The 72,089-nt window shown below is 43.3% G+C and overlaps 2 protein-coding genes across 5 annotated transcripts; one reads left to right on the top strand and one right to left on the bottom strand.

Moving 5' to 3' along the window:
• Positions 1–2,114: 2,114 nt before the first annotated feature.
• On the top strand, positions 2,115–3,496 carry LOC147425921 (uncharacterized). The gene has a single exon (XM_086498449.1). It carries the CDS (start codon positions 2,848–2,850, stop codon positions 3,334–3,336), a length of 489 nt encoding a protein of 162 aa, XP_086354575.1. The 5' UTR covers positions 2,115–2,847; the 3' UTR covers positions 3,337–3,496.
• A 26,101-nt stretch (positions 3,497–29,597) lies between these two features.
• Positions 29,598–65,432, bottom strand: LOC147425920 (histone deacetylase 19-like). 4 transcript variants are annotated; one of them, XM_086499186.1, is made up of 8 exons: positions 65,284–65,432; positions 64,506–65,132; positions 63,782–64,222; positions 63,455–63,688; positions 62,814–62,938; positions 38,743–38,878; positions 38,308–38,370; positions 29,598–30,035 (listed from the first exon to the last, which is right to left on the bottom strand). In XM_086499186.1, the coding sequence occupies exons 2-8, from the start codon at positions 65,028–65,030 to the stop codon at positions 29,790–29,792; spliced, it is 1,770 nt and encodes a 589-aa protein (XP_086355312.1). In that variant the 5' UTR covers positions 65,031–65,132; positions 65,284–65,432; the 3' UTR covers positions 29,598–29,789. The 4 variants fall into 4 exon arrangements, with proteins under 4 accessions (XP_086355312.1, XP_086355314.1, XP_086355315.1 ...); XM_086499188.1 differs by having other exon boundaries at positions 38,800–38,878; XM_086499189.1 differs by having other exon boundaries at positions 38,821–38,878.
• Between the last annotated feature and the right edge of the window lie 6,657 nt (positions 65,433–72,089).

Genomic DNA, 72,089 nt, shown 5'->3' with positions numbered 1-72,089 from the left:
ATTACACATAACCTAGCTACAATGCCATGTTAACAGTATACCCATGCTCATGGGCACAACTAATGTTTTACTTTCCATTAGTAAGAGAAAAACAAAGGTCACTAATAAGAAGAGCCACATAAAGTAATTAAATAGTTGGAATTTACTTACCCGAGCCTTACGTTGATAGAAATATAGCCATGGATTAGAACTTTCTTGATTGCATATCGAATTCAGTAAGTTACCAGAGGATGTTGAAAAACTAAAGAAAATTGAGTCTCATCCTATAAGTATCAAACTTTTGTGTGCCAATATAAGAGAACTCACATGTGATGGGCAATTAGGTTTGTTTGGAAGTGTAGGCGGCCCTTGCCAAAAAGCTTTGAGCTATATTTCCAAAAATGTGGAGCAAGGTGTTCTCTTCATTTGCAGTCATCTATGCTTGCATATTGAAGCTCTTGCATAATACACGAATATATGGGGGACAAAAAAGTTCAAGATTAGAATAGTACTTAGGCACATCTGGAAAAAGATATTACGAAGCAGTTGATTGTTATCAACAAATGTGAATCTATAATGGGATTGGTAATTATGGTATATTGGAATAATTTGTTGTGCTTGGGTCAACAAGGCCAGCTACGAAGCTCTAGAGTGTTAATAGAAAATACAAGGCAGGGATGGGGGCTCCTTGAATGCATGACTGCAGGATATGATGTCATGCATTCAAGGAGGGGGTAGGATAGACACAAGGGGATATGCCCACTAGGGGGTAGGATAGACACAAACAACTCTAGGTTGTTTTGGCAAATGTAAGGTGGGGTGTCTTTTGTGATGCCTGATCACTTGGATATATATGCCCCAAAAAAGGCATAACTCGGATATTTTCAACGCATGTAGAGAGAGTGCTCAAAGGTTGCCTTAATATAGGAAGATATATTCACAATGGCTAGTCAAGAATGCTCTGGACACATCTTCCCCAATTGCAATCACTTTTGTAATGAGCTTAATGGATGAAGCATTGGGGTGTTATCAACAAATGTTAATTTATGACGGGATTGCTAGTCATGGTCTATTCAAAATAGATGTTGTGCTTGGACATATTTTGCTATGTGTATGCAAAGTCTAACACTCTTTTGAAAGCACAAAATTATTCTTGACAAGCTCAGTGATGTTCCATATAAGATGTTGACATGGGCAAAGAAATTCAGGATGAGGTGGTTTGGTACGCATGTATGCCAAATGTGATGATGAGCATCTTGTTCTTTGTTCATAGCGAACCTAAGCTACTCTCCTTATCTTTATGTATCCAACACATTTCCAGTAGTTAAGGTTTCTTGGTAACACACACTTTATGCTTTTGTAGTACCTTAAACATCAACACCTAAGAGTTGTTCAATAACGAGGTAGAAAGCAATGTACGTGATGGTGGCATGGTGTATCAAGAATAGATTCCTACGGTGAGATTGCACAATTTTATGAAGCTTGAAATGAGAGGTAGCATGTGGCCCTCAGCACTATCTAACACGGGGTCTTAACAACCTCACGACGGTGAGATGAATGGTGGCAGATTCGCTGTGGGGATCTCAAGGAGGGCGGACGACGGACGATGGAGAAAAAAGTCCTACTCATACTGGTAAATTCTTCAACTTATTCAATAGTCAAGAATATTGCTTTCTCCACACGAGGTGTTTACCTCTTCATCTCCCTTTTTTAAAAGGAGTATAATTGCAGGGCACGAACGCAAACAACCAGCAACGGCAATCACTGCTCTAAGCCATGCGGGCGAAGGGCTTGTGTGATACAGTGTGTGCTGAATATGTTGAATAAAAAACTTATGAAGCAGTCCTTGGCATCGTCGTAGCTATGGCATCTCGTCCCATTGCCTTTCCCTCACAAAACTTTGAGAGAGAGAGAGAGAGAGAGAGAGAGAGAGAGAGAGTTACCATCTGCAACCACCCACGTTGTGTGTGAGTGTGTGTGTGTGTGTGTGTGTGTGTGTGTGTGTGTGTGTGTGAGAGAGAGAGAGAGAGAGAGAGAGAGAGAGAGTCGTCAGACATCAAGCACACAAAACACCTTGTCTCTTGAGAGAATCGCAAGAGATTCTGTGTCATTTCTCACGATCATTGGGACATACTAGTGGTACATACTGGTGGGTTTGCTATTATATTGTACAGGAATCTTCTGAGATCCCTCATTTCCTGGCTTGGCGTACAAAGAGCAACAAAATTAGCATCTGGTTTCCAAATTTGAACTCTAACGGTCGGGCCAACAGAATTTGAAGCTAACCAACTCAGCCAGCCGTTTTTTGTAATTTCAATCACACCTTCCATTCTATAAAAAAAAATCTTTCAACCTCTTCCCAGGCCCTCGTCCACCTGCGCGCCCTGCTGCTCAGTTCCTGCCAAGCGCAGTCCCCGGACCCTGCATCCAACTCTGCCAACAACATTGTCCCCCCTTCGCCGTCGCATCTTGTACATTAGGCTCTCTTCGAAGTGCGCATCATCTTAGATTCGCTACGATAACGATTTTTTTTAAATCGTAGGGACATACTAGTTGCATAGAAAGCCACTTAGCCAAAGCTTTATTCATTTGAAGGTGGTTGACCAATTCAGCAACGCCCTGTATAGGGAGCAGGGAAAGGAAATTAAATCCGAGTTTAGTGGGCAAAGAAATGAAGCGGTGCACGTTCTGCTGAGTGCCGTCCAAGGAAGGCGCTGCTAGTCAAAAGGGAGGGGAGAAAGAGAGAGGGGGGATTGCGCCTGCGTGTGTGTGTGTGTGCGTGTGCGTGTGCGTGTGTGTGTGTGTGTGTGTGTGTGTGAGTGAGAGAGAGAGAGAACGGAGGGAACAGAGGGGGGTTGTGTGTGTGCTATGAGGCGAGAGGGGCGCCTGCATGGCTATGAATTTGACAGAGAGGAGTCGCACAGGCGCGTGAAGGCATGCAGGCAGCCCACCAATCGCTCCAAGTTTCGGCCCAAATGCCCTCAGGAGAAGGCAGGGCGTCCTCGCTACAAGGCCCTCAAGAAGATGAAAGGCCAGCGCAATAAGGCTCATGGCGCTGATGTGGCCGTCAACCACAAAATGCACGAGTGGGCGCTCCATGCTCGCCCCACCACCACTGCCACTTGGCTTGCCCACTCCATCGGCGCTGCCGACGATATAGACATGAATCCTCCCCCTCAAGCACCTCCTCTTGTGTTTCTTCTCGGTGAGTATCCACTTCATTTCAAAAGGCAACATCGTCAAGCAGGGAGATGTGAAGAGAGAGAGATCGTAGAAGTGGACGACGACTTTGATGCTAGTGATTGGCTGGATCTTGGCTCCACCGATGGCTCGGACGATGATTGGTACCTCTGTTGACTCTTCCCTTTCCACTAGCTTCCTGCTAAAATGTATGTCCCATGTTGTATAGCTCTCATGTAAATGCCTTCTTGCAATCGTGCATGCTGACTCTACATAGGTTTGTTCATGTCAAAATACATGAAAATCGTAATCAAATTATCTCAATTGTGTGCAACCACATGAAGGTGTGTGGGGTGCACAACTAAGTATTGGGGCTGAAAGCTCGGTGATGACTTCGGGATATAATGGCATTGCTTTTTGAGGGGGCTTAAAGATGTCTCCAAATCAAGGTTTTTACACGTAATATGCTTTTTGCACATGCATGTGACTCTATGCATGTATTGTAAAAGCTCCCAACAAAGCTATGAAGCTGAATCATTTTAACTCGGGGTGCTCCTGAAGAGGAAGGTTTAGGACTTGCAAACATTACTTGAGAACGAGAAAAACTCGAGGGCAAAGCTTTTGTCTGATAATGAGAGAAAAACTCGAGGGCAAAATCTTTTTATCGCTATCTCTACTGTAGCTTCTTCACCATGACTTTTGGTCAATCACCCCACACCTTACCTTGGACAATACATAAAGTGTAAATATATTTTTTTAATGTGGAGTTCTTTGTAAGCCGTGCATTTAAAATGAGTGAGGCTTGCACACAAGTTGAAAATGCAGGTGCTTCTTTCCTTTTTTTGGTTCCATTTGTTGAGTTTTACCCCTTTGTTACTATATCGTCTCCTATGTGCAATGTTGTCATAGTCCTTGCTTATGCGTTGCAACAGAAAGCTTGCTCAAAAAGCATAACTTGGTAGATATAACAATCTGTCATGTGCTAAACGGTAATGGTAAAGCAAGTCTTATCTTTATTGAGCAACATGAATTGAAGAAGTCATAAGACACTCAGCATATAATTTGGTCATGCTTATCATGATGAAATGTCATGCATTGAATGCTATGGCATCGCTTCAATTGTCAATCGTTGGGATGCCTTTGTTTTGTTATGGTGGACTCACAAATGGTGTACTGCACAAGCTACATACTAGGCCTATTTGGGTGCCCAATTACCACAATACATCTCATATAGAATGGGCTTACATTACACTCTCTATTGTGGAAGGGCAATTTTTTGGTGATTTAAGCTTGTATTGGGTCATATGTTTCCAAGCTTAAGGCTCCCCCCCCCCCCCCCCCCGCGGGAGGAGTGAGTAAGGATTGAGTGGGTGACCTGAGCACACATTCTTTAAGCATGGCTAGGAGGCCATCCACAAACTTTTGCAAGGTCGGCCACCATGTCAGCACTAACTTGTGCCTGTACTCAGTTTATATGTTAATTCTATTGAGAGCCCAGCCCATTAGTTGTAACACCTCTTTTGGATTGTTAAGGTATCTGCCAAAAAATGGCCAGAATCTAGCCTTAGTCCTCGAGGCGGTAGCATATCACCTTTTGCCTTCAGGCCTTTTAAAAGCATTTCCAAGTAAATAATGGTTTGTTTTATCTCTTTTTGATAATAGAACAAAGGGGAAATTACCAAAATACCCCTCTAATTTGAGGAAATTCCCAAAATACCCCTCGAATTTCAAAAATTCCCAAAATGCCCTTGATATTTTGTCATAAATTCCCAAATGCCCTTCAAATTTTCCAAAATTCCCAAAATACCCCTGGTTGTGAGATTGAATTTCTCGAAAAATAAATTTTTTTGTAGGTCTTCACAAGAAGAGTGATTTTCTATCGTACAAGATGCTAAAACTACAATTTGAGTTGGTTACGTAGGCTTTGGAGATGAATTGCTTCATTATTTTTAGACATAATTGCCTTTTTTGCGATCGTAACTGGTGACAAATTACATGCTGAGCACTCAAAAACGGATCTCAATTGTCAAAACGAATGAAGATTAGAAAATCTTGAACATTCCAACCAAAATAGATACAAGGGTATTTTGGGAATTTTTGAAATTTGAGGGGTATTTTGGGAATTTCCTCAAATTAGAGGGGTATTTTGGTAATTTCCCCACCCCTAGAACAAATAAGGTGATTTATTTTTCGTCTTCTTGTGTGCCTTGCTTTTGTCTTTTTCTGAGTGGTTTAGCCTCTTTTATCATTCTCAAGTTTAGATTTTCCTTACAATAAAGGTGTATGCTTGCTTGGAGTGGTTTTTCATATCTCAAAGCCTATGAGGTCCATCTTCTTACCTCCTAGTGTGCATTGATAAATCAAGAATGACAGCCACTAAGAAATCATGCATTAACTCAATGATTCCATTTTACGCGGAGAGGTGCAAAAACATTGTTGAAACTTGACCTATTAGTTCATGTAGAGGCTCTCTCTCTCTCTCTCTCTCTCTCTCTCTCTCTCTCTCTCTCATAACAGGTCTTGAGTTCAACTCTCCTTGTCGGATAGATCTTTAAGGTCTCTTGGAATAGTTTCCTACAAAGTTAAAACAATCTTTTCTCTCTCTCTCTCTCTCTCTCTCTCTCTCTGTGCTCCCCTCTTGTGGCCACCCTCATTGATCTGATCATTGATGTTGCCTGTGAACGCATTTTCTTTAAGGTGTTCGTCGTGCTGAGTCCTGACTCTCAAGCCTCCCTTACATTGAATGTGTGTACCGTCATGGTAAGGTGAGTGGCCTTCATAAAAGAAAATGTCAAAGATCCACTCTTGTCTTGACAAGTTCTTTCATATCATAGAGTTCACAGCATAATAATAGTGTGTCCTACTACCTTGATGATTTTGTAATAATCTCGTTGCCACCTTTGGGACATTGAACATCGAATCCCATAAGTATTCCCAGAAGTCTAAATATGGCTTTATCCTGGAGCAGTGTACAACCTGAGCAGCTAGTTATGCGCAGTAGCAGTGAATGTTTTACCAGAGTGTCTAAACTTAATTACGGCATCAAATACTTGTGGTGCGTGTTGCTTTATCTTTGAACTATAGGCACGAGGTGCAGGGTACACAAAGCGGATGGTGTGCAAGGAGGGGAGGGCAAGTGGCAGGTGGGGAAGAGGGAGGAAACAAAGCCGGCCATGGTGTATTGGCTTAAGCCATAGTACATACAGTTTCTACTACTGGATTGCCAGGGCCTGAGTTTAACATGGGGGTGCTGTTGAAGCTAGCATTTTTAGTAGTGTGATCTCATAACTCGGGCCCTCGCGGGAGAGCTACTTATATTATTGACGTAGTAAAGCATACATTTGATGTGAAAAGCATTGAAACCTCTTTGGTTTTATGGTTTGTAAATGAGTCAGTTTAAAAGCCTCATACAGTCCATTTTGTCTTAATGAGTCAGTACATTTCATTTGAGAGACTTATATGTGGCCTTTGCATCATATTGATTGAACTAATCTTTTCATGTTTGTTTTTAGTTTGTCAAAAGAGACTTGATGTTCTTTTCATTTCATTATTGCTTGCTAACAGAAGCTTTACAATGCATTTGCACGTTGTTGTGGTAGCGTTTTGAGTGACAAAAGCCTCCTTTGTCACCTAGCAAAAAGGAAGCCATCCGAATTTCAACTCTGCCAAAATTGGCAGAGTTGGCTCAGCTTTGCCACTCTCTCTCTCTCTTGTGCATTTCACCTTCTCTCTTTTGCTTCGTGTGCAGCTTTCACAGCCTTTATGAGGAGCTGCAAATGTGCTTTTAGAGAGGGAAGAAACATGAGAAAGGTGAACATCATTAATGAACACCTCTATTATAGTTCTTAATGAAACACCTCTTGCCATTTTTGTCTTTAAACACCGTGCTAGCCACCCTCACCCTTTCCTCTTGCTCTTGTGATGTTTCATCTATGTTGACTTGGCCTCCTCTACCACGATAGTCTCACTTTCGGTGCTACCCATTGTGACATCATTGCTGCACCCCAGCATGCGGTTGCTATATTCAGTTGCCCCAACACCTGATGACATTCAACCGAGGTAGCGACATATGAGTTCAAAGGTGGATCTTTTATTGGTCATGAAATATTGCAAGAGACTTATCAACTAAGCAACTTGGAATGAACATCAACTAAGGGATTTCTCATTATCAAGCCTTTGCTATACTTTGGCCATGCTGCTCATGAACGAAAGTTGAAATTCTACCTCCATCAAAACACGTTGCTTTGTCCACAGTTGGGTGATAGAAAGGTTATACCATTTTCCTCTTTTTATTAGCACACACACACACCCAAAAAGAAGATAGTTTTAACATCTTAGGAAACTATCCCAAGAGACTCTTTTTTTGTTTATTGATAATTCACATGGACTTTTAGATTTGTAGGCTACAGTTTTTCTCTTCACAATCAACAACTCCTTTTACAAGTTGAGCATAACTTTGACTCACTATTATTAGTCCCTGGTGGAATTTTTGATTCCGCTTGTTTCAAGATGGAGCATGTTTGAGATCATGTCAGAAGTTAACTCAAAAATTAGAACCAACTTTTGTATACACACAATGCCACCATCATGTAGAGAAAGAGGATAAAACCTTACAATGATGATCATAGCCTAAGCGTGATGACGAGGGATTCCATTATAGGTTGTATTGAACATGAAGAGAAAGAGGAAATCAAATTTCAGATGCATGATGTTATATCAGAATGTTGCAAGCCATGGCAACAACAATGCCATCATCATGTAGAGAAAGAGGATGAAACCTTACAATGATGATAGTAGCCCAAGCGTGATGATGAGTAATTACAGATTAGATTGTAGGTTATATTGAACATGAAGAGAATCAACCCCTCAGCACTAAAGCCGATGGGGTCTTTAATGAAGAACCCATCATCATGGGATCAATGACAACGAATAGCACACACCGCGAATCTTAGAGGGATATGGACGGCAAGCAAAAATTAGGTGTTCACACAGCCTTGTGGATTCACACCCAGCATGTGGCAGTGCAATGGCCTAACCACACCGACGTGGGCCTTTTGTTGTCCCCAATGCTCAAACAACAAGCTATAAAGTGAACCTATATATGGGCAAACGTAAAGTAAGACAAAAAAGGTAAACTTGGACACGCCCCTTCAAAATCTAACGGTCAAGTTTACCTCGCATCTTGCACGTGCAGTTCATTATCGTCGATCCCAGGCTGGGGTCTTCGTTAAAGACCCTTTAGTGGTGAGGGAATCAATCAAATAGTACTAGTAATAGATCATTACATTAGCTATCCACTTTGTAAACAACAAGCATATGTTTTAACCTTTAGGAATAAACATCATACTCACCTTCTCAGAACTTGCATCTCTGTCAAGAGTATAACGAACAATATAAATGTAATTTCTTCAAGCCTCCGTGTAAGTAGCAATATTTTACACGAGTTTCGGAGATGCATGAAGACTAGACTAGCCTCCTATTTTACATAGTACTTTCCTAATTTCAATGCAGAGTGTCTCTGTTTTGTAAATTAGATGGGCATCTTAACATACTCCCCTTCCATTGGAAGATACCTTATTTTTATTACCCATTCGTATAGGACATACTCATAGTTTTTAACCTTTCATAGGACAAAAAACATCTTTAAAACGACAAATGAACGTCAAATCCTATGGTACGTAGGTATTATCATTGTTTGGATTTGAAGGGCTCCCTATTCTTTCAAAAGATAAGACACTTAGAAATATTACCCTTCCCTATTGAGGGGAATATTTTTACTTTACCCTTCAAAATGACAAAATATCACAAAACTTGTCAAGGCATTTTTTAAAAACTTTAGGGAGCCCATGGTTGCATCCTCATCCTCCTTTGTGTTTCGATCTAGTGGAGACAAGTGTTGTGTTTGGCCTCACATAGTGTGAGATCTCCTGATGCGATGATGTTCACGTATCCTAATAGATGTTCTTGGTGACTCTCTGGGCTGATTTTGGTCACTTGATCGTTGACTGCATGGTGGACATGTTATATTTTTGGGCAGGGGCATTCCCTTGTAGGTAGTGTCCTTTACTTTACTTGGTTGTATTAGTTTATGGTTTGCCTTTGTAAGGGTGGCTCCCTGTAAAGTCGCAAGGATGATGATTTTTGGAAAGGAGGGGCGGTTTGATACAAGATTTCACCGTTGTGATTTCCATGGTCACATAGGCCATCAGATAATTACTTGATTTAAGAGTTATATATCCTTTATTATCGGCAACACAAGGTGTATCATGGACTCTAGCCACGCATCATAAACATAATAAGTTTGATGTCAAAGATCCTTCTCTTTCCTTGTTGTTTTGTTTGTTTACTTGCTCTGTAGTCTTTGGGGGCTTGGCCATGCATAACAAGCTTCAAAGTGTCATGCATTGTGTTATCTTTTCTAGCATGATGATTGGTGCGATCTTGTTATGTTTGGTCTTTATGTAATGATCAAACCATGTTGTAGTTGTTTCACACTACACATGCATTCCATATTGTCTCTAGTCTTCACATTGATCAAGTTTATTTCTTCATAAGATGGCCAACTAATGTGATAAGCATGTCAAAAAAAAATTATATCTAGATATTAACAGTTCAACAATTAATTGGCGGTATAAGCAAATTGGCAACTCGTCACCTTCGACATTGGAGGTGTTTTTTGGCAAGAAAAGAAGGGCACATTGCTTTGTGACTATATGTTAGGACAGGCTTATGCCAATTTCCCACCACTCTTTATGTATTATCACACGTGTGCAAAAAATGAATATAAAACCTATATGGAAGTTCTTGTGCTCATCAAGATTTATCATTCAACAATTAGTTTCATACTTTATTTTTTGAATACACTATCATTCTGAGGACACCGTCATTCTGAGGTTGTAAGGAAATCTAAAAACCATAGCTCATGTGAATTTAAGTCATGTGGCAAGCAATTGTCAATGGAATTTATCCCTGAACTGTAATTTGTTGCTCTCTTTTTTTCGCATCATTTTCATCAGTTGCATTAAGATGATCATTGCAAACCATACTTTACTATCATAATTCCTCTTGAGCCTCTCAATAAGCTTTCTCTCCAAGGATGGCCTTGGATGTATTGTGTAACATAGAAATTTCTACTTACATTACTCTAGAAAGAGGCATTTACATTCTATGAAGAGTTTGACATTGTGACATTTTAACTTTCCTTCTAATTGTGACATTGAGATTAATGCTCTTCGCATTAATTCAAATCAATTGTGACAATGAGAATAACACTAGTTTTGTAATTGTACAAGTGTCCTAAGACATTCAAGTGTCATGTTTCTCTAGCAACTTGTCATAATTATTTGGTGAAGCTAGAAACAAGATTTATAGGTCATGTTCATGCCTTAGGTTACTTATGAGGTGATAAACATAGCCAAATTTTTAATTTTGCCAACATTGATACCAAAACTTAAGATTCTGGCAATAAGTTTTAAGATGGAAACCTTATAGGATTTATTGTAGTTTTAACAAAAATTCTTTAAATTGAATATAGCTTTTCATTGGAATAAGATTGTGCATAGATTTTAAGGTTTATGGATACGAAAAAACATTATAACAAGAACTCTAGCTTCATAACTTAGTTGTTAGACTAAATTTTTGTTATAATGAAATCTTGAAAACACCGACAAAGAGAAAAAAAAATTGGTCTTTCAAAGCCTCTTTCATTAACATGGCGTCATTATGGGGCAAAGCTTAACATCTATACTTATCTATAGGAAATTACCCATTAATTGAGCATTTTTTAAGGTTTGAAACTCACATGTATTTTGTAATTTAAGCTCATTCAAGAAAATTTATGGTATGTAATTTCTTGCACCATGGATTATTACATGCACCCTGCTCATTTTTTCCTTAGATTGAGATACGAGTTTTGATGAAGCATCAATTGGTGTTTTGTGTAGTGCTTTTCATGAGTGTAGTTACTATCAAAGTTGTGGTACAAGAGTGAGGAATTATTATACTTATGAGTACTTTAGGTACATTTTATAAGTTTGCAAAAGCATTCCTTGAGATGTTTTCTAAATTCCATGCACTATATTATTTAAATCCATGAACAAAGGACAATAAAGTGTCTTTTTGGGTGTCTTTTTTAGTACCAAACTAGTGTTAATGCTCTTCGCATAAATAATCCAATTTCGTTAGTGACATTGAGATTAATGCTCTTCGCAAAATTTGCATTTATTCTAAATCACGTTCATATACACAATTGACCAAAATTCTATTACCCTTTATAATTTCAAGTGTAAATTTTGAGTTCGGTCTTTCTTTGACGTTCCAAGGCTCTCACTTGCAATCTTCTCGTTGTCAAATTTGTTTAGTTTTACTTTCTATCCTATATAGATTCGCTAGCATTGTTGTTTTATAACCCTTTTTTGTGATATTAATTTTCATTAGCACAAACTAGATTTTGATTCCACATGTTCCACAGCCATACAAATCCACATGGATTTTACTAGGCTACATGTTCCATGTGGATTTGTATTCTTCCTTGTCATCTCCCTCAACAAATTTGTGCATCGCTCTCTTTTTTGCTCAATTACTATTTAATTCAGTAGTTCAATGGGATCGTAATAGTCCTTTGTTAGTAAAAAATATTATGTGACTGTGGGTGAGCAATTGGGCAAACTTTTACTCTTTTGAACGTACCCATTCAAGTATGGTTCTCAATGTGATAATGACAATCTTTACAACAAGGCACCATTTTAACAAGGCCTTTACAAGACACCATTTTTACAAAGTCTTTCCTTTAGTCCCATTGGGATGATAGTGATGCTGCATTTTGTCTTTTATCTTCGCCATCTCTCTTCTAGGGTGCAAATGGCACTACTTGGGGGGCATAATTATGCCCACAAACATTGGACAGCAGCATAGACAACCAGTTCGTTCATCAATAATACTAATGATGGCCGGCCCTATACTTCTCTTGGGATTTAAGAGCACATCATAGAGAACAACCTTTGTGGGAAGTGTCTATCTTTGAAAGGTCGATGATATGCTCTCGGTGGCCAAGGTACTTTTCTAACCATCTTTAAGAGAGGTTTCTCCCTTGGCTTAAATTCACTTCTTCAATTTTCACCCATGTGGTAAGTTGTATATGCTTTGTTAGATATCGCCTTTGGGCCAACAGTTTCCATCAACATCGATATGGTTTGAGTATTCTTAAGGGGTTTTCAAGTAATAGAAAGCAAAACCTTTGTGCATGTGAGAGAGAGAGAGAGAGAGAGAGAGAGAGAGAGAGAGAGAGAGAGAGAGAAACAAATTAGGCTGTTAACATTGATTGTAGTGGAATTAAAATGACAATAGTGAGCATTTCATTAAGAAAATTTATAATGAAGACAGAGAGGGAGTGCTTGATCAGAGATAGAAATATAACATGACACCTAGGTAGCTTGGCATGAACAATACTTGTAAAAGAGAGAGAATTAGAGGAATCGACAACAGTTGAGGACCGGATTTACTTGAAGTCAGTCCCCTCTCCAAAAGGCTTTTGTATTATATGTTCTACCATAAAGAAAGACTTTGTACAATACATTCTGTGTGTTCCTTGAGACCTTGTTGATGCCATGAAGAAGAAAAGCTTCATGCACCAATATTATGCCCAAAACAACAATTAAACTTACTTGCAATAGCAGAAATTATGAGTGCGCAGATGTGGTACACGTGCACGGAGAGTGCAAAGGGGAGAGAGAGAGAGAGAGAGAGAGAGAGAGAGAGAGAGAGAGAGAGAGAGAGAGAGAGAGAGAGCACGATGCAGGGTGTGGGTGGAGCTCCCAAATCTCACTGTGTGAGCACCATGTGAGAATCTGAGTGAGAACTCCTTATTCTTTGTATGTATAAAGAATAAAGAGATGAATGTGGACGGCAAGACACTTCCCGGCGGACACAGGCAAAGCACGGTGAGCCACACCGCCTTTACCTAACATTCTCCCACTAAAGGCCGTGTGCCGATTAGTGGCGAGACGACTAGACTACAACTAGTATACACAAGAGGTGAGAGAAGACAGCTCTCAACCTATGCCCACTGGCTCACTCTGTAATTGCTCTAGTGTAGATGCAACATGCATACCACTAGGACTAGAGCCACGATGACACTCCTCATGCAGGTATCGAGTGACGACCTGCATGGCTCCACAATGCACAATGCGAGTGTCAGTCATCGCATGATTACTCTTACTGCAAATGCACCAACCCCATAAGCAAGATCAGGTCTCAAGACCAAAAGGTCATACATGAGAGACCTGAAAGACAATGAAACATGCACTATGTGTGCCAACCTATCGCTATCAGCAACCTCAGTGCCATATGCATCCTCATCAAGAACCACCTGACTATGCATCACCATGTCAGCATCATGTGGCAAAGTCATATGTACTAAGAATGATTGCAAAACAGAAAAATCAGCACCACTGCAATCACACACAGTTGTCTGAAGGACATTGTCACCCTCAAACGTATCAGATGCATCATAGAACAATGCATCGGTCTCTGGCTCAACTGATTTCATCTCAACTGATGAGTGACTAAGCTATGCATCCCCAGAGATACCACTATCTATGTGAACGTCACCACAAGAAAAATGCATAACCTGCTCTCCATGCAGCACATCCGCAAAAGAGACACGCCTCATCTCTTGCTCCAGACATGGCTGCAAATACACAGAGTCTAGACCGCTTCGTGTGTCAGAAATATGCAAAGGCTATACCAAACCACTCTTAGCACCTATGGCTATCACCAGCGATCCCCTATGCATCTGAAATGACCGCTCTCTAAGCAATACACAATGTCCAATACTCTGCAGCAGCAGCTGACGCACTGAAATGAGACTCTGAATGAGTCCTGGTACATAACGTACACCTTGTGGCGTAAACAATGCACCACTAGGTAAAGACATACATACATCTCCAGCACCCTCTATGTCATATGTTGAACCATCAACAAACTGCACACAACCAAGTCTCCCACTAGAGAAAGAGAAAAACAAATCATGACGTGGCATCACGTGAAAAACTGCATGCTCGTCTACTAGAAAACACGTGGACAATGTGTTATCCCAAGACACAAAGTAGTCTGAAGTCAAAACTGGAAGCTCCAAATGGCCGAGCACTCATAGCTCAATACCAAAAATGCAGAGCGAAACACGCTCGCGATGCACCACCCAAAAGGAAAAACACTGCATGCAAATCTTGAGTGCTACAAGCAATCACAATCTCGATCGCACCAACGATGCGCATAAAACTGCTACGAAAATTTCGCCAGAGTTTTGTCAGCAAAACAATTACAAAACCAGTAACCAAAGTGACTGCAAGCTCAAAACCATGAGCAACCAAAGCGCATCAAACCGCACTCCAAATGCATGCACCAATCTCCACACTTTGTATACATCATTGCAAACACCTACAAATCTAGTACACACCTGCTCTACCTGTGACTGTCAAAAAACATGCTTGAGGCATACATTGCCGAGCTCAAAATGCAATCACATTAGTCTCCCTGAGCATCAAACCACTTAAGGCATACATTGTATCCTCCCACCTGTGAGAAAACTTGCAGCAAATACCACTCTCACATCCGAGAGAAAACCATGTGTGGAATCCTCGACACACAATAAACTACTGCTGCAAAAAATTCAGCGCTCAGAATTTTAAAATTCTGATATGACTACCGCGTCCAGAACGTGCCAAAACCCCAAGGTAAACTCCTGGATCACATGTATCCGAGTCCGGGTGTAAAAGATATGCCAAAAACCTCCGTTTCAACCCAAAAACACAGCATAAACTGCCAAAAGAGGGCTGAAAAATGCAACTCCTGAACCATATCTCGAATGAGGTTTCTGATGGCTCGAATGGCTCCAAAAGGGGGATAAAACGCTAGAACACCTGATGGAAACGCTCTCAAAAAGCTGAATTTGCCGATGTCGAAGTCCAAACCATGTTTGCACTCTTGAAAGTGCGAGCGCGCGCGAAAACGATTTCGGGAATGAAACCAGCTCTGGTACCAGTTGTGAGTATGCAAAGATACGGTACGCGTGCGCGGAGAGTGCAAAGGGGAGAGAGAGAGAGAGAGAGAGAGAGAGAGAGAGAGAGAGAGAGAGAGAGAGAGAGAGAGAGAGAGAGAGAGAGAGAGAGCACGACGCAGGGTGTGGGTGGAGCTCCCAAATCTCACAATGTGAGCACCATGCGAAAATCTGAGTGAGAGCTCCTTATTCTTTGTACGTATAAAGAATAAGGAGATGAATGTGGGCGGCCGGACACTTCCCGACGGACACGGGCAAAGCACGGTGAGGCACACCACGTTTACCTAACATAAACTTGTCCCCGACCTTTATTCCAAGACCTGAGACACCTTCAAAGGTGAAGAGAGATAGCAAGGAGGGAGGAAAGTGAAGAGAAGAAGATGTAGCATACGAGAAAGAAGTGGTCTCCTCACATATCATTACTCTTATAGCATAGCATAGCATAGTAATGGAGATGAAGAAGATGATAAGCATTCCTTTGAAGCTTGACTCTTGGTTGGATTTGCACTCCAAAGCCAAGAGGTGTTGGTGTAAGCTCTCTACTTCCGAAGCTTGGAGAAGGAGATGGCTTGTGTGCACAACACACAATGAGAGATGTGTGTGTGGCTCGTGTGCTACGAGAGAGAGAGAGAGAGAGAGAGAGAGAGAGAGAGAGAGAGAGAGAGAGAGAGGGATCGAAATTCTCCTTCTACTCTAGCTTCAAGCCCATTGGCTCAAGCCTAGGGCTAGCCAATCATAGGCTTTAGTCATAACAAGCAATAGGGATAGCATTTGGCATAGGCTCCCCTTTGAGAGAGAGAGCTTAATTAATTATTTAATTGAATCTAAATTCTCATTGGTCCTCCCTATAGGCCATCCAATAGGATTTACGCACACTATGAAGGCAACATAACTAGGGGCCTCACATGTGTCCTTTATGCCTCTTGTGGAAAGGGTGGCACTTGAGTGTGAGTGTGTGTGTTCTCTCTCCTTTCCCTACAATTGGGGCTCGCCCCCTCATTTGTAGGTTTCTTGTTGACTTGAAGTACCTCAATCACCTTAGTCAACAAGCTCCTCAAGCACCTTAGTCAGTAAGCACCTCAAGCACCTTAGTCAATAAGCACCTCAACTTGCCTAAGGTCTAAGGTACCTAAAGTTGGCCATAGTCTTACCTAAAGGTCCTAGGTCTAAGGACTTTTAACACTTCACTTTGGAGGTCTTTAATGAAGCTAACCCTAAGGTCTTTTAAGATCCATTATATGCACATTTCTCTTTAGTAAACTATCTCCTTTTGGACCCCTATTGAGAGATAATTATCCCTCCTCCTGCCTCCCCCTGCTAGGTCTAGCAACACATATATGTATCCTAACTCTTGTTCCCATTTATCTCCCCATATTAAATAATCAGCTCAACATGAGAAAATCATTTGGGATAGGTGGATATTAGATTTTATGACATTACCTCTCTCTTGAAATCATAGTCGTCCTCGAGTATGAAGTAGAGAAGGTAGCCAGCCTTCCATTAGTCCAGGATTTCCTAGCGGATAAAGGATCCCTTTCTACCGTACGACATCATTCCAAAATGGATGACTAATCCTTTTGGTGCTTGAGAGACTCAGTGCCGCAAGCATGTCTGCTCTTTAGTTCATATCATACTTCCCAAAGTAGAGTGACAAGTTCTAGTTGGTGTTTTGGAGACGTCGTCGCCACAAACATGATTTTAAGCATGCATACTTCTTAAATTTGTGCACAATAAAAGAAAAAGAGAGAGTCTTATAAGACAAAAACAGTGTTCATTTAAAATGCATTTAATTTGCTTACTCTAGTGTAGCATTGTAAGCATTGACAAGGTTCATATTATCCTTAAGCTGTGTTCCTTGCATCCATCTGGCATCTTCAAAAGGATAATTTTTTGAACTTAATAAAATACCGTCGGATAATCTTACCGTGTCTTAGCACCTTGTCTTCATGTCAAAGGATGGATTTGGGTTGAAGTACCTCTGCTTGATCCTCGATCTGTAGAGGGTCTTCAAAAGGATAATTTTTTGAACTTAATAAAATACCGTCGGATAATCTTACCGTGTCTTAGCACCTTGTCTTCATGTCAAAGGATGGATTTGGGTTGAAGTACCTCTGCTTGATCCTCGATCTGTAGAGGGTCTTCATTCATGGGTTCTATTGGTGGCTCTCCGTTGTAAGGCTTGAGTAGGCTCACATGAAAGCATTGTGTATGAGCCAATGATTGGGCAACTTTAATTGATAAGCCATCTCGTTGATTAGCTTAAGATTTTGAAAAGGACCGTAGTATCTTTTTGCTAATTTAGCATAATACTTTTGGTGGCCCGTAGGATTGTTGCCCATAGTTTGCCTTAGACGAGCCTTGGGAAATTTTAGCAAGATCCAATCATTTTTCTTAAAAGCTAAGGCTCTTATGTGCTTATTAGCAGCAACCTTTTGCCTTTGTTGTAAGCTGGATATCGCCTCTTTAATCTTTCGAAAAGGTTTCTTTAGATCTTGGCTATACTCATCAGAAGCGAAGATCTTTCCATGTATCTTAAGTAGCAAGGTACTTTTAGATCTTCCCTCTATGGCCTCAAAAGCTGCCTTCCCTATAGAAGTGTGTACGATGTTATTGTATGCATACTCTACAAGAGGTAAGTACTTTTCCGATTGCGAGCCTTAATCTGCTTCCGTGACATAGGGTTTTAGTAGATCTAGGATCGTAAGGTTAGCTATCTCACTTTGGCCATCCCTTTGTGGGTGATAGACCAAAGAGAAATTTAACCTTGTGCCTAGTTTCTCAAAGAGACCCTTCCAAAAATTACTAGTCATTCTAGGATCTCTATGTGACACTATTGATGTTGGCAAGCCATGGTATTTGAAAACCTGAGATATGAAGAGGGCTGCCATTTGGTATACCTTAATAGTCTATTTGACAGGTATAAAATGTGCTTGTTTACTAAACCTGTCGACTATTGTCCATATTCATATACTCCCATGAATAGACTTGGGCAATCCAAAGATAAAATCCATGGATATGCTCTCCCATGGTGAATTAGGAATTGACACTGGCTGAAGCAATCCAATTTGCTTCCCTCTATCGTACTTCGTCTTTTGGCACACGACACATTTTGAAACATACTCTTGTATGTCTACTTTCATAGTGAGCCAATAGAAGTAGGGCTCTACTTCTAGAAGAGTAGGTTGGATCCCTCTATGCCCTGCATAAGAAGGAGCATGGGATTCGTACATTACTTTCTCACAAAGTGAGTAACACATAGCCTATCAAATGGATTTGAGAGATCCGGTATTGTAAACACAGGTTGAGAGATAAGCTTCTCTTTGAGCTTGTCAAAAGCATTTTTCTCTTTTGCGGTCCATATATACCTAACGTTCTTTTTCGTTAAGTCATGTAATGGTCCTGCTATTATTCACAATTTCTTCATCTATAGTATGCACACATATCAATAAAGCTTCGTAGCTCGTGTAGATTCCTTGGATTAGGCCATCGTTTTATTACCTCTAGCTTTGATGGATCCATTTGGATGCCATCTTGAGAGATAATGTGACCTAAGTATTGAATCTCTTTTAGGAAAAATTCACTTTTCTTTTTATTAATGAAAAGTTTATTCTCTCTCGGAACTTGAAAGATTATCTGGAGGTGTTGCTTATGCTCCTCGAGAGAATTGGAGTAGATGATGATATCATCAAAGAATACTCCAGTATACTTGTGGCAGGACCTAAATATTTTCTCCATTAAGCAGTTGAATGTGGCTGGAGAATTTGTCAAGTCAAAAGGCATGACAAGATATTCATAAAGACAAAATGTTGTGCAAAAAGCGGTCTTTAGGATATCTTCATTGACTACCCTTATCTGATGATAGCCACTTTTAAGGTCAATCCTACTGAGGTAGGTAGACCCTTGTAATTTATCAAATAGATCTTCAACTCGTGGCACGTGAAATCTATTTTTGATAGTGATTCTATTTAGTGTCCTATAGTCCACACACATACAATATGTGCCGTCTTTCTTTTGAACTAAGAGGACTGGTGAACAAAATGGTGAAGAGCTAGGCCTTACAATCCCCTTTTCTACCAGTTCATGAACTTGCCTCATGATCTCCTCTTGTTGAGCTTGAGAAACTTGATAAGGAGGCTTATTAGGCGGTGAGCTTCCAGGTAGAAGCTCTATTGCATGATCGTCATCCCCTCGTTTTGGAGGTAACTCTCTAGGGATATCATCAATAAAAACATCTTGGAATTTTCTCAGGAAATTAGACAACTCTTATTCCTCTTGATTGCAACCATTTTTAACTAGTAAAACATTAGGATCGTTTAGAGATTCCTTAACAAAAATCAATGTACGCGGAAATTGAGCTTTTCGTTTACTTATCAAAAGTAGGCATATTTACAAGGGGTATGGTGTTACCCGACTCATTAGCATTTATGTACATGTTCTTTTCCTTGTACTTGAAATATATTCTCCTTTCAAGGAACTTCATGGTGCTCCGAGGATAACATCCTCATGTTGGAGAGGGGAGATGAAAAAATCCTCTTTGTCAATGTAGCTTTGGACGTGAAGCCTCAATTTCCCGATCAAAGGAGTAACATAGGTGTTTTGTCCCTTGAAAGCCCCATCGACATTCACAGTGTCTCCCATCTCAAAAGCTTGTATGCCTAACTTGGTAGCCAACTCTGTTGATATAAAGTGAGTTGAGCCAGCGTCAAAAAGGATAAAGGCATCATGCTCTCTTACCTTTCCCCAACCATAGCAAAGGGAAGATCCTTTGCAATGAGCGGCCCCTTTTGGAGTTTCAATCATAGAAGCTCTAGGTGTCTCATTGTGCATTTCTTTGAGGGCAAGTGCAATAGCCATGTCTTTGCAAAACGCTCTAGCTCTTCAGGGGAGAGTCTATTCTTACCTTTGTAAACTCCTTTCTCCTTATCTTTTTGCTTGTTGTTGCCAGAGTTTCCTTTAGAAGAATTTTGAGCATTGTTCTTCTCTTTAAGCTCATTTCGGTCTTTAGTTTCCATGGGCTTAAAATTTCTCTTAGCCCCTTGTTGGAAATTGATCCGTGAAGCAACCATAGTATGTTGTATGACTGCAGAGATGGTCCTAGGTCTTTGAGAATTGACATATTTGGCCATGTCTTCAGATAGCCCATCACAAAATTGTTGTTTTTTTTCTCCAAAGTCTATCTTTTTGTAGACAGTGGCTTTGAGATGCAAATCTCAAAACTTGTCCATATACTTGTGGATAGACTCGTAGGGAGACACCTTCAAACTTCGCCATTCGGTAAGAAACTGCTTCATTATGGAAGCTCTTAGGGCTTTTTGCATCCTTGGAGCTTCACCATTAGCTCGTGACTAGCCCACCATTGTCTTGCGGACTTTTGAAAATGCATAACTACATGTCATAGCTTAGAGGACTCCATGAAGCCCTCATCTCCAAAGGCCGCATCAAATTGTTGGATAAAGGCCACGACTTTGTTCGTAGCACCAAAGGTGCCATCATAGGTGAGAAAAGAGATGTTCTTTCCTCCCTACTTGAACTTCTAGAGCTTGCTGGACCTTTTCCAAGCACCATAAGACTTCTGATGCCCTCTCCTTCTAGGCTCTTTATAGGATAAGCCGCTACTTTCATCGGCAGAAGAGGAAGGTGATGATGATGAAGAAGAGGGTGTCCTCTTTCTTTCCGAAGAAGAAGATGATGAAAATGGAGAAGAGCATGACCTCTTTCTCTCCTTTTTCTTCCTTTGATTCCTCTCTTCCTTCTTGGAATTGCAAGGAGAAGGACTATGCGGTGATATTTTCCTCTTAGAAGGAGTTGGAGATCTTCATGACCCCCGTCGTCGTGGAGCCACATCTTCCGAAGGGTTTGGAGATTCACTTCTTTCTCTTTAATAGGGTTTCTCCTCTTCTCTCATCAAAGAAAGTCTTCTTTTGAAAGTCTCACCGAGAATCTTCCTAAGTACTCTCTCTTCTTAGGGAGTTTAGAGAATCCCAGGGGTGCGAAGTTGTTGGGCAACTTCACCTTGTAGAGCGGGGTTGCCCATGGCTTGTTGTAGCCTGGTGATAATATAATCCAAAAGCATAGGGGCATCATTAGTAGCACTTTCATGTGCAAAATCAAAGTCATCAGTATTCAGTCTACTCTCTTTATTATTGTCAGCCATGCTAACAAAATTTAGGTGTATGCTAACTTATTCTTTGATAGCTTAGAACCCTCTTATGAAAATCTTTAAGGACCTCTCCTCTTAAGTAAGAAAAGAGGAACCAATAGTTTTGATACCAAATGGACCGGAGTTAAGCTAATAACCTTGATTGTAGTGAAATTAAAAATGACATTAGTGAGCATTTCATTAAGAAAATTCTTAATGAAGATATAGAAGGAGTGTTTGATTAGAGATAGCAATATAACATGACACCTAGTTATCTTGGCATGAACAATACTTGTAAAAGAGAGAGAATTAGAGGAATTGACAACAGTTGAGGACCAGATCTACTTGGAGTCGGTCCCCTCTTCAAAGGCTTCTGTATTATATGTTCTACCATAAAGAAAAACTTTGTACAATACATTCTCTGTGTTCCTTAAGACCTTGTTGACGCCATGAAGACGAAAAGCTTCATGCGCAAATATTATGCCCAAAAAAACAATTAAACTTACTTGTAATAGCATAAACTTGCCCCCGGCCTCAATTCCAAGACCTCAAACACCTTCAAAGGTGAAGAGAGATAGCACGGAGGGAGGAAAGTGAAGAGGAAGAATATGTATACAGCATACGAGAAGAAGTGGTCTCCTCACATATCATTACTCTTATTATAGCATAGCATAGCATAGTAATGGAGATGAAGAAGATGATAAGCATTGCTTTGAAGCTTGACTCTTGGTTGGATTTGTATTCCATAGCCAAGAGGTGTTGGTGTAGGCTCTCTACTTCTGAAGCTTGGAGAAGGAGATGGCTTGTGTGCACAACACACAATGAGAGATGTGCGTGTGGCTGGTGTGCTACGAGAGAGAGAGAGAGAGAGAGAGAGAGAGAGAGGGATCAAAATTTTCCTATTACTCTAGCTTCAAGCCCATTGGCTCAAGCCTAGGGCTAGCGAATCATAGGCTTTGGTCATAACAAGCAATACGGGTAGCATTTGGACAAGTGTACTCCTTTCCCCCTCTGGGAGAGAGAATTTAATTAATTATTTAATTGAATCTAAATTCTCATTGGTCCTCCCTATAGGCCATGCAATAGTATCCAGGCACACTACGGGGCAACATAACTAGGGGCCTGACATGTGTCCTTTATGCCTCTTGTGGAAAGGGTGGCTCTTGAGTGTGAGTGTGTGTGTTCTCTCTCCTGTCCTTACAAGTAGGGCTCGTTGTCACGTGCACATCTAACCCTATGTGTACGTGGACAAGCTACTGCATGGCAAGGGTTCAATTCAAAACAGTCAACCTAAATTAGGAAGTGTTTTGATACTTTTGTGAGTTTGTTCGCAGACCGTGCATGTCCAGACACTTAGAATAGATACATATCCTCTGGTTGCACACACCATGGTCATCAGATTACATTCAGAACACATCAGGAGCATTTTTACAGTGCATAGACCTATTTTTCCTATTTTAGCCATTTTTCACTTATTATTTTTAAGTGACTTTTGTTGGGAAACCTAGCACTTGCACTTTCCGGCAAAAGAGGCAGCAGGGACCTGTGTCCAACAGTGCACCTTCTCAAGCAAGATCCACGGCAGTCAACCTAGCATTTTCAACCATCAACAAGAACCAGCGTTTTTATGCAATTGCAGATCAACCCATCATTTTGCAACTTGTAGATCAACCTGGTGCCAACAGAGCACAGCAATTCACCTATCATTTTTGCATCAGGATAGCAAGGGGCCTAACGTTTTTGGAATCAACACATCAACCCAGCGGTTTGCAGTTCCTTCACGATAGAACCCCCAGAAGCATCAGCGTTTTCAGTTTGCAGCAATCAGACTCCGAAATGGAAGTCCCGAACCTTGCAAATTTCACCTTCCCCCAGCAGATCCTCGCCGCACGGTTAGATCAACCAAGGTTTACAGTTTCAGTCTGGAAAACACAGATTTTAGTATCTGCGTTTTCAACGTGTGGTCGTCACCTCGTCGTCATCGCCATCGTCACCGACATAAAGTTAGAATTCAGCAGATACAAGATTTGCACATTTCAACTCTTAGCGTTTTTCCGTCTCGTCGTCATCGACATCGTCGAAAAGTCCATTGTATTGTAGACATTTGTACAATCAATAGTAGACCGCTCTTGCCATAGAGAGTGGGGCCTTCGGAGGAGGGTTTGACAACATTTTGGTGTCATATTCTTCTCTCTCTATCTCTCAATCTCAACACCTTCATTCACAGTGTTTGCCAATTTGATTGTGATTATTTGTACTCTCTCACTAAAGGAATGGAAGGCTCTTCCTTCCGTAAGTAAAAGGAACCTTGAGCACAAAGTTCGGAGCACTCATTTTGAGCAAAGTTCAACATTCACTTCCGCTGCACCTTACATTGGTATCAGAGCTTTGGTAGTGTTCTGTATCACTCAAGGGAAGAACCACATAATTTTCTTTTGCTTGTTACGGTCGCACGTAACCCAAGTCCTCTTGGACGTATCGATTCCTAATCGTGTTTTTGAAGAGTGACAGGAAACCCAAGAAAGAAGGACTTGTCTAGCCTCCCCTTGTTTCTCTTTTCACTCACTGAGAGCGAACCATGCACTTAGCGGCCGGCCAATCAACGTGAGGTGGAAAAAAACAACCTTGATGTGAGCGCAAGGCCGTCAAGGGGTGCGCCCGCGGGAAAGAGAAGAGCTCGGGTGAAGAGAAGATCCTTTTCTAACACAGATTGCAAACTAAAGAAGAACCTCAAGACCCTCAAGAACCTCAAGAACTCAAGAACCCAAGACCCACAAGAACCCAAGTTCCTCGTGAACTTAAGAACCAACGATCTCAGTGTATGGTCATCACCCAAAGCGGAATGGATACTTTGCATGAAGGTGATGAGCATGAAGAAGGTGAAGAAGAATTTTCCCCACCAGGAGGTTTTTCCCCCCCTTCCCCATCTACGCCAAGGATTGTACCAAATCCGGTGGAGGCTTTGGTCATGTCGATGATGGACATGATGTTACAACAAGAAGCGAATCGCGTTGCCTTGGAGCACGAGTGTGAAGCACGCAAAGAAAGAAAGGTAATCTTGGATCGCGAGCGCGAAGAAAGAAGCACGGCCTTGGAGTTAGAGCATGACGTGCTGAGACCAACGCATGCAATAGTTGGTCTGACATGTGCTCACCTCGAAGTCCGAGCCGACCAAAGATGTTGGTAGTTCATCAAGTGGTGCAAGCCGAGATTCGGCCGAGATTCGGACTCCAACAACCCCGTCACAGAGAAGATCACGTTCGGTAAATATGATGGTAAGATGGATGCTACTGTTATTCATTCTTAGTTACATCAATTGAATGCTTATTTTAGGACAACTAAGAAGACAGGGAATAGCAAGGTTTTGACGATAGCCATGTACCTTGTCGATAATGCCATTAATTGGTACCATGTATGGCAAGAGGCACAGTTGACCGCGCATCTAGAGGAAGCCAAGGAAGACGCGCCCCTTTCTTTCAATTGGGCCGACTTCCAAGACAAGCTCAAGGCGCGGTTTATGCCACCCCACTACCTAGCACGGTTGAAAGACGATTGGCGCAGCCTCAAGCAAAATGGTATGCCAGTTATGTTTTTCTCTAATCGTGTTTTGCAGCTCAACACCCAATCACGCAAATCGGATGATAAGCGCAAGGAGGTTTTCATTTTTGGGTTGGACGACTATATCAGGTTTGATGTTGAAGTCCTCGACCCAATCGATCTCAACAAGGTGGTAGCGATTGCTCTCGCATAAGAGATGAAGCACAACAAAGGAAAGCCTAAGGAAAACAAGACTTCTCCAAGTACCACTCAAACTTCTCAGAACGATAAGAATGGTAAGAATGGTAACTCTTCTAACCAATCTTCCTCTAGTCTCTCAGAAAAGAATTCTCCAAATGAATGTAAGGGTAAAGCTAACACAATTGCTACACCTAAGCTCACTCCATATGAAAAGGCAGAAAAAGTAATTTTAGGAGGATACATCACGTCAGAAGAGCAAAGCATTTATTTTAAGGAAGGTCGTTGTTATCATTGTCACATCAAGAGTCACATAAAAAGAACATGTACTAAGCTTGAATCTAACGAATCTAAAGAACCCACAGAACCCACTTCCTCTATCAATGACCCAAGTTTCTCATGATCCTCCCATTGATGAGTCTCTCATTAAGTGTTGTGGTCATGTGAAGGGTCAGCATTTTGTCATATTTTTTGACCCAAGCAGTATGCATGATTTGATTAGTGACTCTCTTGTCGAAAGAGCCCGCTTGGAGGTTAGCAAGACATCTCTTTTCGAGGTGTCAAGCTTCTCTCTTGGTATGGACTCTCTCATCACGCAAGAGTGCCTTGATGTTTTGTTCACTGTTCAACAAGCGTCCTTCCCCAAAAAAATTGTAGTCTCTCCTCTTTCAGTATGTGATATGCTTTTGGGCATTCGATAATTTCGTGAGCATAACCCTTTCATTGATTGGGCGGAAAATACGTTAACTGACTCTCCCATTGTCATTTGTGGAGAGCAAGTTGTTCATTCTTCATCTCTCATAACTAATGTGCATGCGAAGATTGAAAAGAAGCACAAGGAGACACTCTCAATCTCTTCTTTTCCAAAGCACGACACACATGATTTGCATGATCAAGATGAGATTATTCACGAGCATGATGATTTGCAGGATAAAGATGCGATTGTTCAGAAGGATGATGGTTTCGTTGATACTTTGTCTAGTGAAGCTAACCTCATTGCAGATTCGATCAATCACGACGAACCGATCTTGGCTCTCGAGTCGAGGTCCAAAGAACCCCCACAGGAAGTATTCTGCGTTTGAATGATTAGTCAGCACGCATTGTTCGAGTGTTTCATTCATGATGCTTTCCTGTATTTTAGTGACCGTCCTTATGTGATCCCTTTCCACATGCAAGACATATTGTACGCTGAACACGATTCACTTATGAATGAGCACGGATGTATGCGGATGTATCATGAAAAGATGAAATGTTTGCATTCAAGAAATTCACATTCCATGTCTCTTCCTTAGCATGACACAGTCTCAGAAAGAGCACAAGAAGGATTGAGCATCAAGCATCGGCATTTCCATTGTGATTTGCCAGAGTTGATTGATTTAGTTCAGAAAGTCAAGATTCGATCCCATTTTTTGCGTGTGTTTGATGAACAGTTTGCCACTCCGTCACTTTGTTCATTTGCATTGCATGCACAGTCTTTAAAGAAGACTCAAACTTTTCCAGTCACTTTACATGGAATAGATATGTTCATGTTTTTGTGTTGAAAGTGGTTTCAAGAATTTTCATTCTCAGAGATTCTTGAAGAAGATAGACGCATGACTATAGACGAAGTTGAAGCATTGAAGGAGCCACAGAGGACTTTGTGTCGCTTTCGGCGCGGCCCAAAGAATCAAGCATTGCACACCTTTATGAAGTTCAAGTATCGCATGACCCACGCATCAGAGTGGGCCGGCAAAGAGTCCTTTCCAGGATTCCAGACGCTGTTGGCGATCTCCATCGACACCATACAGCTCGGTAGCAGTACCTCACTTTGAAAAGGAGGGGATGTCACGTGCACATCTAACCCTATGTGTACGTGGACAATGTATGTGAACAAGCTACTTCATGGCAAGGGTTCAGTTCAGTTTAGTCAGCTTAGATTAGGGAGTGTTCTGACACTTTTGTGAGTATGTTCGCAGACCATGCATGTCCAGACACTTAGAATAGATACATATCCTCTGGTTGCACACAGCATGGTCATCAGATTACAGTCAAAACCCATCAAGAGCATTTTTACAGTGCATACACCTATTTTTTCTATTTTAACCATTTTTCACTTATTATTTTTAAGTGACTTTTGTTGGGAAACTGGGTAGGGCAATTTGACTCGGCCAATATATAAGAAACCCTAGCGCTAGCACTTTCTCGTAGACGAGGCAGCAAGGACCTGTGTCCAACATTACACCTTCTCAAGCAAGATCCCCGACAGTCAACCTAACGTTTTCAACCATCACCAAGAACCAGCGTTTTCATGCAATTGCAGATCAGTCCAACGTTTTGTAACTTGCAGATCAACCTGGCGACAATAGAGCACAGCAATTCACCTGGCGTTTTTGCATGCGGACAGCAAGAGGGAATCAACACATTAGCCCAACATTTTGTAGTTCCTTCGCGATAGAACCCCCAAAAGCATCAATGTTTTCAGTTTGCAACAGTCAGATCCTGCAATAGAGGTCCCCGAACCTTGCAGATCTCACCTTCCCCCAGCAGATCCTCGCTGCACGATTAGATCAGCCAAGGTTTGCAGATTTCAGCCCTTAGCGTTTTCAAATTTCAGTCCATCTCGTCGTCCTCCTCATCATCGTCGACATCGTCGGCAAGTCCATTGCATTGCAGAGATTTGTGCAATCAATAGTAGACCGCTCTCGCCATAGAGTGGGGCCTTCGGAGAAGGGTTTGACAACATTCTGGTGTCGTATTCTTCTTTCTCTATCTCTCAATCTCAGCACCTTCATTCACAGTGTTTGTGATCATTTGCACTCTCTCACTCAAGCAACGGAAGGCTCTCCCTTCCTAAGTAAAAGGAACCTTGAGCACAGTTCGGAGCACTCATCTTGAGCAAAGTTCAACATTCACTTCCGTTGCACCTTACACTCGCCCCCTCCTTTGTAGGTTTCTTGTTGACTTGAAGCACCTCAAGCACCTTAGTCAATAAGCACCTCAACTTGTCTAAGATCTAAGGTACCTAAAGTTGGCCATAGTCTTACCTAAAGGTCCTAGGTCTAAGGACTTTTAACACTTCACTTTGGAGGTCTTTAATGAAGCTAGGCCTAAGGTCTTTTAAGCTCCATTATATACACATTGCTCCTTTGGTAGACCATCTCCTTTTGGAACCCTATTGAGAGATAATTATCCCTCCTCCTGGCCCGTGTTGAGATAGGTCTAAGAACACATATTTTTATCCTAACTCTTGTTCCCAATTATCTCCCCATATCAAAGGATCAATTCAATATGAGAATCATTTGGGATAGGTGGATATTAGATTTTCACACACACACACACACACACACACACACACACAAAGAGAGAGAGAGAGAGAGAGAGAGTAGATTTTATCTCACACACACACATAGATTATGGATTATGTGGACGGCTCGTCGTGCTCGCATCTTGGACTCTGTCTCACCTCAACATCTACCTCATCAGAGTTGTTACATACTCTTTCCAACCAGTGGCATGCATCGACAGGCTCCTCCAAGGCAGCACATCGGCATAGATACTCTTTTCTTCGGCTATGGGTGCGGTCTCACTATGTTTTTAGTCTAAATCAGGGACACATTGCATGGCATTAGCCACCTTGGTGGTTCATACTACATTCTTTTTATATGCCACCTTGATGTATAGCTAGCATTCATATTGTACTCTTCTAATTTGGACTTACTCTGGGAAATACATTGGCATCTCTAAAGGCCTCTTATACAAAATATATAGCTCCCAATTTCAGAGAGAGAGAGAGCAGGAGAGAAATCTTTTCCCACCAACTTGCTCGAACACACCAACACAAGACACTTTACCACTAGGCACTAAAGACCACCATTCTATTTCCAAAGCTGGTGATTAGATTTGACGTACATCTTCCCTTCTTAAGGTATTTTTTCTCACATATAAAGGGTAAATTTTTCACGAATCTGGCATTAGACTGGCTTGTCTAAAAATTGCTTTTCCAGAAGGGAAAATAGGGTACTTGCCAATGGAAGGGGGGGGAGTACTTTAAGTTGCCCATCTAATTTAGAGACAGACACATGATATAACACTGAAAATGGGAAAGAAGTATGTAAAATATAAGTGTCATCATGTATCTCCATAAGTGTAGCCAAGAATGTTTTGACTTACACAAAAGCTTGTAAACAGAAATTCTACCATAAATGCAGACGCATAGCCTTGTATTCTTCACCAAACATGTTGCACCATTACAAAAATTGACTTGTAGATAATCCATCATTAGAAGGGGAAAATGAAATTGTGCCCTTCCATAGGGAAGGGTACTATTTCCCGGTGCCTGTCATTTGAACGAATAGAGGGCTTTTCAAATCCTAACAATGTCCAGAGCCCTCCCAATAAACAAATCATGACAAAAACCTTACAACATTTTTACCACAAATTTGAAAAACTTAACTGCCAGAACAAAACAAAACCAGGAACAGATTTAACATACAGAACATCTGCTTTTCAGAAAAAGAATCACATACCGCGGGAGAAAATTGGTTAATTTCTAAACCTTTGGAACTCAATAATGTACAAGCATTGGTCTTATCCAATGGAAAGTGTGTGTTAGAAATGTTGCCAGACTAAAGGCAGTCACAAAATGATGGTTTGGTAAGTTACATCTAGATACAGTGAGCTTCTCCAAACTAGCTCACAAAGCAAGGTTTGAAGCTGGCCGCTTCAAGACTGCCCACATGTGATAGATTCATTGCAGATGAGTGAGGACGAGATTGATGGCTGAGCTTCTTCAAGAGTAGACACAATTGTGATATTCTTTGCAGCCGAGCCCTCAACCAAAACCGTTGCTTTTGAGCCTAGGCCCTGAGAGCTTTCTGCTGCTGCTACCACCGAAGCATACCCCGAACTATTTTCTACTGGACCGGGATATACTGTTTGATATAATGCTTTATATGCTGCCTCAGAATCCTGTACACACTCTCTCTCTCTCTCTCTCTCTCTCTCTCTCTCTCTCTCTCTCTCTCTCTCTCTCTCTCTCTCTCTCTCTCTGCTTTTAACCCTTTGCATTACATAAAATCAACTATAACAAGAGATATGGGATAAATCCTGAAAGATACACAATATCTGGCTTGCGATAAGCCTACACAAATCTGCCCAAAAAACTCTCTCTCTCTCTCTCTCTCTCTCTCTCTCTCTCTCTCTCTCTCTCTCTCTCTCTCTCTCTCTCTCTGTGTGTATGTGTGTGTGTGTGTGTGTGTGTGTGTGTGTGTGTGTAGGAAAAGTGGCTCTATACTGTGTACAAAAGAGACCTTTGGAGATGCTCAAAGGCCTATCAGCCAAAGGACCTTGAATTAAAAGAGATTCCTCGCGGGAAATCTCTCTAAATGTCATGTACAAGCATCCAATGCTTTCTTGAGGCTCCCCTAGCAAATAAACGATCCGAACGCTTGCACCTAACCCTCATCAAGCTGTCCAAACCTGTCCATGGCTGTAATTGCAGGTTTTTGACCCAATTTCGCCAGCATAACAACTCAGCTATCCCTGTAGGTCAAAACTAATGTCAAGGACACTTTCCCTTGCGATATGGAAGCTTTCCAGTGAGCTGCAGGTCAATTTCAGCATGCTGTAATTTTTTGTTTTGCCACTGTTAGGTGCCTACTACCCTGTACACGCATCCCAAGGCCTTCCCGAGACTCCCCTGGCACTTCCCTACAGTTTAGATGCGAAACCCTAAACCTGCACAAAAACACAGCAGGCTGTAATTTTCTGTTTTGGACCATTTCGAGCGGAGCAAGCACGCTTACGTGTGTCTCAAGTGCTCCCGCAAGCAATGGGACAATTCCCATTCAAATCAGACGAGTTTTCACACGAGAAAACTCTTCATTTTCGCATTACTTCGTGATGGAACTGTGCATCCCTGAAGAGGATTAGCAATTAGCAAATCCAGTTCCTGTACAGAAGGCTCTTGCCTTGGCAAACCCGCATAAAACCCCCAGAACTGTGCATGGTCATCTGAGAAGCCCAACTAGAGGGGCATTACTATATGTGCAAAGGGGAGAGAGAGATGCACGAGAGCAAATCGTCGCGCTACATAAGAGCAAGGGAGAAGGCAAGCTTTCCATATAAGTTGTGAGCACCTGCACCCACTACTCACACACACTGTAGCACTCTAATGGGCTGAAATCAGCCCCCTTTCTTGAAATGGGCGCCCCCTCTTCATGCAGACAGGGAAGCTGCTCAGGAGCCGCCATGTGTCCAGTTTGCCCCTTTTGAGTTAATTTCCTAGTACCCACCAGCTTATAAGTGTCGCGAGGGGCCTAAATGCCTTTCAGCTGAGCCTAGACACCCTTTTACTGCTCGGATTCTAGTGCCGATTGGCCCGACCAACTCGTGGTGACCTGTCGTTCCAGACTGCAGGTGAAACTCTCGGCCGTCGGCCGTTTCACACTCGCCATACAATTTCCGGCCATTTGCAACTTCAAAAAGAGGGTCCCAAAAATTAAACAAAAATCATCGGAAAGAAACCAACAACTCAAGTTAGCAATTGCCACATCCTCGTGACAGAAAATCTGAAAATCTGCCCAGTACAACCGAAATCAGCTCCAAATGAGTGAAATACGCAAAAAAAACAGTAAACCATCTCTTTTCGTCACGGAAATTTAGTACCAAATATTCGCACATATCACCGATCCGATACAAGAACACACCTGGCTCTGATACCATGTCAAAGGTGCATTGGAAAAGGGTGAATCCAGTGATGAATTGTCACGTGCACATCTAACCCTATGTGGATGTGGACAAGCTAACTCCTATTTCTAGGGTTTAGAACAGCTTAGGTAGTGTTCTGGCACCCTTGTGAGCCTGTACGCAGTATGTGCATGTCGAGACACTTTAGATTAGTTGCATACACTCTGATTGCACATGAGCATAGCCAGTGTCTGCTATGTGTAGGCATTGGGGAGTATTCCCATACACTTGCATTAGTACCCAACCTAGGTTTTTATCTGCATGTGAATCACCTCTTATTAGTAGTTCATCAACATATTAATAGGTGACATTTTTGCACCGTTTTAGAAATCGTGGGATTTTTAGGAAGCATTGCCCTACCCAGCTTGTATCCCATATATAAGTGACCCTAGGGGTCACTTCTCCACAATAAGTAACTACCTCAGTACCAGCACCAATATCCGTAGTACCTCAGCACCTCTAGCATTTTTGCTAGCAGTTTTGCCATCCGCACCCATGGCGTTTTTCCATCAGCACATTCAGCCCACCAACGTTTTCAGCCATCAATAGCAGATTGCATCGCCGTCAGTTTTCAGCCCATCGTACCAGATTAGCCAGCGTTTCAATTTTCGCCGAAGTACCAGATCTGCCTAGCGTTTTCAGTTTCAGCCCTCGGATCAGCCAGCTTTTTTCAGTTTTCAGCCTATCGCAGCCACCGGCAATAGCAAATCAACCCATAGCCTCGTCGCCATTGCAAATCGTAGCCAGAATCCCTAGCGTTTTTGCATTTTCAGCCCTTAGCCTCGCAGATCCAAGCACCTACAGCAAGATCCCATCAGCATCTTAGCATCTATAACCATTGTATCAGCATTTGTGCAATCTAAAGCAAATACCTCTCTAGCGATAGAGAGGGGGGGCCCTTGGAGGGGGGTTTGGGACCCCATCTGGTGTTACTCCTCTCTCTCTCTCTATCACTCACACCACTTTCTCTCACAATATCATTCTCTTTCTCTCTCTAGTCTTTGCATATCTCTCATGAAGTAAAAGGAAGTCTCTCAATCATTAAAAGAAACCTTGAGTATGCATTGAGCACTAATTTTGAGCACACACCATCAATCACTTTCGCTACACATAACATGAACTTATCTACAACCGCGAGCAAACCTCCTCTCCGGAACGAGCAACCAATAGATCTCGGATCTATCGCGATGGATCTCTTGTACTCAAGAACCACCACCGTACAGGCACGGGAACACTCTGCAAGCAATCACACACCGAAAAGGGTGTGCACAAACCGGGAATAGGGAACGCTAGCAAGAGGGAGGAGGATCGCAAGGGAAAAACACCAGAGAGAGAGAGAGAGAGAGAGAGAGAGAGAGAGAGAGAGAGGTGGTGGAGAGAGAAAACACTAGAGAGAGAAAGTTGTGTGCACACGCTGCAAGCAATAACACACCGAAAAGGGTCTGCACAAGCCGCGAATAGGAAACGCTAGCAAGAGGGAAGAGGATCGCAAGGGAAAAACGCCAGAGAGAGAGATCGATGGTGGACAGAGAAAACGCTAGAGAGGAAAAGTGGTCGCACACACTCCAAAATGCTAGCAAGCTGAAAACATGAGAGAGAGAGAGAGAGAGAGAGAGAGAGAGAGAGAGAGAGAGTGCTCAAACGTTGAATCTCTACACTACACAACATGCCAAAAGTACAAGGGGGTGGGTTGCATATATAGACAATTCCGAGAATTACACTACCTACTGCAAAACCCCATGATCCTAATAAATGGCTAAAAATGCTAATAAATATGTAAACTCGTTGAGTGTGACCTAACACGCATATTTAGTAGCTGAACTGTAGAACACTCGAGAATGACCCCGAGAAGCCCTAGGAAGGTCTGACTGTCACCAGCGTGTGACTACTATCTATCCTTTTTGTTGATTTCTTTCTTATTATCTATTTACTTTCACTTTTTGGAAACACCCCTCGGGAAATCTAACTGCCCTGCATTGCATAGCTAGTGTGGAACTGTCCAGAGGGAGTCCAGGCCTGAGGGCAAGAGAGCACTAAGGTTGGACAAGGACTATGGTTAGCCAAGTGGGGTCATTGACTAGCCAAAGTGGAATCCTTTGCTACAGAGGCTACATTTCAGTTCTGGATGTGGCCGCAGTGTACAAAGAGGGTCGGATGACCTAGAAAGATACAATGGCAGCATCTCCTAAAATTTAGAGAACTGCTATTTTGGGACATGAAAATGTCTTCGCGTCATTACGTGCAGTTTGACATGGGGATCATTTTGTTACTCTGTGGCCGAGTCAACAGAGGCTGCAGGTGAGATATTTTTAGACCCGAGGGTCTAAAGCGGGAAAATGCACAAATGAGTGACACTTGGCACTCTGAGGCCAGTTTACTACTTATAGAGAAGGCAAAAACGTGATTTGTAGCTGGGAGGCTCATTTTGCAAGTCTCTGTCACAGGTTAAGAGCTATGGAGTGCTTGCTTTCCCTCTTATGCACAGTGCGGTGCCAGGAGTGATGCCCTGCACGCTACGCACTGCCCTCTCTCTCCCCTTTGGCAGTATGTTATGCCCCTCTAGTGGGCTCTTCATTTGACCAATGTACAGTTGTGTGGGTTCATGCGCGATTGCCGAGGCAAGAGCCTCTTGCACAGGTACTGGATTAGCTAGCGGCTAATCCCCCCGCAGGTACAGGTGAATTCGGAGAGGTTTCACGCCAGAAATCTCGTCCGATTCAAAGGGCAAGTAGCCCTACAGGTGCAGGAGCTCGAGGACTTGCTACGGATGCGACCGGCACGCGAAACGGAGCCCGAAACAGTAAATTACAGCGTGCTGTGTATTTTTGCAGGTTTAGGGTTTTGGCCCTAAACGGACCCTAATACCCCCAGGAGGTTCGGGGACGCAAGGGGACCGCTGTACAGGTGATCTGGCGCATTTTCGGGGCTGAAAACAGAGAATTCAACGTGCTGCAGATTCTCGCCAGGTTTTGCAAAGTGCCCGTATGCGTCGGGAAAGTCATCCAATGCGTGGGAATACTGACCGTGAAGGGTTCTAGTACAGTTATGCTGCCGAAATCGGGCTGGAACAATGGAAATTCAGCCGAGTTTGTGCGGGGCAGCTTGTAGGGAACCACAGCGTTTATTCCCTCTTTTGAACAATAAAGAAATACCGAAAGGGGCGCCTAAGTTAGGGGCCAATCTGGTGTCCGTCTACTCATACAGGTGCAATCTAGCAGCCTGTATCCCTCTCCCCTTTGTTGTGTCTTGAAAGTACAGGTAAAATAGACGACTAATAATGGGTGAAAGCTAAATCAAGGTTTAAAGTAAAGTCTACCGCCCTTTTTGGATTGAACAGGCCGGTTTCACTGACCCCGAGAAACCCTTATCGAGTGAGCAACATCGTGGAGTGTATCGCCAAGAACAGGTACGTCTACCTCAGATACAGCTAAGCATAGCCACAAAACAGCCCCCACTCCCTAATCTGCTCCTAGGAGATACTGGAGCCACCACCGAGCACGAATCTAAACTCTTAACACTCACCTCCCAGCAAATGTACTTTGTGATCATCAATAAAGAAAGAAGTACCGAAATCATTGGAGGCATTACTTGCTTGGAGCATATTTCGCAGTGTTTATGGATCATCAGAGTTTGAAGTATTTCTTGTCCCGGAAACAGCTTCAGAAACAGCTTTTAGATAAGCAGATGAGATGGACAAACACATTGTCACAGTTCCATTTCGAGATTGTATACCTCATTAGAAAGAAGAATACACTAGTAGATACGTTGTCTCGCAAGCCATAGATATTTGCTATCACGGCAGTGCAACATCATAATTTTGAGGAATCCGCTACAGACAAAAAATTTGCAGACGTCTTTGACAGGGTACATGTCACAAATGTGATGACATGGCATACTCACCCTAAGAGAGGATGGCCAACGAGGACATCAAATGAACCAGACATTAACCAAGGGCTGACATGGCAATTTTTACGGAGGTAATGCTGACATGGTGGATCCCACGTTTTGCGCCACAAAACACGGAGAATTGTACGGACATCCAACCAAAATTCCAAGCACCTTCTTTTTTGTGGCGTCGAACTTAGGGGACTCTTGTAGCTATGATAGAATGCCCTCGGGGAGGCTATGGAAAATCAGCTTAGAAGCTATTATAAAGCACACCCCCCGGCAATTGTACTTTGCGATCATCGATCAAGAAAGAGGTACGGGAAAGGGGCACTAGACTTTGGGGCCATTGCATCTGGAAGCCAAACTCTGCCGCTTCATGTCGACTCTCTCTCTCTCTCTCTCTCTCTCTCTCTCTCTCTCTCTCTCTCTCTCTCTCTCTCTCTCTCTCTCTCTCTCTCTCTGTGTGTGTGTGTGTGTGTGTGTGTGTGTGTGTGTGAAAGTTGGGCTTTGACCCTTTGCATTACATAAAATCAACCATAGGTCCATATACAAGAAAATGGGGAAAACACCGAAAGGTGTACAAGGAAATCATGGGAGAAAATCCCAAAACAATCACGTAATCTTCAAGTTGTTGAGGAGGTAGCTCTCCAAGTAAACCCTCAGAGAAACAATCAGCTTAAGCTTGCATAAAGTCTTGTCATTCCTTCTCTAGGTCTAGCATATTCGACGTTTTATTGTCATTTAGCTCATTCAAGTAGATTGAGTAAACAAAAAGACTGAATTTCATTAATTTTGAAACGATCGAAGCCGATACAAGTGGGACAGACTCGCCCTTTAATTTTACATCAAGAATTATATTTTCTACCCTTCTCGTACTTCAACGTTGCCTTTCTTTCCCTATAATCAACCACGACGCAGTTCTTGTGCTACCAACGGATTCCCAAAAGGATGTCACACCCTTCCAAAGGCATGATGTAAAAGTCATCGCGCCCTACATACCCCTAACAATGCAACCCAAGTTTGCCTATGACATGTGTAATGGCAACTTCCCATCTTGGTGCTGCTAGAACTACTTTGGAGATGAATTGCTTCGTTATTTTTAGACATAATTGCCTTTTTTGCGGGATAATTTATAACAAATTACATGCTAAGCACTCAAAAACAGATCTCAATCGTCAAAAAGGAATAAAGACTCGAAAATCTTGAACAATTCAACCAAAATAGATACAAGGGTTTTTTGGGAATTTTTGAAATTTGAGGGGTATTTCAAGGATTTCCACAAATTAGAGGGGTATTTTGGTAATTTTCCCATATTTTGGTAATTAGAGGGGGGGGGAGAGAGAGAGAGAGAGAGAGAGAGAGAGAGAGAGAGAGAGAGAGAGAGAGAGAGAGAGAGACGGCAATTCAATAACTCCAGAGGCAGAATGGAACAAGATGACCAATATGTGCACTGGGACTGCCCTAATATAGTCGTTCGGGCAAAACCTCTACCTCTAAAAATACAAAACACAAAAAATCCACAAAACTGGGAATAATAAAATGGGCAAAATGTCTGGTGCAAACCCTATATGTGCCTACACCCCCTACTAGAAGAGTGAGAGGGTAACCAACCCACAACCAAGGGCATGAGTGCACGTGAGAAAAGCCATAAAGCAAGAGTAAAAGCATATGAAAGGTGAAAAAGCTCTGAACATATGTGGCTGTAGGAAGCCTACACAAATCTGCCCAAAAGCTTTCTCCGCCTCTCCTCTAACGGTGTGGCGAAACCATAGAGACCGGTTCTAGCTACCGAAATGATATAAGGTATCGATTGAAACCACCTCCTGTGGCAGCTCATAGAAGCAAAGGGACTGAAAGACCCGTGTGCTGAACCAAAATCATCCGCCTCCATTCCATCATCTCTGGATGTGGTACTCCCAAACAAGAAGCAGATCTCCGGCACAACCAAATTGTAAGAGAGGAAGGAGGAACCCACTCGTCCTCCATCACAAAAGCCTGTACACCAGTGGCAAAAACTCATGAAGAAGCCTCACCTAGGATCTGAAGGCCGGGGGGGGGGGGGGGGGGGGGGGGGGGGGGGGACCCATGCCAAGCAATGCCCTCACACTCAAAGACCGCTTGTGCTGGTGGGGTTGCGCGCGGTGCTGCTGGCAGTTGCACAGGCCATCTCCACCGTAGGCAAAACATTATTCAGCTTCTTAAACTATCATGTCTACTTTACAACATGTTCCCAAACCATATTTCAGCTTCTTAACGATCTTATGAGCGTCACCGTGAAACATTCTGGCCTAAAAGCGTTGAAACACACTAGGAAATGTTACAAATCTAAGGTAAAAGCACAGTGAAACCGAAACTTTCACAGATGAATTTGAAAGGCCCTAAAACCAGAAACTATGGTAGCTATTCTTAATGAAACGGCATGTGTCTCACTTCATGAGCAATACATTTCAAGGCTCGAAATGTTTCACCTGTTCGGACCCCCCAAAATGTAGATCATGGTGACCATGATCTGATTCCTATCTACTTCACAGCATAAAAGTAAACAAGAAGTTTGGAACCATAAATGTGACAAAATAGAGGTCAATATGTCACATGTGAGAAGTACCTCCTTTTCGTGAATTTCGCTAGGATTCTCGATAGCTTGTCCCCCCTCCTTGCTATCTTCATCCTGCATAATCACAATCATTTAAACACTGTTTGTAAACAAAACGGTTGTAGGATGGCTAATCAAAATTGCAAGCAACTACACACATGGATCCCCCCTACCCAAATACATCTTACCAGATTGAATTAAATGCTCACTGCTCCTACATGTGTTTGTAGAAGCATCTCATCTAGAAAGCATGTCCCATCATCCTGACATGCACCTATGTATTTGTTGGAAGAGAATGGGAAAGGGAAGGAGGGAACTTGGGGGGGGGGGGGGGGGGGGGGGGGGGGGGAGTGTTTTGAGAGAGAGAACATTAACTTCTCCTAGAGAGAGAAGAGAGAGGGAGGATTGAGGCCACTAATAGCTAAAATGTCAACATGAAAAACCTACGCATAAAGGCACACATACAACCCAGTAGCTGTGGCTAAGAGCAGGAGGAAACGAAACCGGTCTATGAGATGTTGATACGTTTTCTTCGTGCTTCATGCGCTTTGTTACTTGATCAATGAGAGATGTACTGGGCCTCCTGACAATGTGGAAGTTGAAACCAATTAGCTAATTTAAATGTGTAGCAAAAGGTAGATGGACTCTTTTCACACATAAAAAGCAAAACTGAAGCAATTAATTGAAATAACACAAACATACATCAAAATATTTGAAGTCTAGGCATCCAAATAGCTAAAAGTAAAGGAGCTGTATATAAAACTTCACACAAAGGTTCAAAGATTTAAAAACCTGTACCTCACCAACATTTGTATGGAACAGCTATGTTCATGTGCTTTGTTCAGCTTGTTTATTCCACTTACCAACATTCCCTATGGTACATGCAGCATGCCTAGACATTTTCGATGGCAAACATGCTTAAAGAAGATCTCAGACCCCCCCCCCCCCCCCCCCCCCAGTGCTTGTGTGACCGAACACAGTTGTTCGCGTCTTTCAGACAAATCAGAAGTTTCCTTATTCGAAACCGTTAACTCAATTCCGCCTTCTCAACCTGGAGAAGAATAATCCTCCTAGAAATCAATCTAAGTATCTGTACTTGCGCAAAATCTTGCGCATATGGTCTTGAGGGTATTAAACCTCTTGTATCCTCCCGCATAGGGAATGTCCAGATCATAGAGCATTATTCTAATGTGAGAATGTCTTCCTTTGGCAAACAGAGTTTGCCATCTCACAAGAGAAAGTTCTTGTTATGGGCCTTTGCTCAAGGTAGGCCAACTGTTCCGATCCGAAGATCCCTTGTGCACGGCCGCAATCCACTTCCTGAAAGGAAGTTGACTCATCTCATTCTGGTTAGCAAAAAAAAAATTACTAGTAGTCGACTCACTTCGACAATAAGTTCTACATATTTATGCATTATCGATGTACCCATAATGCTCATGTTGTGTCAGAGCTTTGATGAACTGGGGAGATTTCCTTCTTTTCATAAGATTCTCACAGCAAACACGTTCCCATCTGTCACGAGGACCTAGCAACTGCTAATCTTACTTGTTGGTTTCTTTCCGATAATTTTCGTTTAATTTTTGAGACCCACTTTTTGAAGTTGTAAAAGGTCGGACATTGTATGGCCAGGCTACTTAATCTACTAGTATTCCACTACTAAGAGGGAAGCACTGGGAATGGTATTCAGTGCCACAAAGTTCAGACATTATTTAATGGGGAAACTGTTTCACTTCTGCGTGGATCACCAGGCACTCCTTTTTCTAACAACAAAGTGATTATTCAAGGAAGGTTGATTAGGTAGATGATATTTTTAATGGAATTTGAGTTCAAAATCTTCCATAAGCCAGGGAAAACCCACTGTGGTGCTGATTTTCTTTCAAGAAGCACAGAAGTGTGAATCGATAGTTTCACCCGCAGACGGGAAGTTGGTCGGCACTTGAATTCCAGTAGTAAAAGGGTGTCTAGGCTCAGTTCAAAGTCATCTAGGTCCCCTCGCCGCACTTAATTAGTTGGTGGATACTAGGAAACTAACTCAAATGAGGCACAGTGCCAAGGTGGGGTCACCCAGAGAAAATCACCTGAGAACTGGGCTACATTGCATTTTTAGACATGGTCCCAATGGTGAAAGATGGTCACATGACCAATGAGAGTCCAATGGAAGCATCTCCTAAAATTTAGGGAACTTCTATTTTGGGCTATGAAATTTGTTCGCGTCATTAGCTCCAGAATGACAAGAGGAACATTTTATTACTCTACTACAAAGTCAACTGAGCAATCGGTTGAGATTTTTAGACCAAAAGGTCCAAAGCGGGAAATTAATGCATGAGTGCCACTTGGCACATTTTTGGGCATTTTCCAACTTAAGAGAGAGAGAGAGAGAGCAGCGTTAAAATAAAACGTGGGCTGCATTTTTCAGCCGCATGGTGGATTGTTGCAAGTATCAAAGCTATTGTGTGCAAACTTTCCCTCTCATGTACACTGTAGTGCAAGAAGTGATGTCCTGCACACTCTACACTGCTCTCTCTCCCCCCTACGTGCAGTAACGTGATGCCCCTTCATTTGACCTATATACAGTTGTGTGGTCTTATGCTTCTGTGCCGAGGCAAGAGCCTCTTTGAGCAAGAAGAGGAGTAGCTAACTGCTACTCCAAAAGCAAGCGCCGGTGAGGGTGATAACCTCACCTTACAGGTGCATTTTCAACAATGGTTATGCGCTGTTTTTGGACTGTTTTGCAGCCATATGGATGCCAGAAGCATTAGGAACGGTGTCCCACTGTTAGAGGACAGTTCCGAGACTGTTTAAGGCTGAAAACAAGGTAAAAACCAGTAAATACAGCGAGCTGTAATTGCTGTTTTTGGGCTGAAAACAGAGGGTTTATGTCTTTGGAATCGAGTTCCAGCAGGAGGATTTGTTCAGAGCGAGCTGCCAAAATTTTGCCAGAACAAGTGTGATCTAGTCGGATACACGTGAAGATCCCCAGGATTCTAGTTTTGTAACTATAAAGAAATACTGAAAGGGGCGCCAGGTTTTGGGGCCTACAGGTTGTCGGTGTCTGCTCGGAGCATTCTAGCTTCCGAACCGTGTGTGCTTTGAAGTGTTAATTCCCATTACCGGTTCCTTCTGCAAGGTTTCTCTGTGTGTTAAAGCTTAAAGTAAAGTTTCGGGTGAAAGCCAAAGTCTACCGCCCTACGGGCCGGTTTCATGGTTCTATTGCCCGTGTGAGTTGCCTTGACTGCTGTGGCACTGGTGGCGCTTACAAAAACTCCATAAACCTTGGGTTTTGCACCAGTCGGGAAAACACGTTCACAACGGAAACTAACTGAGTCCTAAATGCATCATCTTCAAGTTGCCCAGTCATAAAGCCCTGCGCTGGTTGAGCATTCACATCAACAAGAGGTACACACAGGCGTGGCCGTGAACTCTTGCCAACCTCAAACACCATAGGAATTTCCTGCCTGTCCTTCGAAGAGGAGCCCTCTTCCATAATGCCCTTCCCTTTGTCGGCCATAGTGTAATTCCGCGTTCCTGTACTCTATGTCTTCACCAAACCAATCAAGGCTCACTTCTTGAGGAAAAAGTGATTTATGTCCCTATTGTATCTGCTTCGGCTATCACTTTTGTAATTAAAAATCATCTTTCTGCGTACTTGATTTTTGCATGTGATGTTTCAGATAATTGTTAGTCAAATTTATACGTGTGAGATAAAGAAAGGTCATCATTTTTGCGAGAGTTTAATGACTGTTTTTCTAATTCAGCCGTCACAATTGTCGTCGGAGAGGTCTAAGGACCATACGATAGATTTGGTGTCAGGGTGCCCACCGAACAGACCTCCCTACAAGGTTAGGCGGCTTAGCAAAAAGAGATTATGGGCCAGGTTGAGAAGCTTTTAGAGAAGGGGCTGATTCAACCTAGTTCTTCACCTTTTTGCTCCCCAGTGCTTATAGTGCAAAAGAAGGATGGCTCTTGGCGCATGTGTATTGATTACCGTGCGTTGAATAAGAATACCATTTCCTATCCCAAGGATTGATGATATTCTTGACCGTTTGAATGGTGCTGCAATTTTCAGCAGGATAGACCTTAAGAGTGGATACCATCAGATTCGTATAAGGCCAGAGGATGTGCACAAGACTGTGTTTAGGGCGACATTTGGTCTCTATGAGTTTTTAGTGATGCCATTTGGTCTTACAAATGCTCCTGCTACGTTCAATAGAATGATGGACCGGATTTTCCACTCGCATTAGAAATTTGTTGGCACATTCTTTGATGACATGATAGTCTATTCAAAGAATGAAGAGGAGCATAGGCGTCACTTGACCATTGTCTTCGAAGAGTTGCGGAGTCACAGGTTACTTGTCAATCCTAGAAAAGTAAATTCTTTCACTTTCTTGGCCATATAGTGTCAAAGGATGGTGTTCGAATGGATCCCGCAAAGGTTGAAGCTCTTAAGACATGGCTAGACTTGAAGCCTGTGCACGATGTCCGAAGCTTCTTGGGATTGTGCTCATACTATAGAAGGTTTATCAGAAATAATGCAGAGATAGCTTCCCCTCTTCACGCTTTGCAAAAGAAAGAGGTCACTTTCAGATGGACCCAAAAAGAGATTTCAGCTTTTAGTCTCTTAAAGGAAAAGTTGACTTCGGATCCCGTGATTGTTTTATGTGATCTCGGGAATTCATTTGTGGTCAAGTGTGATGCATGTGGCAATAGCATCGGAGCGGTGCTCGTGCAAGATGGACGGGTAGTAGCTTATGAGAGCAGAATCTTGCAAGGGCAAGAAAAGACTATGCAAATCTATGAGAAAGAGTTATTGGTTGTCCTTCATGCGCTCTCTAGCTAGAAGCACTACCTGTCACATGTTGATTCTGTTGTCCGGACAGATCATCAGACCTTGCGATACTTCTTGACACAATCAAAGCTATCTGAAGAGCATATGCGATGGGCAAACATTCTTTCTATGTTCCACTTCCAGATTATGCATGTGGAAGGCAAGAAGAATGTTGTGGTTGATGCGTTATCAAGAAAGCCACAAATTTTAGTTATGTCAATTCCTTATCATCATGAGTTGGATGACATGAAGGAACAGTATGCTACTGATGAAGATTTTACAAGGATTTTTGAACAGTTGCAAGAGGGGCAACATCATGAGCACTACCTCCTCAGAGACGGTTTTATGATGATGCATGGCAGACTTTGTGTTACTAAGCCATTGCGACATAAGGTCATGGTAGAAAGTCATGTCCCACCGTATGCAGGGCATCGTGGTATTGATGCAACAGTTAAAGCGGTAGAGACATTCTTTTATTGGACTAATTTGAGGAGAGATGTGGATGCCTTTGTGCGAGCATGCCTGATTTGCCAAAAGGTTTTGACAGGCAAAAGGCACCAGGGTTGTTAGAGCCACTGTTGATTCCGGATAAGCCATGGGAAAGCATTGCTATGGACTTTATCTTTGATCTTCCAAGAACCCCAACAAGGAATGATGATATATGGACCATTATTTGCAGGTTCAGCAAACACGCCCATTTTATCCCTGTCAAGAAGAAGATAAAATCTTATCAGATGGCACGGTTATTCATGTACAATGTGTTCAAGTACCATGGTATGCCACAATCGATTGTCAGTGATCGTGATCCTCGTATAACAAGTTTATTTTGGAGAGGATTGTTTGAGAACATTGGCACTACGCTCAAGTTCTCGTCTTCGTTTCATCCACAAATTGATGGACAGTCAGAAGAGGCTAATTCTATTGTCTTGGATCTGCTGAAATGCTATGTGTCAGATAATAAGGGCAAGTTGCCTATGCTTGAGTATGCGTACAACAATACGGTGCATTCGTCAATTGGCAAGGCAACTTTGAGATTGTTGAAGGCGGCAAAAAGTTCTTCCCATTTTGCATACAAAGGACAAGATCTTTGAGGCAGATCGATATGTTGAGCACATGGATGAAATGTATAAGAAAATTAAAGTTGCCCTGGAAAAGACTCAGGCCAAACAGAAAAGGATTGTTGATAGTATTCTCACCTGGTGATTGGGTACTTCTGCGATTTGAAAAGGCAAGGTTGACAAAAATGAAGGCAACGAACGGTTGTTTCCGAAGCTCAGCATGCATTACTATGGGCCTTTTCAAGTGCTTGATAAGATCAACGATGTTGCTTACAGACTGAAATTGCCTGACGCTTGGAAGATTCATAATGCGTTTCACGTGAGTCTTCTAAGACCCTTCGTGGGTGATGTGCCAGAAGATATGCTAGATGAAGACCAACCAGAAGTTGAGGAACTTGATGAAATTTTGGTTCCTAAGCAAATTTTGGCACATAAGGAAAGAAAAGTTAAGGGACACGTTGCAAGACGCTATTTGGGGTGAAGTTCAAGAACTATCCACCTATGGATGCAAAGTAGATGGAACAGCACGAACAGAGTCACCAAATGTATTGCAGCTTTACCTTGAGGCCTTTGGGTTACAACCTACCTATGCCCCAACACAATGTGTGCAAAGGAGGGGTAATGATAGAGCTAGCACATCAAATGTGCATATGGATTCAGTGTCATAGAAGTGTCCATCGCTCTTTAAGTGTTAAACATATAATGTTCACTTCTATCATAGATTGAAATGACAAAAGTATGAAGGTCTCATTAAGTCATTTGTATCTATGTCTTATGATATCTCTTGCGGATACATGCGATGATAAAAGAATGCTAACAACACAAGATCATCAATGGCATGTATTTATAGTAAACAATCGAGGACGTTTGCGATTTCAAAGGGAGGTATGTCACGGCGAGGACGTGGCAACTGCTAACCTTAGTTGTTGGTTTCTTTTTTATAATTTTTGTTTAATTTTGAGACCCTCTTTTTGAAGTTGCAAATGGCCGGACATTGTATGGCTAGGGTGAAACGGTAGTTTCACCCGCAGATGGGAAGTTGGTCGGCACTAGAATTCCAGTAGAAGTAAAAGGGTGTCTAGGCTCAGTTCAAAGTCATCTAGGTCCCCTTGCCGCACTTAATTAGTTGGTGGATACTAGGAAACTAACCGCAATGTGGCACAGTGCCAAGGTGGGGTCACCCAGAGAAAATCACCTAAAAACTGGGCTACATTGCATTTTTAGATGCGGTCCAAGTGGTGAAAGATGGTCAGATGACTAGTGAGAGTCCAATGGAAGCATCTCCTTTTTTACTCTGCTGCAAAGTCAACTGAGCAATCGGTTGAGATTTTTAGACCAGAAGGTCCAAAGCGGGGAATTAATATATGAGTGCTACTTTGCACATTTTTGGGCATTTTCAACTTAAGAGAGAGAGAGAGAGAGAGAGAGAGAAGCGTTAAAATAAAACGTGGGCTGCATTTTTCAACCGCATGGTGGATTGTTGCAGGTACCAAAGCTATTGTGTGCAAGCTTTCCCTCTCATGTACAGTGTAGTGCAAGAAGTGATGTCCTGCACACTCTACACTGCTCTCTCTCCCCCCTACGTGCAGTAACGTGATGCCCCACAAGAGGGCTCTTCATTTGACCTATGTACAGTTGTGTGGTCTTATGCTTCTGTGCCGAGGCGAGAGCCTCTTTGAGCAGGAACAGAAGTAGCTAACTGCTACTCCAAAAGCAGGCACCGGTGAGGGTGCATTTTTAGCACTGGTTATGCGCTGTTTTGGACTGTTTTGCAGCCGTATGGATGCCGGAAGCATTGTCCCACTGTTAGAGGATAATTCCGGGACTATTTAAAGCTGAAAACAGGGTAAAAAAACAGAAAATACAGCGAGCTGTAATTGCTGTTTTTAGGCTGCAAACAAAGGGTTTATGTCTTTGGAAGCGAGTTTCAACAGGGGGATTTGTGCAGGGCGAGTTTTGGGGCCATTATGCTGCCGAAATTTTGCCAGAAAAAGTGTGATCTAGTCGGATACAGGTGAAGATCCCCGGAACTCTAGTTTTGTAACTTTACCCTCTAAAGAAATAAAGAAATACCGAAAGGGGCGCCAGTTTTTGTACAGGTTGTCAACGTCTGCTCGGAGCATTCTAGCTTCCGAGCCATGTGTGCTTTGAAGTGTTAATTCCCGTACAGGTTCCTTATGCAAGGTTTCTTTGTATGTTAAAGCTTAAAGTAAAATTTCGGGTGAAAGCAAAAGTCTACCACCCTACGGGCCGGTTTGACCATCCCACTATGGAGATTAGATTCTTTGTACACTGAATTGTACACTTTCAGCTTGTATTGCTAACTCCACCATCCCCTGCAAAGTATCTTGCGAAAATATTTGCATGCTTCTACGAAGTTCGGACAGAAGTCCTTCCTTAAACATCTTCATCCTCTCTCCCTCGGAGAGGTTCAAGAATGGAGCCACCTTGGCAAGAGTAAACCGATACTTGTTCACGCACTCCGTGACTCGCTCGTGCTCCTACTAAGAAAACCAATCCCAATCTTCTTCGATACCTTCCTCAAGGTGTAGAGGAAAAAATATTTCTCAGAAAAGTCAACCTTGAATTGAATCCGAGTCTTGTTTGAATTCCTTGCAGAGCTTTGGTATACCACCAAGTACTTGCAATCCGCCAGAGGTGTTTGGTCACATGCCTCATTTTTTACACTTCTGAGAAATTGCCGTTTGCAAAGGCAACTTCAAACTGTTGAATGAAAGCGGTAGCTTTCGGCACATCTCCCCTTTCGTCAAAAGCATCAAACTTGACTAGAGTGTCCTTAGGTCTAGAGACCTTAATATCCTTCCCAAAATGAGCGGGATTTCTTGGCTATGGTTCTAGAATGGATGTTCATGGATATTCTGAAAGAGGAGTGACGTGAAACAGTGGACAATAAGGAAAATTCTTTCAAATTTCTCAAAATTTCAACAAGTGAATTTGGCTCACTTCTAGGTTCTGAAGGATCTCGAGCATTCCGCTCCTCAGATTCTCTAGGTTCTTGAGCATCGTGCTCTTGTCGCCTTCGCAAAGAATCCCAAGTCTTGTCGACTACTTGAAGATAGAAAAATTTTCCCAACTCTACGGGCTTTTAATGCAGGGCTTAGGGTTTCGCCTGCTTGCTTCTCTCTTTACTTGTCATGGCTTCTTCCCAGTCATCCTCCTTTATGGAGAAAGAGGAGACCATGCTTTGATACCATTGTCACAAACGGGAGCGCATAACAATATAAAATATATACGGATGAATAGAACTTATCACTTAATACTGAAGCCAGAGAATATATATAGAGAGAGAGAGAGAGTGAGAATATCATATCAACACAATAATGGAGACCAGAAGATGGGTTGGTGTCACAGACTGCTGATGTGTCAAGCCACTGAAGAACGGAGCCAACCTTCAGATCCCGGCCGAGGGGCCTAAAGCCTAAGAAGCAGCAGCAGAAGAAGAAGGGACCCCGTCTGATGGGGCCCAGGGGACATTAAGGCATTAAAATAAAGCGGAGCCCACACACACACTCTCAATTGCATGGAGCCATGATGGCGTGGTAGCTGTACAAACAGCCCAGAATTTTCGCTGAAATGCTCACGTGGCAGACAATACGGAATTCCGTGTTTTACACAGCAGGTGCTGACGTCGCAGCTATATGGATTTTCGTAATTTGCGCTCGCAGCTTTTTAGCTTTTGGACCAGATGCTTTTAGAACTTGACGCTTTTCGAGTAATTGCTTTTGAGAGGCCAAGGCTTTTAAATATGAGCCAAGGGCTCATTCGTTGGCATGCTTATGTGTGAAGGTGCAGAGGATGGAGTACCGGCAATGTACTGAGTTCAAGCAATTAAAAGAAATACCGAAAGGGGCGCCAAAGTTTGGGCCCAATGCTCTCTTGGGGTGGAACTCCGTCACTCCCACTCGCGTGTCGTGTATCTCTCTCAATTCACTTGTTATTTGAAGTGCTTAAAGTTGTTCAGTCTATTCTTTTCCATTGCCACCTGGTGCCCGTCCCCGTGACAGATAGTCCCACTCCCCAGTAAAAGTATCTTTATTACTAGGGAGTAGTCTATACAAGCACTTGAACCGAACGTATTACCACACTTATTCTAGAATAAGACCCGATGGTTTCTCGAAGCCTCAGCTTCCTATTCCAGGGCAGCTCACTAGTCCAAGGAAATTTTGTTCCTTATTCCGAATCCTCCAGAACCAAGGTTCTCGCCTCTGGATCTCACCTTCCAAACTCAGGGCATGGCATCTCGGCAACTCTTTTCCGACTCTGTTCCCAAAGTCCTCTTCCTGCAAAAGAACTCTGTTTTCCTAAACGCGAGGTCCTTTCGTGGGAATCTCAACTTCCGGATCATAACTTGAGAGTCTAGTGCTCTCAGATCAGATACGAAACCCTTGGACTGATCTGGCTCTAGTTCCTCAGAGCGCTTTTCTCTTTTCAAATCGGGCCAATCACGGATAGTCTCTATCTTGGCCGGATCCATTTGCACTCCTACTGCTGAGACAATGTGTCCCAAAAAGTGTATCTCTGGTAGGAAAAATTCGCTTTTCTTTGCATTAATCACTAACTTGTGATCTCATAATGCCTGAAAGACCTGAAGCAGATGATCTCTGTGTTCTGCCTCATTCTTGGAGAAAAAAATGATATCGTCAAAGAAAGTGACAACAAATAGCCTATACTCTCGAAAAATCTTGTCCATCATCCGATTAGATGTCACAAGAGCATTGGTTAAGCCAAAAGGCATCACCAAAAACTCAAATAACCCAAAAGTCGTCCGAAAAGCTGTCTTGTAGACGTCTCCCGGCGCGATTCTGATCTGATGATATCCACTCTTCAAATTAATCCTGCTAAAGCACGAGGATCCCTGTAATCTGTCGAGTATATCATCGATCCTAGGAATCGGAAATCTGTTCTTGATGGTGATTTTGTTGAGAGCTCTATAATCGATACACATTCTCCAAGATCCGTCTTTCTTCAAAACCAACAACACTGGAGAGCAATACGGTGAAGTACTAAGCTGGACAAGACCCTTTTCCAAAAGGTCTTTCACTTGGTTCATAATCTCTTCATTCTGTGCTCGGCTCACATGGTAAGGTGGCCGGGTCGGTGGTGTGCTTCCAGGTATCAGATCAATGGTATGATCTTCAGGACGAGCAGGTGGTAACTCGCCTGGTAGGCCCTCTGAGAAGCAATCGGCGTGAGAGTGGAGAAAATCTTGGCGTTCTTTATCAAGTTTAGACATATTTGTCCTCTCCTTATTCCTCAATTCTTTCATAAAGATAGAGTAAACAAACAGACTGGATTTCATTAATTTAGAAATGGTCGAAGCCGATACAATAGGGACAGACTCGCCCTTCAGTTTAATGTCAAGTACAATGGTTCTGCCCTTCTCTGTAGTCAATGCCGCTTTCCTCGCCCGATAATCGACCACGGCGTTGTTCTTGTGGTACCAGGGAATCCCTAAGAGAACATCACAACCTTCCAAAGGCATTATGAAAAAGTCCTCATGCCCCAAATACCCCTGACAATGCAACCGAAGTTTGCCAATGACAGGTGTAATGGCTACGTCCCTGCCGGGTGCCGCTGGAACTGCCTCCGCAAGTGGTCCCATCCGATCGGGAGTGATATCGAGCCACGCCGCCAATTCCGGTGAAATGAAGTTGGCCTTGGCTCCTCCATCAAAGAAGATCAGGGCCTCTTGGTCTTTTACTTTGCCCCAAGCTCGGCAAAGTTCTGTACTCTCGTCCATGGTGTTGGGATCGGTATCCACACAATCTGGAACCAGTCCTGTTTTCATCTTGCCTTTTCTTCCACGTTCCTCAGTTGCTCTCGAACTCTCAGGCCTTTCGTCGTCCTTGTCAATCTGTCCTTTCTGTGCCTTTTTAGGGCACTTCGCGGAGATATGTCCATGTTCCCCGCATCCAAAGCACTTCCCCTCCCTGATGAAGTGAGCTCTCTCCTGAGGAGTAAGCTTGGGTCGTGCATCCTTCTTTTCTAGGTTACTCTTTCTCTTTCTACTTTCATTCGCTAAAGTCTGTTCGGCTCATTGTGTCATGACCTCATCGGTGGGGTAGGTCAAACTGCCAGAGTGAATGGCAAAACCCCGCTTCGCATGACTCATCAACTCCTGAATAGAAGCTGACTTTTGATCCAAACAGTGATCTCGGATGTCTGTAGGTACACCTAAGGTAAACCGCTCAATCTGTTCTTTGAACGAGATCTTCTTGAATGAAGAGGCGGGTAGAAAAGAGCTCCAGAATCTCTCGCAATAAGCGTCCACTGTATCTCTCTTGGTCATCCAAAGATGGTTCCAAGCAGCTCGTATATCGCGTTCATACTCTTGAGTCAACCAAGAAGAAATAAAAAGCTTCTTAAATTTCAGCCATTTAACTGGCGCAGTCTTGTTTAAAAGAAGCGTAGACCACCAAGTTCGAGCATTCCCCTTAAAATAAGAGGCAGCTCTCCGAATCTTGGGAGTGCTCTGAGTAGCGTCCTCCCACGAAAGCGATGTCAAACTGTTGTATAAAAGACAAAGCTTTCGAAGCATCTTTATATCCTGAAAAAGTGTCAAATTTAATTGACTATCCACTTTCCTTAAACTCTCGGACTTTCTTGCTCTTGTCTTCCAGAAAGTCATACTGGTTGGCTTCATCAGAATTCTTCTTGTTCGCATAAAAGTTGCCATCATCAGAGTCTGAACTGTCTATAGACGAGTCCTTTGTAGAACTGTCACTCACTGGGCGAGATTTACACTTCTTTGCCTTTTTCTTGCCCTTTCCGAAGCGTTGTTTCTTGCTTCGCTTTTTGCCTTTTCTGTCTTCTTCGCTCGAATCTGAAGAGCTAGAAGAACTGTCAGAAGAAGAAGAAGAAGAAGAAGAAGAACTGGGTACTCCTTCAAATCGAACACGCTTCTTCTGTTTCTTTGCATTATCAAATGTCGACTGACGACCCAAATAACCCGGGACGTCAGTGCCTTTCTTCTGCTTTTTGCCGTGCTTTTTAGCTTTGTTCTGCGCGTCAAAAAGCCGAGCAATCTGTGCATCACCCACCTCTTCTAATTCCTTCTCTGAATATGTCTTGTGAGCAGAAGGTTTCTTGAGAGCGGGTTTCGGGGGTGGTGTTGTGGTTTTCTGCCACTGCTCGTGCACTTCTTGAAAAGAAATCTCGCTCATACATTTTGCCATCTTCGGGTCCTTGGCAAAATTGAGCATCATCTTTGTTGCATCGCCGATCAATTGACGACGCTTCATCTCTCGTTACTCCGCCTGAGTAGGCCGAGGCGGGCCATACTCTCTGCCAGAATCTTCGTTGTGATCCCTACCCGCATCTCCGGATGCAGAGGGAGTTGACTGATCCTTGCGTGAAGCCATAGGTGCCGCGGAAAAAAATTTTGGGGATCGAATTTCCCGTAGAAGAGAAATCGGTCGTGCTCTGATACCACTGTAACAGACTTGGATACTCCCAAGTCAAGAATCAATAGCGACAGCACCAAATAACCACTTCAAAACAATTCACAGTTCACAATAGATTTGCATTGGCCCAGTGGAGTTCCGTGCCTGGAGATATTGGCCCCAAAAACTGGCGCCTCTTTCAGTATTTCTTCTTGTATTAATCAGTTCAAAGTACAAGAGTGGTTGGGTCTCACTCTCAGACTCTACGTCCAGATGCTCTGCAGAGTGGGTGCCCAAGTCACTTAGTTATTTTACAAGGGATGCCAAAAGCAGAGCCCCAAAAGCTTCAAATCAAAAGCCTACAAAATAAAGCAGAGTTTCTTTCTCTCTCACAAGCTCTCTGGAGCTTCAAAAGAAAAGCAAGAGATTCTCTCTCTGATAATTTGCGTAGAGAAAAAGCAGCCTTCCGTAAATCACGCCGCAAAAAGCGGATCCTGCCGTACGGTGCCACGTCATCCTGTCTCCGCAAATTCCGGGATTCAGCCATGCTGCCATTAGGGTTAGGGTTAGGGTTTTTGCAGTTCTAGGGTTAGGGTTTCCAAAAATTAGGGTTTTAGCAGCAGCTAGGGTTAGGGTTTCTAGAATGCTTTCGGCCAGCCAGGTCATCACTTTGTGACACTGATCTTCCACGGGTGTCTTGATGCACTAAAATTACATACCCAGGAAATCTCATCCAATTAGGAATATTCAGTGGTTGGCACATAACACAAATGCTCACATATGCATGTTACAAGACATAGAACAAACACTCCTCCCAGGTCCGAGCCGAGAGATATTTAACGACTCCCTCATCACTCCTCCCGCATAACCTTAAAAGGTCCGGGCCGGGAGATATAGGGGCCTTTTACAACCAAACGCTCCCCAGACCGCAGCCTGCGTCGTTTGGAGGTGCTGAGAGTAACCACTACTCAGACTTCTTAATACTCCTCTCGCATAACCATCCAGGTTCGGGCCGAGAGAAACAACAATAATATTTTTCAAGCATACAACCAAATGCTCCCCAGACATCCCATCTGCGTTGTTCGGAGGTTCAAACAATACCAAAACAACATTTCTCACTACTCCACCCGGGAGTAAAATCACCAATCATTGAAACCAGTATTAAAACCAGAGTCAAACATTTCAAATCAGCACCAAGACAAGTTCAAAACAGATACCATCCATTTCAAACAAATTTTCAAACAATACTTTCTAGCTATGAAGAAAAACAAGTAGAGAGTTCATTCGAGGTTTTGTTCGGACAACCGAACTTTGAGGCAATTGGCTTGTCCTTCTGCATCACGATGATGGTTCGGTTCCGAACCTGGAGTCGCATCATCGTTGTCGTGCCAAGGCATGCCCAAGAGAACGTCGCAATTGCCCAACTTCCTAATGTGGAAATCAGCTTTTCCATGATAATCTTGGATAGTCACTGGAAGAGCACCAATGAGCGGTACCACTTTCTGAGTTTGCCCCATGGCTAGCTCAGCTTCAATTTCTCCACCCTTTGCATCATAATCAAAGTGCATCTGCTTTAAGAATTCTGAATGGATGAAGTTCTCTGTAGCTCTGGCGTCAAAGAAAATAAGGGCTTTGAAGCCATTGACTTTGCCATATGCTCGACACAATTCGTTTGTACTCTCAAGGCGTATGTCATAACTATCAGGAACTAGTCCACTAACGGGTCTAGCTCTCTTGGCAAGAGGTGACCTTTGGGTTCTGTCGACCATTGGTGCGGGCGTCGGCTCCGCTGGCCTATCAGTGCGATGGGGACAACTAGAATGGTTATGCCCTGTTTGAAAGCATCCAAAGCATCGGCCTTCTTGTAGTAAGGTGTCTCGTTGTTGAGGCGTTAAACGAGGTCTTTGAGGTTGGTTTTCAAAAGACTCTCGAGAATTTATTTGTTGTCGCCGAGAGTTGTGGTTAGTGGCCGGAGGTTCCTCTGTGGTAAACTCTAGCTTTCCCTTCATTAGTTTGTAGCCGACCGCAGCATGGTCCATAAGCTCTTGCATGGTGGAAACTTGCTTGGAGAGACAATATTCCTGCAATGGTGATGGTAGTCCAATGGTGTATCGCTCGCATTGGGCCTCCCAAGGAACGATCCTAAAGGACACCAGAAGGTACACGTTGAGAAACCTTTGGTTATAGTCGTCCATGGTTTCAGTGGCAAGCATTTTCAAGTTGCCCCACTCTGCCAAAATCCGATAGAAGTCATGTAACTGCGTGCAAAAATTGTCTTCAAAGCGTGCCAGGTCCTTGGAGCATGGGGTTGTGTTGCAATTGAACTCCACCATTGCATAGCATTATCTTTAAGAAATCTCGCTCGAGAAATCTTGGATTCTTCTGTATAGTTCCCCAAAGCATAGATGTTGTCAAATTGTTATAGGAACTGCAATGCTTTCTTGCGATCTTTCACCCCGGAAAAAGTGAAAAATTTGACTGTTGTGCCGCCATCTTTGGGTTGGTTAGGTGCATATCCCGGGTATGGATAATAAGGGTATCCATATGGGCTCCAACCATGGGCTCCAACCATTGTAGCCTGGTGGCGATGGTGGTGGTGGAGGTGGGGGCAATGGCGGCGGCAAAGGCGGTTGCACTTGATCAAGGTCAGATGGCTGCACCATATCCCTGAAAACTCCCTCGATCGAACAGACGGTTGAGAAGGTTGCCGGTTGGAAGCTCTCGTACTTCCTGATGCCGGAGGAGGAGGTACCACCTGGGGCATCAGAGGGGGTAACATGTTCGAAAATTGTTGAAAACTTTGCAACATCGGAAGATTCTGCTGAGGATGCCGCAAAAGAATGTCGTGAATCTCGTTGAGCAGAAACTGAAAATATTATGTTGAATCCATGAATTCCATGTCTTGGGTTCTTTATGGCTTATGCCCTGTAAGACAGAGCGATGCAGACGGGAGCGCGCCCGATGCACAATGAAGTAAGGGTGGGAGTGGCTAATAAGTCCGGGATCGAGACCAAAAGATACTTCAAGTAAATTCCAATAGCTCTGTCTGCTCTTTTGTAGGACGGTATGCTTTCACAAAAGCACACGCCTAATGCTCTGATACCACTGTCACAAGACGGGCACCACGTGCCAATAGAAAAGAACAGACTGAACAAATTTTTAGCACTTTAATAACAACTGAACTGAGAGAGAGACAACTGAACTAAGAGAGAGAGAGAGAGAGAAATGATGCGCGACACGGAGTGGCGGAATTCCACCCCAGAGAGTATTGGCCCCAAACCTTGGCGCCTCTTTCGGTATTTCTTTATATTGCATCAACATAGTACAAGACGGTACTCCCTCACCAGGAAGCATGCCAGAGAATGAGCCCATGGCCTCATATTTAAAGGCCCTAGGCCTCAAAAGCAGTTTTACATAAAAAGCCTTCAAACTCAAAAGCATCTAGTCCAAAAGCAATGCCCAAAAGCTGCCAGCGTAATTTGCGAAAATTGTCACAAAGTGATGATGTGGCTACCGACAGCAAAAACCCTAATTTCTGCCAGAAACCCTAATTTCCTGCAAACCCTAATTTCTGCCAGAAACCCTAATTTGCAGAAACCCTAATTTCTGGAAACCCTAACCTTAACAGCTGGCTGAAACCCTAAAGTGGCTGGAAACCCTGATCTGGCGGCGGATATGCCACGTGGCAGCAGTACGGAATTTCCGAAATTTGCGGGATTGGAAAAAGCCCAGCTGAGCGACGCTATTGCAGCTTTTTGGCTACACAAATGGCCAAGGAGAGAGAGAGAGAGGATGATCTGCTTTATTTTTAATGAAAACCCTAAAAAGGGTTTGAGAGAGAAATAGATTTTGCTTTTGTTCTGAAGCTTTTGGGGTTCTGCTTTTGGGCATCCCTTGTAACCTTTAAATTAGTGGTTTAGGGCTCACTTCTCAGAGCATCTGGATGCAGAGTCTGAGAGTGAAACCCTAACCGCTCTTTGTACTCTCACATTGATTTTAATACATAAAGAAATACCGAAAGGAGCGCCAGTCTTTGGGGCCAATATCTCTAGGCACGGAACTCCGCCGGGCCAGTGCAAATCTATTGTGATCTGTGAATTGTTTTGAAGTGGTTATTTGGTGTTGTCGCCATTGATTCTTGACTTGAGTGTCCAAGTCTGTTACAGTGGTATCAGAGCACGGCCGATTCCTCTTCTACGAGAAATCCGATCCCCATTTTTTTTTCCGTGGCACCTATGGCTTCACGCAAGGATCAGTCGACTTCCTCTACATCTAGGGATGCGGGCAGGGATCACAACGAAGATTCCGGTAGAGAGTATGGCCCGCCTCGGCCTACTCAGGCGGAGCAAAGAGAGATGAAGCGTCGTCAATTGATCGGCGATGCAACAAAGATGATGCTCACTTTTGTGAAGGATCCGAAATTGGCAAAATATATGAGCGAGACTTCTTTTCAGGAAGTGCATGCGCAGTGGCAGAAAACCACTACACCACCCCTAAAACCTGCTCTCAAGAAACCTTCTAATCACAAACAATATACAAACAAGGAACTAGAAGAGGTGGTTGATGCACGGATTGCTCAGCTTTTTGATGCGCAAAAGAAAGCCAAAAAGCAGAAGAAAGGCACTGACTTCCCGAGTTATTTGGGTCGTCAGTCGACATTTGACAAAGCAAAGAAACAGAAGAAGCGTGTTCACTTTGAAGGAGTACCTACTTCTTCTTCTTCTTCTTCTTCTTCTTCTTACAGTTCTTCTAGCTCTTCAGATTCGAGCGAAGAAGACAGAAAAGGTAAAAAGCGAAGCAAGAAACAACGCTTCGGAAAGGGCAAGAAAAAGGCATCTCGCCCAGAGACTGACAGTTCTACTGAGGACTCGTCTACAGACAGCTCAGATTCCGATGACGGAAACTTTTATGCGAACAAGAAGAATTTTTACAAAGCCAACCAGTATGACTTTCTTGAAGATAAAAGCAAGAAACTCCGAGAGTTTAAGGAAGGTGGCCACTCGATCAAGTTTGATACTTTTTCAGGATACTCAGATGCTTTGAAGGCTTTGTCTTTTATACAGCAGTTTGACATCGCTTTCGCGGGAGGACGCTATTCAGAGCACTCCAAGATTCGGAGAGCTGCCTCTTACTTTAAGGGGAATGCTCGTACTTGGTGGTCCACTCTTTTTTTAAACAAGATTGCGCCAGTTAAATGGCTGAAATTTAAGAAGCTTTTTATTTCTTCTTGGTTGACGCAAGAATATGAACGAGATATACGAGCTGCTTGGAACCATCTTCGGATCACCAAGAAAGATACAATCAATGCTTATTGTGAAAGATTCTGGAGCTCTTTTCTACCCGCCTCTTCATTCAAGAAGATCTCGTTCAGAGAACAGATTGAGCGGTTCACCTTGGGTCTACCTACAGAGATCCGAGATCACTGCTTGGAGCAGAAGTCAGCTTCTATTCAAGAGTTGATGAGTCATGCGAAGCGAGGCTTTGCCATTCACTCTGGTAGTCTGACCTACCCCACAGATGAGGCCATGACACAACGAGCCGAACAAACTTCTGGGAATGAAAGTAGAAAGAAAAAGAGGAACACCCAGAAAAAGGATGCACGACCCAAGCTTACTCCTAAGAAGAGAGCTCGCTTCATGAGAGAGGGGAAGTGCTTTGGATGCGGGGAACATGGACATATCTCCGCGAAGTGCCCTAAAAAGGCACAGAAAGAACAGAATGATAAAGACGACGACAGGCCTGAGAGTTCGAGAGCAGCTGAGGAACGTGGCAGAAAAGGCAGATAGAAAAGCAAAACTGGTACCACATGGCGTGGGACCTGCACCGAATCAAATGAATGAAAGTACAAACTTTGCCGCTTTTGGGGCAAAGTGAAGGATCAGGAAGCTCTTTTGAAGGAGCCAAGGCCAACTTCTTTTCACTTGGAATTGGCGGCTCGATTTGGAATTACGCCCGACAGACTGAAGCCACAGCGGAGGTAGTTCGACTGGCACACGGACGGGATGTTGCCATTACACCAAGCATTGGCAAACTTCGTTTGCAATGACAGGGGTGTTTAGGGCACGCGAGTGACGTACTACTCGGAATCCCTTGGTACCACAAGAACTACGCCGTGGTTGACTACAGGGCCGAGAAAGCGACTTTGATAAATGAAGGGCTCGGAGAATTATACTTGATGAACTTCAGTTTCTTTACTCATTCTTTTGGGAGAGAACTCAACGATGGATAAAGGTTGAATATGTTCTGGCTATTTCCGCTATACATCATAGGAGCGTCGAGGAAATGGTCGATCAGTATGCCACAGATACAGATTTTGCATATATTTTCACACGGATACGGGATGGGGAGACAGTAGCAGGATACACCATTCGGGAAGGCTACTTGATGAGAAAAACCATGTTGTGCGTTACACAGCCGTTGAGAGAAAAGGTTATGACTGAATGCCACTGTCCACCTTCTACGGGTCACCGCGGCATTACTACCACCATGAAGGGGGTAGAGAGATACTTCTTTTGGCCGAGACTCAAAAAGGATGTGGAAGAATTTGTGCGTCGTTGCTTAGTATGCCAGAAGGTCAAATATGACAGGCATAAGGCCACAGGGATTGTTACAGCCTTTACCCATACCCACCCACCCCTGGGAAAGTATTGCAATGGATTTCATTTTTGATCTCCCGAGAACACATAATGGTCTCGATGATTTTCCGATAACATGGCATGTCTGCGACGATTGTCCCCGACAGAGACCCCAGATTTATGAGTTTGATTTGGAAGGCCATTTGGGAGAACATTGACACGCAGTTGCAGTTCTCGTCATCGTTCCACTTGCAGACTGACGGGCAATTTGAGATTGCCAATTCAGTGGTTTTAGATTTATTGAAGTCTTGTATCTCGGATCAGAAGACTCAATGGGAAAAGTACTTACCTTTGGTGGAATTTGCCTACAATAACACGATACACTCTTCGACGGGGAAGACGCCATTTGAGATTGTTGAAGGTGCTGCAAAGGTTCCACCCTTCCTAAGCACGAAAGATAAGATCTTTGAAGCGGATGAATATACGCGAGATTTGGATACTGCTTTTGCCAAGGTTCGCGAGACTTTGCAGAAGTCTCAAGAACGACAAAAAAAGGCAGCAGATCGCCATCGTCGCGACTTGAAATTGAAGGAGGATGATTGGGTGCTCTTACGTTTTGAGAAGGCACGCCTAAGAAAGAAAAAGGGAAAGGAGAGGCTTTTTCCAAAGCTTAGTATGCGATACTACGGACCTTCCCAGATCACCGAAAAGATAAATGATGTCTCCTTCCGATTGAAACTGCCAGATACTTGGAGGATTCACAATGCATTTCATGTGAGTCTCTTGAAACCTATTAAGGGTGATGTGCTTGATGATGGGGAGCCTGATGAGCAACCCGAAGTGGAAGAAAAGGAGGAGATCCTTGTTCCTGAACAGATTTTTGGCACATAAGGATACGAAGAATAAAGGTAAAGTCCGAAGGCGGTTCTTGGTTAAGTTCAAGAACTATCCTACATTTGATGCGAAGTGGATGGAGGAGGAGGACCTAGCAGATAATCCTCGGATTGTGGACTTTACCTCGATGCTTTTGGTTTAGCATAGTCTATTCCAAATGGAACCCAGAATTTAGCTTGGCCAGAGATCTGGTGCAGTGGGATGCACAAGAGGGGAGTCACTCCGCTCCTTTGTCAACAATTGCCTTGATTTTGATACTAAAGTCACTGATGTCTCTTTGAGCTTAAGGGATATCGAGAGCTGACAGTATTCTGCTGGATGACTTTATGAAATGGAATTCCTGATTATGATACTGATTTGTTCTTGAATTTTTTTAAGTGCAGGAACTGATAGACGAAATGACTGCAGCATTTTGGTCTGCTTGATCTCGAATAGACATGGTTGCAATATCAATCAGACGTCGATGAGGTCCCAATTGGACCTAGATGCCATTGCTAGCTACATTGCCGATAAATCATGCTCTAAGATCCGAATGAATGTTGAATGTCATGTGATGTCTTGTGATGTCTAGTGATGTCCTGTGATGTCGTGTGATGTGATTGTCGATTGGTACATGTGCTAGATGTGTGTTCCTAGTACGTAGGTACTAACAGTGAGTGTCTCCTAAGACGGTTTATGGCTTCTGTCAGTTTTGCAGGCATAATCGCGGTCGATTACAATGCTTTCAAGAGGGGGGATATGTCACAAAGTGATGACGTGGCTACCGACAGAGCAAAAACCCTAATTTTTGCAAACCCTAATTTTTGCGCAAAAACCCTAATTTCTGGAAACCCTAACCCTAACTGCTGGCTGAAACCCCAAAGTGGCTGGAAACCCTAATCTGGCAGCGGATATGCCATGTGGCAGCAATACGGAATTTGCGGAATTTGCGGGATTGGAAAAAGCCCAGCTGAGCGACGCTATTGCAGCTTTTTGGCTACGCAAATGGCCAAGGAAGGAGAGAGAGAGAGAGAGAGAGAGAGAGAGAGAGAGAGAGAGGATGATCTGATTTATTTTTAATGAAAACCCTAAAAAGGGTTTGAGAGAGAAATAGATTATGCTTTTGTTCTAAAGCTTTTGGGGCTCTGCTTTTGGGCATCCCTTGTAACCTTTAAATTAGTGGTTTAGGGCTCACTTCTCAGAGCATTTGGACACAAGAGTCTGAGAGTGAAACCCTAACCGCTCTTTGTACTCTGGCATTGATTTTAATACATAAAGAAATACCGAAAGGGGCGCCAATCTTTGCCGGGCCAGTGCAAATCTATTGTGATCTATGAATTGTTTTGAAGTGGTTATTTGGTGCTGTCGCGATTGATTCTTGACTTGGAGTATCCAAGTCTGTTACAAAAAGCCGTACAACCTGCCACGTCAACATGTCAGCGCAAAACGCGGAAATCAGTACGGCCTGCCACGTCAGCGCTGTCAACGTAATTTTCGGAGCGTCCGTACTGCTACCACGTCATCAGCTGCGCGCGCGTGTGGGTGGGTTTTGCTTTATTTTAATTTCTTTATGTCATTGGGGCCCAATCAGACAGAGTCTCCATGAGTTGGTAGGACTTCTTCTTCTGTTACTTGTTCTTCTTAGGGTTTAGGCCCCTCAGCCAGGATCTACAAGTTGGCTCCATTCTTCACGGCTTTGGCATATCACCAATTTGTGACAGTACACTTGCAAACAAACACTCAAAGATCATAACAAGAAAAACATTACCTTTGAAGTCTCGACGCTCAAAAGGCAACTCAGTTCTCGAAAACTTAAAAGACACTTCCCCGAGAGAGATCTCGTCGCAGAGAACATTCTCTTCCAATCCTACACACAGAAGAGGTGTGTTCCCAAGTTCCTTCTCGTAAATCAGCCCCGTCTACGACATTTATGGGCTGAAAAACAGAGAAAAACAGCAGCATGTCACGATGGAAACGCTTTCCATTGGCACTTCTTCGTGATGGAACTCGCCTACATAGTGTTGGCATCATCCGGTACACTTGGGGCGGGCAGCCATGGGCATCGCTGGTGGCATCATCTTCGCGGCTGAAATCTGCAGCAGCCCCTCCTCCTTGCTAGCGCTGGCCTTTTCTGTGCTCAAAGAGAGAGAGAGAGAGAGAGAGAGAGAGAGAGCTTGATTTATTGCTATTGGCAGTCGGCAGGAACAGAAGAGTCCCTCCCGGCGGGAATAGGGCAGTTTGGGGGGTGCCTAGGACTGAAGAGAGAGGATCACTTTGTGGCTGCCAGAAAAGAGGGGAGAGAGATCGTGGGTTTGCCAAAAAAGCCAGGGAGACGGTGGGCGCTTGTGTTTTGTTGCCAAATTTACCAGGTGGTTGCCCACTTATCAAGTGGGCGGCCAGCCTATTTTAAAAATGGTCTAAACCTCCCCAGAAACTCAATAAAACCTTATAAGCTGAAAAGCAATGCTTGCACAACACTTCTCAGGCGTCCCTGGACGCAACCACATGCACAGATGCAATGCAGACATCGACTTCCTCGCGGGAAAGCATCTGATGCTTTCCCAAAAAGCACCCGCTTTCACAGAAAGCATTTGTTTTTCCTCAAAGTTTCCTCTGAACCCATCTTCATTCAAGTGCTTGCTCATCCTTGTGCACAATTCTAACACTAATCGGAATTTCCTCCCAACTATGGAATATTACCTTTCCGATGCCCCTGTCACCCACCATGGGACAGGGGCATCAAGAATACCCATCACCTAGTCCTTTCCTACCGAACTTACAATACAATCTCCTTCGCAATGCTCTCTGTCACCCATCCTATGACACATCATAGATGTCCGTTCCCGGATGGTCGAATACTTCTTCCCGATGCTCCCTGTCACCCATCTGATGTGACACATCAGCAATACCCATTCCTCGTGACCTTACAGATATTCCCGTTCACAATGCTCGCGTCGTTATTCTAAATGATGCACTAGAAATATCTGTACTCGGATGTCTCCAGTGAGAAAAAACCCTCTCACTTATAAATCCAATAATTCATTTAGGATTATTTTTTTGTCAGATAAAGCCAATTTAGCAACATTGAAGTCTGAGAGGGATATATGTGCTCAAGTGTTGTATTCAGCTGTGATAACCTAAGAAGAAGAGTGATTTGTTATGCTTCGATGTTCCGAATATGACAAACACTGCCATGGCTCTGCATAGCTTATTCACAATGGTATGTTGCAACTTGCCCTTGCCTAACCATTTTTCATAACAAAATGGGTGAAGGAGACCTCAGATGCCTCCTCACCCAGGTCCCAGTGTGTGCTACACAATCTTTCTAACTATTACCCCTCTCCTAAATAACTATCATTTTTTGAGTCTCAGTACCAGAAAATACTGCCCATCCCATTTTTACAGCGCTATTCCCTCCAGAACACTTATAAGTGAGTCAAGATTAAGAATTTCAAAGCTCAACTTCCTCCTTTTCCTCTTGTGCTCACTGTTTACAGAGAGCCTTGACTAAATAACAAAAGCAGAAAAAACTTGGGCCTTTTTGAGGATGATACTTTCCAATAATAGCAATGAGTCATAAATTTCTTTCGTTTTTCCCAGCCTCCAAAACCAACACAAGAATACAAGCTTCTTTAGCTAACAAAATTAAAGCATAAATGCCCAAATACTCAATTAAGCACATCTAGTTTACAAGGCCTTAGCTTGTACTATGCTTAATTACAAAAGTGATAAACATGAACATGAAGCATCCCTTGGACCTATGCCAAGGAACAAGAAAACCAACCTTGTGTTATAGACACTTTCTCGATTCCTGTGAAGCTTTGGCTTTTGCTCCTCCGGATCTGATTCCGAAAGTTCTCCATTCCACAATCTACCTTTGGGCCGTGCATCATCATCCTCGTCTTCCTCCTGCAGATAAGAAGCGGAATACAAGTATGAAAAGTGGCATAAAATAAAAACTTGCTGAAACAGATACAAAGATGTGCAAATAAAATATGAGATGTCACTTGTACAGATGAACCCTGGAAATAACTTATACTCCCCTCATGCTCCAGTCATACAAATCTGCTAGATAGAGGCTGTGCAGAGATACAATTCCTGGAACCCTCCCTTCCTTGCAAGGTTAATAAATGCTTATAACATGTCGCATACCATGGGCAATGAGGTTACATTCAAACCCAACAAGAAACCATCATCAAACTATGGTGCCCAAACCGTAAGCCATATGAATAAGAGCCTTGCTTCTAAATGTCGCAGGTCATGAGACCCTTTGTAAAATTAGTTAGAATTAGTTAAGTTAAAATCTGACAAGAATGCATCGTCAAACTGAGGACCGCAAACTGTAAGCCCTATAAATGAGGGCCTTACCATCCTTCCTAAAGAGGAAACATATTATAATGCCATGAAATAAAACAAAGATGCTACCTGATCTGCTAATTCAGTTTCTGGGGGCCTCTCTTGAAATTGGACACTAGGAACTTGACGCAACTTTGAAAGGTTTTCCAGTAGCTTGTTTCTTATATTATCCAAAAAGTTCTTTTTATTCTGGTTCTCCATGTTGCTCGGAGTCACGTGCAAGGTGTAATCAGGGCCAAAGTATTCATAATATTCATTGTAGGGCATCTTGTCATCCAATTCCTCACCCACTGCTACAGCTGTCTGCACGACAAATATAAATTGCACCTTTGAAGGAAACACGTTCTTTATCAACACAATTGAGTGTTGCTCAAAAAAAGTGTAATTTCACCATACCTCGTAACACCAGCACCGCGCTACATTGCGAATGGTATAGCCTCCTCCTCCAAGTAGGAGTAAAGGAACATTGAAAGAACGCATGTAACGCACGCACTCTGCATGCCCCTTGATGGAAAGGTTAAAGCAGCCAAGCCGATCACCAGAAAGTGAGTCTGCTCCACATTGAAGGACAACTGCTCCAGGTTGATAAACCTCCATCACCTTGGAGATGATGGGCTTGAACAAAGACTGATAGCTTTGATCATCAATTCCATCATTCAAGGGCACATTCAAAGAGTAATACTTTCCAGTACCATGTCCAACATCCCTAAGATCACCGGTACCTGGAAAGTAATCCCCAAATTTGTGGAACGAAACTGTCATAACTCGATCTGTTGTGTAGAAAGCTTCTTCGACACCATCACCGTGATGAATGTCAATATCAATGTACAAGACACGCTGCAAGAGACAAAAACTAATGTTGGTAAATCACAACATGCTGCCTCTTTTCTCAACCACAATGATACACCAAATACAAACAAAGACAACATACAAACTTATCTGCAGGTACATTCCTTTAGCAATCAATTAAATGTATGCTCATAATTTTAAGTTAAAATCTTCATGAAATCTTGAAGTCCAATACAGAACTATTCAAGCCATTATAGGTGCCAGTAAAAATCCAAGTGAGAACACATACATGCCCTGCAGAAATAAGTGACAATGCCTAACAAGTGCATACCTCATGGTACTTGAGAAGCTCCAAGATAGCAAGAACAATGTCATTAACATAACAGAAACCTGAGGCCTCACATTTCTTTGCATGATGCAAACCACCGGCCCAATTAATAGCAATGTCTGCATGCTTGTGATTGAGCTGGACTGCCCCACCAACAGAGCCACCTGCATAAGTCTGGCAAAAAGAGTAGAGGCCATCAAACACAGGGCAGTCTTCTCCAACATTGAACCTCTTTAGCTGTCTTGTCTGTTCATGCTGGGTCTCAGGAGTAACTGACTTGAGAAAATTGATATAATCGTCTGCATGGAAGCGACACAAATCGTTCATACGAGCTTGTTGAGGCTTACGAATCTCCATCTTGGTATCAAGATTGTAATGTAATAAAAGCGAGTGTGTCATGCGAATGCGGTGGGGTTTCATGGGATGTCCCTGCCCATAGTAGTAGTTCCCCACATCTGAATCATAGAAGTAGGTGACCTTTTTCTTCTTGCCTTCCGGGCCAGCAGATAATGAATTTCCTCCCTCCATGTTCTTCAGCTGATAAACGCGTTCCTTTGTGCTATGGGTGGCCCTAAAACCACACTTCTATGTGATGCGAATTCAGCAGCGTCTCACGTTGAAGTTAAGACCCTGTTTGTCCACTCAAAAGCATTGGAAACGAAGAAAGCATTCAATTTGCAGCGAGCAAGAAACCCTCTTTTCTGTCAAGCATCTCGTACTGATGCATCGGCGTTAATCTCTGTCGTAAAAAAACATGCGAAGGGAGAGCCACGAGACATACCAGAGTAGAATGACGGACACAAAGAGAGCTGTTGCAACAAGCTTTGGAAGTAGACCGAGAGCCTCAACTATATGCTGTATCACTGACAGTTCCTCCTTCATGGCATCTTTTTATATATTGGTGAAATTATTACCAAGCCGACCCATTCATCTAAGTAAAACAAAATGTGCTTTTCCACAAAAGTCAAGGCACTTGAGCTCCAATGGGAGCAAAGCTAAGCGAAGTTCGCGGCACCAAACGGCGGGCCGCGGACTCGCATCCTCAAGTCCTCATCGAAATGGATATCTCGGTTGACCTATCGACAGCCATCGAAATCCTTAGAGACGACGACGGCGACTACCTAGAACAACCCCTTCACTACAAGTACCTCCCCACCACCTGCTTCCATTGCGAGGCAAAAGGCAAGAATTGCCCAGTCAAATTCCCTCCTCCCAGTCCCCTACCCATGCCCCTTCCCCGGCCCCTCGAGCTAACCTTGCTACAAGAGAAGGGATAACACTAGCCCTGTGAACCGCCAACCTAACTGCTACATCGTCCTTGCTTCCCTCCCCCTCTATGACGAGAGCGAAGTTTCTAAGTCAATAGCCTTAGATTCTGAGTCAATATCCTTGGAGTCTCAAGATGAAGAGCCTCTGCCGCTCTCCTTGGAAACCCAAGTGAACTAGAGTGCGTCGTTAGCTATGTTCCATTGAATTGAGATCAAATAAAATATTGGAAACTTAGAGAGAGAGAGAGAGGGAGAGAGAGAAGAGAGAGAGATTTCATGAAAGAGTGTTAGATTTTTTTACCTGAGAGTGTTTGGGATACCGATCGTCATGGTTCAGTGGTGTACCTCCACAAAAATTGGTTACTGATCGTAATGCTTCAGAGGGATACCTCGCCAAAAACCACAAGCAGTGTTTTGTCAAGCTCAATGTTCATGATCATACAAGATGTCAATGTTATTGATTGTTGTTCCATTTTTATGTTTCAAAAAAAAAAGAAAACATGCAAGTCTCCTTGCATGGGGGAGTTTGCACATTCTTCCCCAATTTTTATAATACAAGGGAACGTGCCATTCCCACGGCAGCGTGCAATTTTCACTTTGTTCATTAACTGTGTTCTCAGTGTCAAAAATCAAAAAATGATAATGCTTATTCACCGCGCGATTGAATGTCCATCGCCAATGGACTTCCTTGCATCAACAATGTTGGGCATCTCCTCACAATAGCACAAAAACTTCTTGAAGGGTATCCTCCCTGGGGTGTCATCTTTTGTAGTAAGTTAAGTGCAGGATTGGCGACGCGCCTCGTTTTTTCGCTGGCCAGGTTTAGTGCGCCTCGAGATCCCGCCCACCAGCCCCCATAGTCGATCTCATTACCCCTCCCCGCATTAAATATAGGTGTCACTTAGTGTCAAGGCTCTGCTCGCTGGTTTCAGACGGCTGGAGAGAGAGAGAGAGAGAGAGAGAGAGAGAGAGAGAGAAACTACCTGTCGTTGGGCTGCTTGGTGACTACTGGCTGTATCGCTCCGCTGGTTGTTGGTTGCTTCGTTACTCGTGAAGACTGGCGGGGATTTAAAAAGCTAGCTTGTAAAAATAGTGGGGAGAGCAGCCACGCGGGTTAACGAGAAGGCACACATTTTACATATAGATCAAACCACCACCAAGCATGAAATTGTACTCCCAACAAACGTTGACTAGCAATCATATCGTGAATTCTAATATCTATGGCTATGTACGTGATTACATCTGATGACCCGTATGCCTTCCAGATTCTTGTGTAGGCGTAGTTGATTGCATCTGGATAGAGACCCTTCCTGCGATCTTGTGGCAGTGTTCCGCACAAGAAGCTCCTCGGGCGCTTTACGAGCGTTCTGAAGAGCATCGTATGTGACGTACACATAGTCCCAGGCAAATCCAAGCACAACTTCTTTCCTGTATCGCCCATTGGCCTTGCTCTTGTTGCGCACATCCCACAGTGAGTGCATTCAAGGAGTCCACACTGCAGATAGAAAGATGAAAATGGCCTACAGCTTTATGGGCTTGCTCCTGCGGTGCGTATCCCACTACCAATGCATTGAAAGAGATGCCATTCTCATCATTTAATGCATTCAACAAGCAACGTTTCGGGAAAAATGGTCATGAAGAACATGCCCATGTCATATTGCATCTTTGAAATTAATTTCAGAGCTTCCTCACCTGCCTTGCTTGACATAACTGGACATAAAAGCACTCCCAAGAGACTTCGGCTGGTGAGAAACCGTCACTTTTCTGACGCGTAACACACGTGTCATACTTATCAACCAAGATTGTGCCAAGCGTGACATCTTTTATCGACAACCTCTGAACGACAATAAAAAGCTGATTTTTTGTGCCCATATCATCCTCTTGCATAGAGACACATGCCTGCAATGCAGTCATGTAGGTGATACCATATGGAGAGAGGCCCACATCGGCATCTTGTGTACAGACATATGCCTTCAAGATGCACGCGTATGTGATTGCATCTGGAAAGAGGCCCTCACTTCAGACCCGCTGGAAACAGTCGAGAGATTTCTGTTAGTGCTCCTGTTGCACGTATCTTGCAGTCAATGCACTCTAAGAGATGGCATTAGGGATATGAAGCTCCTCAGGCAGGTTTTGTGCTTTTTGAAGTGCATCACATTCAGCATACATATCGACCAAGGCATTTCCAAGCACGAAATTTTTTTGCAACAGCCCTTGACTAACAATATCAGAGCGAATTTCCATATCGGCATCTTGCATACAGCCACATGCCTTCTAGATGCACGCGTGTGTGATTGCATCTGGAGAAAGGCCCTCGGTTTGCATCCGCTGAAAACAGCCGAGAGCTTTCTATCCGCTTTTTATGCTCTCTCAAGCACACCACATTTGGCGTACATATCGACTAAGACAGTCCCAAGCATGGCATCTTCCTTCAATAGCCATGTTCCTATTTTGCACAACCTGTAATCAATCCATTTCAAGAGGCGAAATTTCGAACAGGATGCTCCTCAAGCACTTCTTGTGCCCATATCAGCTTCTTGCGTGGAGCTACATGCCTTCATGCATGTGTACGTGATTGCATCTGGAGAGAGGCCCTTGCTTCGCATCTGCTGAAAACAGAATAGAGCTTGCTGGCCCTGCCCTTGTGGAGAAAATCATGCAATCAGCACATTCTAAGAGTCCACACTCGGGACGTGAAGCTCCTTGAGCACTTGCGCAAAGCCACATGCCTTGGATGAATTTGGAGAGATATACTTTCTTTGCATCCGCTAAAAACAACCTACAGCTTTCTTGCCCTGCTCTTGTTGCGCACATCCTCGCAATCAGTGCATTCCAAGGGGCGACATTCTAGACAGAAAACTGCTCTAGCACTTTTTCTACTCTCTCAAGCACACCACATTTGGCATACATATTGACCAAGACAATCCCATGCATGGCATATTCTTTCAACAACCATGTTCTTGTTGTGTACATTCCGTGATCAATGCATTTCAAGAGGCGACATTCCAGACAGGAAGCTACTCAAGCACCTTTGTGCCCATAATAGCTTCTTCAGTAGAGCTACATGCCTTCATGCATGCGTACGTGATTGCATCTGAAGAGAGGCCCTCACTTCGCATCTGTTGAAAATAGAATAGAGCTTGCTGGCGCTACCCTTGTGGAGCAAATCATCAAATCAGCACATTGTAAGAGTCCACACTCAGGACACAAAGCTCCTCGAGCACTTGCGTAGAGCCACATGCCTTGATTGAATTTGGAGAGGTATACTTTCTGTGCATCTGCTAAAAACAACATAGAGCTTTCTGCCCCTGCTCTTGTTGCGCACATCCCGCAACCAGTGCATTCCAAGAGGCGACATTCCGGACAGAAATCTCCTTTAGCACTTTTTGTACTCTCTCAAGCACACCACATTTGGCATACATATTCACGAAGACAGTCGCAAGCATGATATCTTCTTTCAACCACCCTGTTCTTGTTGTGCACATCCTGCAATCAATGCATTTCAACAGGCAACATTCCGAACAGGAAGCTCCTCAAGCACTTTTTGTGGTTTCTCAAGTGCACCACATTTGGCATACATATAAACCAAGGCACTTCCAAGCACGACATCTTTTTTCAACAATCTTTGACTAACAATGTAATAGTGAATTTTCATGTGTAGAGCCACATGCCTTCAAGATGCATGCCTAGGTGATTGCATCTGGAGAGAGGCCATCCGTCGCACATGACATTCCGAATAGAGGGAGCTTGACAATTTTGAAAGTCGACCAAGGCAGTGCCAAGCAAGACATCTTTTTTGAGAGCCTCTAACTAACAATGTAATAGTGAATTTTCTTGCGTAGAGACACATGCATTCAAGATGCATGCCTAGGTGATTGCATCTGGAGAGAGGCCAGATGCTTCGCATCTGTGAAACTGATGACATTTTGAACAGAGAGAGGGAGATTGACAATTCTCAAAGTCGTGAGCAACAATCTTTGACTAACAATGTAATAGTGAATTTTCATGCGTAGAGCCACATGCCTTCAAGATGCATGCCTAGGTGATTGCATCTGGAGAGAGGCCCTCGCTTTGTAGATGACATTCCGAACAGAGGGAGCTTGACAATTTTGAAAGTCGACCAAGGTAGTGCCAAGCAGGACATCTTTTTTGAAGAGCCTCTAAGTAACAATGTAATAGTGAATTTTCTTGCATAGAGCCACATGCCTTCAAGATGCATGCCTAGGTGATTGCATCTGGAGAGAGGCCAGATGCTTCGCATCTGTGAAAACTGATGACATTCTGAACAGAGAGAGGGAGCTTGACAATTTTGAAAGTCGTGAGCGTTGCCTGCCATGATGAGTGTGATCTCCCTACGACGATTAAAAAAGTGTGAACCTGTTAAAAATAACAAGGACGTAGCCGTTTGAAAGTGCAGCCATATGGACGAAGGAGCTGTAAGATTTTTAAACGGGGCAGTATGCTAACACGGGTTAACGTGGAGCCAGAATTGAGATTTTTAATGTGGACGAAGGAGCTATAAAAATTTTAAACGGGGCAGTATACTAGCGTGGGTTAACGTGGACGAAGGAGCTGTAAGATTTTTAAACGGGGCAGTATGCTAACGTGGGTTAACGTGGAGCTAGAATTGAGATTTTGCCTTCTACGTGGGTTAACATGGACGAAGGAGCTCAAAGATTTTTAAATTGGGCAGTATGCTAACGTGGGTTAACGTGGAGCCAGAATTGAGATTTTGCCTTCTACGTGGGTTAACATGGACGAAGGAGCTCAAAGATTTTTAAACGGGGCAATATGCTAACGTGGGTTAACGTGGAGCCAGAATTGAGATTTTGCCTTCTACGCTAACGAAGTAACAAGATGGACAACAGTATGATGTTGGATCTAAACGAGGTCTCCCTTCAACCCGAGGCAGCAAACAAAGAGAACATCCCACCCTCGCCCATGGAGATCCAAAAGGACAACAAACGCTCCCATGCAGCAATTTCCAACGCGCCTGCAAAGGCTACCCCCAACAAAAATAGAAAATACAGCAAAGCCTACAAATGAAGCTTCTGTCATGGAACATAAATTAGCTTTCCGCCCTCTCGAAGTGGGAAAGATTCGCAGCTGGTTAGTAGACTGTAAGGTGTGAGCTTTGTACTAGAGTACTAGAGTATGAGTCAAGGAGGGAAAAGGTGGAATTATCCCAATGTATTCGTGCAAGGTTGTAGAGCTACTTAAAGCTCATTTCATGAATGAATAAACCAAGTCATTTTGCATTACATCTTCCTTGTTTATGGTGAGCTTGTGATGGCTTAGCAAATACTCAAGTCCGTGTTTATGAGTCCAAGTTAATCGATCTTGGAACCTAATTTGCTTGAGTGATAATCTAGCCAACACACACTCATTTATGTGCGCACGATGTTTCTCTTTCATCCACCCTAGCTATCATGATCCCATTCCCATCAAGTGGTATTAGAGCTCGGGAATGCTAGCTAGGTTTATTGCCATGCATTGTGTGTTAGTGTGATTAGCAGTTGGTAGGATTAGCATTCCTTTGCATTGCATAATTTTCTTTTGTTTAATCACGTCGTAACCACTCTTTTGAAGCTAATCAACGATGGGATGTGCACCCTTGAAACGATGTGCCACTACCCACGTTCATTAAGCTGATGAAGGAGAATTAGTCATCATTAGGAGTTGCTAATAGGCACTTTTGCATCAATGGTCGCATTTTAGGTTGCCCTTTTGTGACGATTTTTGCTCATTTTTTCCCTTAATTAATTTCATCGACTTCCATCCTTTCCTTGCATTACTTACATCATCTCGAAGCTCTCAACACAAGCTTTCCGACAAGCTTTTCAACTTTGCAATCCGAGGTCGGGAGCTCCATCATCCCCATGCCCAAACCTGTTGCTTAAACTAGTTGTGTGTGTTTTTGTGGGTGAAACCCTGCAGAGCCGAGGACAAATAACTTTGTTTTGGAGTTTCCCTCATGTGGAGCCCATTGGGTCCCTTGGTCTGGCTCTTCACACTAAAAATAGTGTGTGAGGGGTGTGTCGTGGGCTCAACCCCGCTTGTCATGCAACACTCAATGGGCGGATTCGAACTGTGCCTTCAAAGGCACTTTTTGAACAACAATGGGTTCGCAAGCTGGCACTCCCATGGAGTTTGCTGAGAGCCGGACGCGAGCCCATCGGAGCTACTATCGGGAGCTCAGTCCCGCATGCAAGAGCTACACCCTTGTGTACTCCCGAAGCTCCAAGCCATTGCCTTAAGCCCCCAACCCCTACAGTGCAATCGGCCCTACCAAGGGGAGCAGTCCCATGGGTCGGCACCA

This window comes from Adiantum capillus-veneris, chromosome 24, assembly GCF_014529385.1.
Source record: "Adiantum capillus-veneris isolate H3 chromosome 24, ASM1452938v2, whole genome shotgun sequence".
Taxonomy (NCBI): Eukaryota; Viridiplantae; Streptophyta; class Polypodiopsida; order Polypodiales; family Pteridaceae; genus Adiantum; species Adiantum capillus-veneris.
This window is presented reverse-complemented; position numbering and strand designations above follow the sequence as displayed.

Excerpts from the sequence above, each read along its gene's own strand:
- LOC147425921 (XM_086498449.1), top strand. The coding sequence starts at position 2,848 with ATGAGGCGAGAGGGGCGCCTGCATGGCTATGAATTTGACAGAGAGGAG.
- LOC147425920 (XM_086499186.1), bottom strand. The coding sequence starts at position 65,030 with ATGGAGGGAGGAAATTCATTATCTGCTGGCCCGGAAGGCAAGAAGAAA. Across the intron at positions 38,879-62,813 it reads GAAAGTGTCTATAACACAAG|GAGGCCCAGTACATCTCTCA; the intron begins GTTGGTTTTCTT and ends CCACATTGTCAG. Across the intron at positions 38,371-38,742 it reads TTGTATGTGTGCCTTTATGC|GATGAAGATAGCAAGGAGGG; the intron begins GTAGGTTTTTCA and ends GTGATTATGCAG.